We start from the raw sequence: 72,089 nt of genomic DNA, 5'->3' as shown, positions 1-72,089 counted from the left end.
TCGAGCTGAAATTAAATGGATCCATAATTTACAAACGAGAGATCCGTTGAGTTTTAATGAAGAACATAACTTTGGCTGTTTCTTGCCACAGTAATTTTGGTTGTATGTTTGTGTATTCTGATACATTCTTGTGTCTTTTCCTTTTCTTTAATAATTTTTATTTTTTGTTTGTCTCTTATGCCCTTTTTTGGTAATCTTGTATCAATATTTATTATTTTAGATCTTGACTATGGTCTTGTCATTTTTTTCTCCATTATCCAGCACAGGACACCTTAATTTGTGGTGATATAAAATCCAATTGTCCTTGTTATTTCCTCCCTCCATGATTACTAGATGTGTAAGTATGAGGAGAGACTGTATATTTCATTCTACCTAGTTTCAGATCGGTTGTAAATACCGATTATGGTTGTATTGTATCGAATTGTCTTTTGGTCTTTATCTAATTGTCTTTTGGTCTTTACCTATCCTCTATTTAATATCGACCTTCCATCTTAGGTGCGAACACAATTGTTTGTGACTTCTATTATAGAGATTGGGATATCTGATCGATATCTGCTTAAATGATTACCAACTACCTTAAAAGGCCAGCCTTGAGGTCGTCATAACCAAAATTAGACAGTAGTGGGTGCGTTGCTCACTATAACAGAATATTTATAGGTTAACAGGTTTACCTCTGAAAGAAAAACGCAACACTCAGCTGTTGAATTTTTTAAAATTATCTTGTTAAGAAAAATAGATAAAGCATATATACAAAGGAATATACATCTCTCCAGTTGTTGTCAATCATCCAAAAAATACATTTCCATCCAAAAATACATTTTCATCCAAAAATACATTTTCAAAGTTCCTTTAGTTAAAAGAGTCCTTTTCAATATAGCAAATATTCTGCTGTAGCTTTTATCCTTCATCGATAATTATTGTCTCAAGATTGTACAGTGTACGGTACACACAATATAGCTTTATCCTTAAAAAACGATATATGAAGTTCTATTCTTATATAAAGAATTTAAAGTAGATATATCTTAATCAATCAAAGCTTGGTAATTGTCTCTAAGCTTGCATTTGCATTTGAACAGTAATGCTTACTGATGTATATGAAATAAAGCATAGAAAAAAGTTATCTAAAAAACTCAAAAAACTGCTGAAGTGTGAAAATGACAAGTCTTTAACTTTTATATAGCTATTGTCAATAAATTCACCAAGAATAATTGCATATTACCTCTCTTGGGTTTCAGAATCACAATGGAAGGTAGTCTCTTGCTAGGCCTCAATCAATCTCAGTAGAGTTTCAGATTTGATGCTCAAATGTGCTAGCCTGCCAGGCCTTTTTATTGTAATTTTTCCAATATGGCGTTGGGGTAGAGGATTTTACAAGAAGTCATGTTCTTTTTATAACATTTCTAAAGATACATGTACCTGACTTCACTTTTATTTTTAGATAGGGTTATCTAGATGCCCCTAAGTGGTAGTAGCAGGCACAAGGCTTAAGGCCTACTGTTTTAACACAATCTGACACATGTATTTATTGATCAGCTTATTGATCAGCTTATTAGATACCGTATGTGTGAACACTATGTGATTAACATTTTGCGTATAAGGCAGGCTTTTAGTTTTAGCAGAGTATATTTTGACCTTAGATGGTTAAACTTACTAACACAACAATACTACATAACATGTGAACATTTCTTCAATACTATCTCATTCTTAACCTTCACAAACGCTGGTTTGCATGACAGCCGGGGGCCCCAGCCTCTCTCACTTGCTGGGGCCCCCAAACCACCATGCAATACCCAGAGGGAAATGTGGGCGAGCCCTGGCTCTCTCACCTCCAGGGACTTCACCCCCATCACCTCCAAACTGAATGCAAACTGCAACACACACAAATGCTTACTACCAGTTCAGGCATTTTCCTACCTCTATCTGGCCAGCAGGCGCCAGTCAGCCAATCAGGTGCACTGTCATACACCCTTTGCCTGCCATACCGATCTAGCAGGATCTGCACAAATTAGCATTCAGGTGGGAGGCTTGGTTGGACGTAATCATTGATTACATCTTTTACAGGGACCGCCGCGTGTAGGCATCTCCCACACAGTCCCCTCCCTAACCACTCACCTGTCAACCGCATCCTGGTAGCTGCAAAAACAGAAATTTAAAATCACAAACACTGGATCATTCTTAACCTTGTAGGAATAAATAGCTCACCTCCAACAATAACACTGAAAAGTACACAATCTAATTTACTCACGAATCTTGAAATTCACTCAAATTATCTGCAAACCATTTGACATAGCCACAGTCTGGGCTAGGGGGGTGATCATTTCTCTGCATTAATATAAGATTCTGACACCCCCGGATGCAGAGAGATGATAGAATCTTGCTTGTTTAGGCAGTAGTTAACTCTTAGTATAAAGTCTAATTCCACAGCGGTGCAATTTCTTCTCAGGCAAATCTTTGCTCTTTTAATGGCATAGTCAAAAGTCTCAGTCCTTGATTAATATCCTCTCCATTAGGCACATTTTACTGGTCCAGATAGTCTATAGTCTTTTTCATGACATCCTTGAATTTGGAGTTTTCATCACAGTGGTAGCTTGTGTAGATGTGTAAAAAAGTTCACAGTCAGTATGTTCCCATTTAAGATCAGTTGCAAAACTTTCATAGTAGCAAAGGGTGGCAGGAATTACACTTTCCATGTGGCTCCTGGATTGCTTATTTTGGAGCATGATGATTATCTTGATATCACAGAGGTTGCTGTGACTGACTTGGATAGTCTCCTTGTACTGTCGGAGCAAGATCATCGTCAGTGGAAGGGGTTGATGGACCATGATATCCATTTACTAATCCAGATGTATCGGAACCTTCATCATCCGATGATAGAGGATTGATCGGTCCAGCTCTCCAAACCTCTTCTGTACAGACAGGTATCTTTGTAGCATTATATGTGATTGGTGGAACATCAAGTTCATTAGTTATTGAGTGAGTTAGTATTTATTAATACAGTCAGGGCCGGATTTACCATAAGTCACACTAGGCACGTGCCTACAGGCGCCTGACTGGGTAGGGGCGGGTTTTAATAATGTCCCCATCACAATTAAAAACCTTAGACGCGATCGTCCTTGACAGCGCCGTTCGCCCCGCCCACTTGCGTCATAATCTAGCGGCCGCAACTACAGTGAGGGGCGGGCGGCAAGTCACACAGACAGTCAGTCAGTCTGTCCCGCTTTCCCTGCTCACTGGCCGCCTTATTCATACCTGCACGCAGCACTGCAACTTACAAGCGAGCAGCAGCTGCGTGCATAGGCGGCAGGGGGCGGCTCTTGTCAGTTTTGGCTGGGCTCGGGAATCGGGCAAAGCCACGTGGGCGGCCAGGGCGAGATGGGAAGGCATCGCATATTCCAGGTAGTGGAGCCCGGCTTCATTACTTCCTCCCTCCCTCCCTCTCTCTGAATGCCCCCCTGATGTGTCTGTCTGTCCCCCCCTTGTTAGCAGAGTGAGCGCAGCGGAGCAGCCAGCCGAGTCCTCTTACCGCAGATCCACTCGTACTGTCTGGCATCAGACCTCCATGTGCTTCCTGTTTACTATGACGTCACAGGAAGCAGATGGAAGTCCTATGCCAGTACGAGTGGATCTGCGGTAAGAGGACTCGGCTGGCTGCTCCGCTGTGCTCACTCTGCTAACAAGGGAGAACAGACAGACACATCAGGGGGGTATTCAGAGAGAGGAAGTAATGAAGCCGGGCTCCCGCATCCCTCATTACCGCGGCTGGAGCCTCGATCCTTTTTTTCCGCCTCCAGGCAATCCCCCCCCACCTAAAAGTGGCAACCTCCTCCCCACCCACGGGCATTCTCACCCCCCCCCTCCACTGACAACCCCCCTACCCACTAGCACCCTCCTCCCCACCAAGAGTGTACCCTGCCCATGGCCCTAGGCACCCTACCCCAGGCACCCTTACCCTGGCCCCTGCACCCTTTCCCAGGCACCCTGCCCCTGGCCCCTGCACTGTTCCCTAGGCACCCTTCCCCAGGCATCCTGCTCCTGGCCCCTGCACCTGGCCCCTTCACCCTTCCATAGCTCCCAACTGTCCCTTTTTCGGAGGGACAGTCCCTTTTTGGGAGCCCTGTCCCTCTTTCCCTGTATCACCCTCATTTGTCCCTCTTTCAGGACTTTGTCCCTCTTTCTATATAAATATATACATTTCTATACTAAAAATGTGTTTGATTGAATCTAAACTTTATTCCCATCCTTTAAATTGATATATTACTAATTTTAAAATGTTAATATGAAGGAAAATGAACCAGGATAGAAAGGACTAGTGTGGTTTGTATTATAAAAGAACATATTTTCTTATGAAATTTTTATGGTATGCGTGACTAGAGGCATGGCGGGGGTGTGGCAGGGGCGTGGCTTAAGTGTCCCTTTTTCTCATCTCAAAAAGTTGGGAGGTGTGTGTGTGTTTGTGTGTGTGTGTACAGTGAGTGTACAGTGAATGAGTGTGCATGTGCACAGTGTGTACAGTGAGTGTGTGTACAGTGAATGAGTGTGTATGTGCACAGTGTGTGTTTTGAAGGTGCTCTGTGGTTATATTCATTGCTTTTTTTTTTTGTGGGAGGGGGGTGTCCGTGGTTAAAGGAATACTTTAAAAACGATTTGAACTTACCTGGGGTTTCTTCCAGCCTCCTGGGCGCGTCCTGTGCCCAAAATGTCCTCCTGGTCCCCTCCGTCCAGCTGCAGCAAACCCCGCAAAGCTGGCTGGTTGCCAACAGTTGGAGACTACTGCGCATGTGTGGCCCTGAGCTGCACGCACCCTGATTACACTCCCGGGAGCATTCTGCACATGTAACTATTTAAGCGTACTGCACATGCGCAGAACGTTCCCCGTCACAGGAGCGCAGTCAGGGTGTTCACGGCTCGGGCCGCTCTTGTGCAGCCGCTGACTCTTAGCAACCAGCCAGCTTTGCAGGGTTCGCCACAGCTGGCCAGAGGTGACCTGGAGGATGTTGTGGGCACAGGATGAGTCCAGGGGGCTGGAAGAAGCCCCAGGTAAGTTAAAATAATTTTTATTTTTAGCTTAAAGGACAATTGAAGTGAGAGGGATATGGAGGCTGCCATATTTCTTTCCTTTTAAGCAATACCAGTTGCCTGGCTGTCCTGCTGATCCTCTGCCTCTAATACATCCAGCCATTGCCCCTGAACAAGCATGCAGCAGATCAGGTGCTTCTGACATTGTCAGATCTGACTAGATTAGCTGCATGCTTGTTTCTGGTTTGATTCAGACACTGCTGATCAAATTGGATCAGCAGGGCTGTCAGGCAGCTGGTATTGTTTAAAAGGAAACAAATATGGCAGCCTCCATATACCTTTCAACTCATTTGTCCTTTAAGTATTCCTATAAAAATGTTCCTTGAAGGGAAAAAAGTGCCCCTGGGGGGTACTATCACAGGAGGGGGAAGCCTCTAGATCCTAAAGTGACTTCCCATCCTCTTCAGCATAAGGGATCCCTAGATTGCCTAGTGCAGGGAGAGCCATCTCTCTGCATCTCCCCACATCCAACTAATTCTACTGAGAACTCGATAACATGGGGTACAGGCCAGAATTGGGACAGTCCAGCGTTTACCTGTATACTTGCATTCAGGGCAGGGAGCTGGGTCGGTCTTTTGTGCACCACCTTATACTTTACAAAGGCAGGGGTGAGGTTGTTGCCTGCTTAGCATTAAAATCTACTGATCACTGTCTACCTCGATATATAAAATATGGTGTGACTTGGGGGTGTGGCCTGTAGTGAGGGGCGGGGCTTAGGGAGCCAAGACTTCAGTGCCTATAGGCTACTGAGCTGTAAATCCGGCCCTGAATACAGTTTATTACACCTTTCTTATACCACAAGGTTTCTTTCACAAATGGTATGTAGCAGAACAAAGTGTGTGTAGTTCACCAGCAGAATCCCATAAAATAATGTCATCTTTCTATTTGATGTAGATATATTGAGAGCTTAGACATTACAAAGTTCTTGGAAATGCAATTTGCAATGTATCCAGTTGTAGTAAGCCGTTTTCAAATGTGTTCTTCATGAACCACATTTATTAACATCACATTGTTGAAGATGCTTCTCCACTTCATGTTTCATCTTTCCAGCATTATGGAGTAATTCTTTCTCTTCAATTGATCAATATCTTTACCACAGATTTTAAAGTCTTTTGAAAGTTATGATGTAGTCTGTGAGCATCTTTGTATGTGAATTTTGGTATGTTATATGGATGTGTTTTCTTTAATGATGAAAATAATGGGATAGTTTAATATCAATTAGTTTGATAAGAACATAGTCACTTTTCATGAACAATTTCTTCAACTAGCTAACAAGGCTGTCTCTCTTGATAAACTTCAGGGCATCTTGTCTCACTGTCTCTCATGATTTTTTTCTTCTGACTTAAATGGCACTCTTCTCCATTCTTATTCTGGGGTATTAGAGGTAATGGTCAGTGGCGTAGCTAAGGAGCTGTGGGCCCCGATGCAAGTTTTACAATGGGCCCCCCCAAGCACTCTACACATAACAGTTGATACGGCGCACCAAAACCTGCCAATGGTAACTACAGTGTCAGAGGTGCAAGAAGGGGATGGGGAACAGTTTGTTAATGATTATCACTATTCAAAGCATCTATAGAAGTGATTATAATGAGCACAGGACCAATAGAGAGCTAATGCTGTAGTTGAGGGAGGGCCCTTTGGGGCCCCTCTGGCCCAAGGGCCCCGATGTGGTCGCAACCTCTGCAACCCCTATTGCTACGCCCCTGGTAATGGTCATCTTATTGATGCAACAAGAAAACAAACGAATGCCTATATATATGGCCATTCCAATGATGATAATGCAAAGAATTGTATTTAGCATGTTTCCAATCCATCCGGAAAACCAGTTAACTGGGTTGAGAAAGTCCAATGATACTACAGTGGTGTGAAAAACTATTTGCCCCCTTCCTGATTTCTTATTCTTTTGCATGTTTGTCACACTTAAATGTTTCTGCTCATCAAAAACCGTTAACTATTAGTCAAAGATAACATAATTGAACACAAAATGCAGTTTTAAATGATGGTTTTTATTATTTAGTGAGAAAAATAACTCAAAACCTACATGACCCTGCGTGAAAAAGAAATTGCCCCCTGAACCTAATAACTGGTTGGGCCACCCTTAGCAGCAATAACTGCAATCAAGCGTTTGCGATAACTTGCAACGAGTCTTTTACAGCGCTCTGGAGGAATTTTGGCCCACTCATCTTTGCAGAATTGTTGTGAGGGTTTTCTAGCATGAACCGCCTTTTTAAGGTCATGCCACAACATCTCAATAGGATTCAGGTCAGGACTTTGACTAGGCCACTCCAAAGTCTTCATTTTGTTTTTCTTCAGCCATTCAGAGGTGGATTTGCTGGTGTGTTTTGGGTCATTGTCCTGATGCAGCAACCAAGATCGCTTCAGCTTGAGTTGACAAACAGATGGCCGGACATTCTCCTTCAGGATTTTTTGGTAGACAGTAGAATTCATGGTTCCATCTATCACAGCAAGCCTTCCAGGTCCTGAAGCAGCAAAACAACCCCAGACCATCACACTACCACCACCATATTTTACTGTTGGTATGATGTTCTTTTGCTGAAATGCTGTGTTACTTCTACACCAGATGTAACGGGACACGCACCTTCCAAAAAGTTCAACTTTTGTCTCGTTCACAAGGTATTTTCCCAAAAGTCTTGCCAATCATTGAGATGTTTTTTTAGCAAAATTGAAATGAGCCTTAATGTTCTTTTTGCTTAAAAGTGGTTTGTGCCTTGAATATCTGCCATGCAGACCGTTTTTGCCCAGTCTCTTACTTATGGTGGAGTCATGAACAATGACCTTAATTGAGGCAAGTGAGGCCTGCAGTTCTTTAGATGTTGTCCTGGGGTCTTTTGTGGCCTTTCGGATGAGTTTTCTCTGTGCTCTTGGGGTAATTTTGGTCGGCCAGCCACTCCTGGGAAGGTTCATCACTGTTCCATGTTTTTGCCATTTGTGGATAATGGCTCTCACTGTGGTTCGCTGGAGTCCCAAAGCTTTAGAAATGGCTTTATAACCTTTACCAGACTGATAGATCTCAATTACAGTACTTTGTTCTCATTTGTTCCTGAATTTCTTTGGATCTTGGCATGATGTCTAGCTTTTGAGGTGCTTTTGGTCTACTTCTCTGTGTCAGATAGCTCCTATTTAAGTGATTTCTTGATTGAAACAGGTGTGGCAGTAATCAGGCCTGGGGTGACTAAAGAAATTGAACTCAGGTGTGATAAACCACAGTTAAGTTATTTTTTAACAAGGGGGGCAATCACTTTTTCACACAGGGCCATGTAGATTTGGATTTTTTTTTGACTAAATAATAAAAACCATCATTTAAAACTGCATTTTGTGTTCAATTATGTTATCTTTGACTAATAGTTAACGGTTTTTGATGAGCAGAAAGATTTACCGTACTTTTCGCCGTATAAGACGCACTTTTTCTCCCCAAAAAATGGGGAGAAAAAGTCCCTGCGTCTTATACGGCAAAGGCAGGGAATCCCCGACTTACGAACACCCGCCGATACGAACCATGACCCGCCGTCGGGGATTCCCTGCCTGTGCGTCCTGCTGTGGCCTCTCCTCCCCCTCCTTGCTTGCCCCCCTCCTCATGTCCCCAACGTGTGCGCTCAGGCCCCCCTAATTGAGAAGCGGCAGCTGCTTACCTCCTCCATCTTGCCCGCGGCGATTGAAGACATCCGGCTCCTGTGGGCGGCTTCCTCTAGTGCCGGCTTGTAATGACGCGTCATCGATGACGCGTCATTACAAGCCGGCACTAGAGGAAGCCGCCCGACAGAAGCCGGATGTCTTCAATCGCCGCGGGCAAAATGGAGGAGGTAAGCAGCTGCCGCTTCTCAATTAGGGGGGCCCGGCGAGAACACACAGACAGGACACGAGGAGGGGGGCAAGCAGGGGGGACCCGGCGATCACACACGGGGGCAGAAACACGGGGGGCAGACACACATGAGGGCCAGAAACCTGGGGGCAGACACATGGGGGCCAGAAACCTGGGGGCCACAAACCTGGGGGCAGACACATGGGGGCCAGAAACCTGGGGGGCAGACACATGGGGGCCAGAAACCTGGGGGCAGACACATGGGGGACGGAAACCTGGGGGCAGACACATGGGGGCCAGAAACCTGGGGGCAGACACATGGGGGCCAGAAACCTGGGGGCAGACACATGGGGCAGACACATGGGGGCAAACAGCTGGGGACAGAAACCTGGGGGCAGACACATGGGGGCAGACACATGGGGGCAGACACATGGGGGCTGACACATGGGGGCAGACACATGGGGACAGAAACCTGGGGGCAGACACATGGGGACAGAAACCTGGGGGCAGACACATGGGGTCAGACAGCTGGGGGCAGACACATGGGGGACAGAAACCTGGGGACAGACACATGGGGGGCAGACACATGGGGGGCAGACACCTGGGGGCAGACAGCAGGCACATGGGGGCAGACAGCAGGCACATGGAGGCAGGCACATGGGGGCAGGCACATGGGGGCAGACAGCAGGCACATGGGGGCAGACAGCAGGCACATGGGGGCAGACAGCAGGCACATGGGTCAGACAGCAGGACACATGGGGCAGACAGCAGGACACTGGGGGCAGACAGCAGGACACAGGAGGACACCATTTGGGGGAGGTCATATACAAGACGCTCCTGAAATATGGACGCACCAGGTTTAGTTTATATCTTTTTTCCCTGGATTTTGCCCTCTAAACCTGGGTGCGTCTTATATTCCGGAGCGTCTTATACGGCGCGAAATACGGTAAGTGTGACAAACATGCAAAAGAATAAGAAATCAGGAAGGGGGCAAATAGTTTTTCACACCTCTGGTATTTCTGAATTTCTCTTTCTGAATGCGGCTTTCACTTCTTCCATATGTTTCAAGTGCCCTTCTATTATTTCACTATAGTTTTGATGTGTATAGTTACAACAACTAGCTCCTACAATTGCACATGTTCCTCCTTGTGCTGCAGTTAAAAAGTCTAAGGGCCCGTTTCCACTATCGCGAATCCGCATGCGGGCAACGCATGCGGATTCGCACAGTCAGTACAAGTGGATGGGACTGTTTCCACTTGTGCGTTTCCCCGCACGTTTTTCTGTGCAGAAAAAATCTGCAGGGTAGGGGCCTCAGAATTCGCCTGCGTGTGGAATGCAGGCGAATCGCACGCAATGTATTTAATAGGGAAATCGCATGCGTTTTCCCCATGCGTTTTTTGCCGCGATTTCGCATGCGATTTCGCATAGGTACCCATGTTAATTCACACAGGCAGTGACATGGTTAAAATCGCATACAGCCTTACCTATGCGAAATCGCATGCGAAATCGCGGCAAAAAACGCATGCGGAATCGCACCCGCATGCGATTAGCCTGCGGTGATTCGCCGGCGATTTCGTAACGCTATAGTGGAAACGGGCCTAACACTAGAGTATGCTGAGCTAACATTTTAGTATGCCATTTTAACTCTTTATTCACTATTCCAATAGTTTGAAATATTTCATCTGTAACATTATCAAATAGTCCAGCAAGCAATTTTATATTTTGCGAGTTTATTAAAGTTAGTCCACCTGTTCCAATCAGTCCAGTAAACACACCAACTTTTGCATACCATGGAACTTGAAGGAGTCTTCCTTTCTTAGTTCCATAGCACTTCTCTTGTACATTGATGATTGGAAATTTGCTCAATGCTTATCTGGTCTTTCTCGACAAACCAAGTGGCGGGTGCTATTTTAATGATTGTACACCTTCCTTTTCCACCTATAGGTAATAACTTGTACGCTGTATTTCCACAAGCCCAGAACCAGTTATATGGCAGTTTGATTTGTCCCAAAATGCTTCCTTGAAATGCATAGGTGAACAGTGGTTCTCTCCAAGTTTTATTTGCAAAGAGATTTTCATATTATTTTCCTTTTTCAGTCAACTTGTAAGTTAGGCCTTTTTCCCAGTTACAGTGTAGATTTACGATTGTTCCTTTTGGAGTATATCCCAAATGATGTAGGGAATCAGTAGAAATATTTTTGCAATTTCTAGGGTTCAAACATATGTATGACTGTCCTTTGTTTAATTGAACAGGATTTTCTCTTTCAATTGTCCACCAGGGGGCATACATCCATGTTGTCAGTTGTAGTCCATGTATGGAGTAATTTAATTTTTCTGTAGAAAATGTCCCTTAACTTGCATGTGTAGTATTTACCAATTATTCTAGTGGTCCTGGAATTGCTAGGTAAAGAATGATTTTTGCGGATAGTGGAGTATGTGAACAGATCCAACAGTCGCTCTTGTTCAAGCGCTGGGCATATTGTTGATGCATCAGGATCAATTTATTTTGAAGTTTTCCTTGTAGATTATGCCGTTCCGCTTCAGTATGCAGTAGTAGCGGCAGACACAGCCAACACCATAATAGTGGCATATTTATGGATTGTAGAGTAGGTTGTCAGTTTCAGCACCTTAAAAATATAAAAAAGTAAAGAGTGGCAAAACATATATAGTATGCAATATTCTTGGTGACCTTCAGCATAAAATAACTACCTTCTCACATTTGATTCTGAAACAAAAATATTATTTTTGATGTTAGGTGCAGGTTGCATCTTTACTTGTTTGGTCAAGTATTCAAGTTATGGCAGGAGGTTCAATCTTTCCTCGCTGATGTCTCTTTAAGCTTTATCGTAGTTCATCTGAAAAAATCAAAAGTAGTATTTCTTTTCCTTCTGCAGACAAAATTACATGTTTCAAATAGTGCCTCAAAAATAGCATATCACTTATGTCTTCATATGTGTGTTCATATGTCATGGCTTGTCTTAGCTTAACTTCTATCTTGTTCTTTGTAAGGTATATTAACAGAAAAAAATAATGTCCTTTTATCTTCATTACACTCTTTATAAGTAGATTATCTGAACACAATTCTTCCAGTGCTCCAGTGTACTTCACTTTTTCTCCTCTTTAAGAGATTATTGTCCATTTAGGCTTCACTTTTCATACTAGGCCTTTGCTGCTTTTCACACAGAGCATATGTTGTAGTGCATATGTCTGCAGAACTAGCTTGGTTGCTGTATGTCAGTATTCTAAAGGCTCATACACACATCAGACTATGGTCTTTGGAAAATGAAAGATCACAGACCAATCTTACCACCCTTCATGTAGTATGAGAGCCATACTCTACACAGTCTTTTCTATGGAGCTGAACTCCACAGAAAAAAAATCTTTGCAAGATGCTGCACACACAGATGCTGTACTGACACAAAAGATCAGTGTCTGCAAAAGATCTGTTCCTGCCAAAAATCCATTCCTGCAAATTGCAATGATAGTCTATGAGATCTGCAGATCATCATACACACATGATTTAACTGACATTCATCTGCAGATCAGATCCACCAGGATGGATTTTCAGATCTGCAGTTCTGCAGATGAATGTCAGTTAAATCATGTGTGTATGATGATCTGCAGATCTCATAGACTATCATTGCAATTTGCAGGAATGGATTTTTGGCAGGAACAGATCTTTTGCAGATACTGATCTTTTGTGTCTGTACAGCATCTGTGTGTTCAGCATCTTGCAAAGATTTTTTTCTGATGTGGAGTTCAGCTCCATAGAAAAGACTGTGTAGAGTATGGCTCTCATACTACATGAAGGGTGGTAAGATTGGTCTGTGATCTTTCATTTTCCAAAGACTATGGTCTGATGTCTGTATGTGGCCTAACAGTCATCTTCCTGTTTCAACTGTAGAAATCTCTCTTCGGTCTCTTGGTATCTGCTTCTTTTAGCTAGAGCATGTCCTTATATCACCACACAGGTAGATAATTCCCTATCTTCACAGACTTCTTTGTGTATGGGATCAAAAATAAAAACATTCATCTGTTTCAGTCATCTTCTTAAAATATTATGTAGGCTATCTTCTTTCATCACAAGATAATCTTTTTCAAGATCTTAATGTAGTGTCACCATCTCCATATCTTCTAAACTCCATCTCAAATCTTCTCATCATCTTCTAATTTGACTGCTTTTATCTGTAAAGTCAATCACCATCTTCATCTTTCTTTAGTTTGTTCACTCACCTGATTATCTATCTATCTATCTATCTATCTATCTATCTATCTATCTATCTATCTATCTATCTATCTATATATATAATAGACTAAGTGCCTCAACCTTCAAAGAAGAAGAAGAAGTACTTTGCATGAGAAAATTTATGCGTGCTCAAACACCAAGTTTAAGGCCTCTTTTCCACGGACTGTTGAGCTGTGTGCTCAGCAAGCAGTTACCAGGCAGCAGTGAGCAGATACCAGGCAGCAACAAGCAGTTACCAGGCAGCAGCAAGCAGTTATCAGGCAGCAGTGAGCAGATACCAGGCAGCAACAAGCAGTTACCAGGCAGCAGCAAGCAGTTACCAGGCAGCAGTGAGCAGATACCAGGCAGCAACAAGCAGTTACCAGGCAGCAGCAAGCAGTTACCAGGCAGCAGTGAGCAGATACCAGGCAGCAACGAGCAGATACCAGGCAGCAACAAGCAGTTACCAGGCAGCAGTGAGCAGATACCAGGCAGCAGCAAGCAGTTACCAGGCAGCAGCAAGCAGTTACCAGGCAGCAGTGAGCAGTTACCAGGCAGCAGTGAGCAGTTGTGAGAGTTTGAGAGCCATTTCACTGCCTATTCACAGTCCATGGAAAAGAGGCCTTACCCTAGCAAGTCTGACATTGCAAATCTGGCCTAATTGGCTATTCATGAGGCAATGCTCATGGAAATGCATGCACAAACTAATACCACAAAGCAGTCACCCTGCTACATGCTACATTAGCACTATCCGGCTTAGTGCACACCAGAGCGGTTCGGCAGCGTTTTGCGATCCACTTGCGGCTGCGGATACGCTGGGGTAATGTATTTCAATGGGCTGGTGCACACCAGAGCGGGAGGCATTTTGCTGAAACGCATACTCCCGAGGTGAGGCATTATTTGGATTGCGGAGGCGTTTCTGCCTCCAATGTAAAGTATAGGAAAAACGCAAACCGCTCTGAAAAACGGCAGTTCAGAGCGGTTTTGCAGGCGTTTTTGTTACAGAAGCTGTTCAGTAACAGCTTTACTGTAACAATATATGAAATCTACTACACCAAAAACGCTTTACAAAACCGCAAAATGCTAGGTGAAATGCTACAGAAAAATAAGAAAAAGCGTTTCAAAATCTGCTAGCATTTTGCGGATCTGCTAGCAGTTTTTGGTGTGCTCCAGGCCTCCAGGAGCGCCACGGGGAGGATTCCCAATGCCCCCTTTTTATACAACTGGGGGGACCGCAGGGTCCCAGGCTCTCTCACTGCCTGGAAACCACAGCGGCACCCCGGAGGGGGAGGCTGGGTGGCGTGGACGACCCCCCCCCCCCCCCCCCCAAGTGTGGCCAGCGCCGGGGAGAGCCGTCTGCACCCACCTCCTAATATTAAAAACAGGCACTTACCTTAACGTCCATTGCGTTCTGCTACATGCGCATTAATTTGGGGGCACCACATGAGAAAGGAGAGAAGCATGGGTCACCCCGAGCTCAGGGCTGGCTCACATACAGCACTCCAGAGGGGGGGGGGGGGGGGGGGGAGGACAGGCGCACTCACTCCAGGGTTCACACCACCGGAGCAAGCCATCCACCACCTGCCTCCAAAGGACACAAACTGCACAAAATGCTTTCCATGAGAAAATTAATGCGCATGTAGCAGAACCCAATGGACGTTAAAGGGACACTTAAGTCAAACCAAAAAAATGAGTTTTTCTCACCTGGGGCTTCCAATAGCCCCCTGCAGCTGTCCGGTGCCCTCGCCGTCTCCCTCTGATCCTCCTGACCCCGCCGGCAGCCACTTCCTGTTTCGGTGACAGGAGCTGACAGGCTGGGGACGCGAGTGATTCTTCGCGTTCCTGGCCACAATAGTGCAATCTATGCTGCTATAGCATATATCATATGCCATATAGCAGCATAGAGGGTGCTAATGTGTCTAGGAACGCGAAGAATCACTCGCGTCCCCAGCCTGTCAGCTCCTGTCACCGAAACAGGAAGTGGCTGCCGGCGGGGCCAGGAGGATCTTAGGGAGACGGCGAGGGTACCGGACAGCTGCAGGGGCTATTGGAAGCCCTAGGTGAGTAAAACTCTTTTTTTTTTGTTTGACTTAAGTGTCCCTTTAAGGTAAGTGGCTGTTTTTAATATTAGGAGGTGGGTGCGGACGGCTCTCCCCAGCGCTGGCCACGCTTGGGGGGGGGGGGGGGGGGGCGGCTGCGCCACCCAGCCTCCCACTCCGGGGTGCCGCTGTGGTTCCCAGGCAGCGAGAGAGCACTTTGCAGTATTGGTTTTTTGACCCTGCATAGTTTGGCATGCGAAAGCAAATGCATATTTGCATGAGCATTGCCTCATGAATAGCCAATTAGGCCAGATTTGGAAAGCCAGACTTGCTAGGGTTAAACTTGGTGTTTGAGCACGCAAAATTTTTCTCATGGAAAGCATTTTTTGCAGTTGTATGCTTTGGAGGCAGGTGTTGGATGGCTTGCTCTGGTGGTGTGAGCCCTGGAGTGAGTTGTCTGCGCCTGTCCTCCCCCCACCCCAGAGTGTTGTATGTGAGCCAGTCTTGAGCTCTAAAGCTCGGGGTGACCCATGCTTCACTCCTTTCTCATATGGTGCCCCCAAGTTAATGTGCATGTTGCAGAACGCAATGGACGTTAAGGTAAGTGCCTGTTTTTAATATTGGGAGGTGGGTGCGGATGGCTCTCCCCGGCGCTGACCACACTTGGGGGGGGGGGTGCAGCTGCGCCACCCAGCCTCCCCCTCCGGGGTGCCGCTGTGGTTCCCAGGCAGTAAAAGAGCCTGGGACCCCGCAGTCCCCCGGTTGTATGGGGGCATTCGGAATCCTCCCCGTGGCGCTCCTGGATAGTGCTAATGTAGCATGAACTAATACCCGCAGGGCGATCGCTTTGCGGTATTGGTTTTTGGACCCTGCATAGTTTGGCATGCGAAAGCAAATGCATATTTGCATGAGCATTGCCTCATGAATAGCCAATTAGGCCGGATTTGCAAAGCAAGACTTGCTAGAGTTAAACTTGGTGTTTGAGCACGCATACATTTTCTCATGGAAAGCCTACTTCTTCTTGCTTCAAGGTTGAGGCACGTACTCTATTAGATAGATAGATGCGGCGTATGCTACGACGCGGGTTGGCTAGTTTACTTTATCTTAATGCCCTTACTCTTCTTTCTATGTTCGGTTCTTGTCTCCCAAGTGGCCTACTCCTCTTAGTGCTATCTTGATCGGTTGTCAGCCAGTGTTTCAAACCAGTGGTCAGAGTTTGTTAAAAGAAGTAGAAAGTCCTCAGTCCTCAAACTTCTTTTCGACACTCCACCCAATTGTATTGATGTTCAGCTGTTTCAAATCAGATCTTCTATAGCTTAGCCTCATTCAGTGGCTTGTTTCCATGTTGACATCTTGCTCAGTCTTCCTGCATGTAGCGGTCTTCACTTGTCTTAGCAATTTTTTTCAGGCCTACATGGGATTCTTGTTTGAAGTCTTGGTGGGCCAGATAAAATAAATTATCTTGTGAGACTTCTAAATCCTGGTAGCAACCTTTTCCATTCTTCAAAATGACAGTCTTTTTACTGATGTGTAGGATGCCTAAGGGCCCGTTTCCACTATCGCGAATCCGCATGCGGGCAACGCATGCGGATTCGCACAGTCAGTACAAGTGGATGGGACTGTTTCCACTTGTGCGTTTCCCCGCACGTTTTTCTGTGCAGAAAAAATCTGCAGGGTAGGGGCCTCAGAATTCGCCTGCGTGTGGAATGCAGGCGAATCGCACGCAATGTATTTAATAGGGAAATCGCATGCGTTTTCCCCATGCGTTTTTTGCCGCGATTTCGCATAGGTACCCATGTTAATTCACACAGGCAGTGACATGGTTAAAATCGCATACAGCCTTACCTATGCGAAATCGCATGCGAAATCGCGGCAAAAACGCATGCGGAATCGCACCCGCATGCGATTTGCCTGCGGTGATTCGCCGGCGATTTCGTAACGCTATAGTGGAAACGGGCCCTTAATGCTTCTCTGTACAAATCTAGCCTCAAAATATATAGAATTCCCCCCTTTGAGGGTAGAAACTACATAAAAATAAAAATCTTCTTTTTATACTTTAATATATGTGTGATACCCAACTATCTCAGCCCTATATCTGAGTCTTTGTCACTCCTTGCACAAAACTTTGGCTTTTTTAATAAAAATAAATAAATAATGAAAAATAAATAAAATAAAACACCTGAATCTTCATGATTGCACTGTAACAATACAATCTGCCCTTCGTGCCTGCGACGAGCCGGGCTCTTCCGGCTTGCGTTCCACGCCGTCTCAGCCTGTGGCTGCAGGCGGAGGCGTGCGTGCCAGAGGACGCGCAGGACGTACGCGTCCAACCTATGTGAGTAGGCGGCAGGTGTTCCGGAAATGACGCGACGGAACGTACGCGTCTGTCGCGGCGGAAATGACGCTTGCGGAGGCCTTATAAGGATTTCCGGAACGCGGCTGCACGCCTGTTATAGCGTGTATTTTGACGCTTGTAGGTTAGTGTTAGCTTGCTCCAGTGTTTACTGTGTACTTTGCTAGCTTCTGGTTCCTGAGTCTCAGCATGGCTCTTGGCTAGTCCACCCTTGGCCTTGGCCCTGGCTGCTGTGACTCAGTCCCAGTCCTGATCCGCATATCTGATACCAGTGTTTGACCCGGCTTGTATAAAGACCACTCTCTGTCTTGTCCCTTGTACCGCAGCCATCTGATACCAGTGTTTGACCCGGCTTGTATTAGACCATTCTCTGTCTCGCCCTTGTACCTCAACCTACTGAGACCTACACTGACCCGGCTTGTATCAGGCTAACCACCTGCCCTTCCGCAGCTTAGCAGGGCAGGAGTTGGTGCCGTCTGTGACGTACGGTCGGTTGACCGTTACATTATAACAGGCCATTTACCCTTAGGGGATATTATACACACCTCCATGGAGGATTTGCAAAGGCAGATAGACCAGCTGTCTGCAATGGTCAAGGGCCTTGCCGACATGGTGGGCCCGCTAGCACAGGCCGCGGCTGCAGCCATCCCTCTGGAAGATGACCCAGAGGACGTTGCTGCCCCCCCAGTGGCCCCGCCGGCTCCACCACCCGTCCTACCTGTCGTACCCATTGTACCAGTTGCACCTGTTGCAGAACCTAAACTTCCACTCCCGGAGAAGTTCTCAGGGGACCGGGGCACATTTAGCAACTTCATGAATTCTTGCATGATGTACTTCTTTGTAAGGCCGCAAGCCACGGGAACGGAAACACAGAGGGTAGCCCTGGTGATCTCGTTGCTACAGGGGGATCCACAGGCGTGGGCCTATAGCCTTCCTCAAGGGCATCCTGCTCTCGCCTCCGTGGAGGAATTCTTCCAGGCCATGGGTGTGCTGTACTCAGACCCGGATATTACCACCACCGCTTCCCACAAGTTCAGGGCCCTAAAACAAGGGAAAAACACGGCGGAAGTGTACGCGTCTGAGTTCAGGAGGTGGTCAGTTGCCTCTAGATGGAACGATCCCGCACTGGTGGATCAGTTCAACTTCGGGTTGTCCGAGACAGTTAAAGATCACCTGGTCAACTACCCTCCGGCCGGGACGCTGGATGAGGCAATCACCCTCGCCATCAGGGTAGATCGCCGGATACGGCAGAGACGCTCAGAGCGGTCAGGCGCAGGAAGTGTTGCACCCATTGTGACGGGCTTGCTCAGCCCACCTATGCCCACCGAGGAACCCATGCAGATCGGAGCATCTAAGTTGTCAACTGCAGAGAAGACACGCAGGCGATCCCATGGACTATGCCTTTACTGTGAGGGTGCCGGTCACATGGTTCGCACCTGCCCCGAGAAGAAGTTGGGAAACGCCAGCGCCTAGATGAGTTGGAGGAAGTTCATCCGGGCGGGCAGGTAATTCCTCTTAAAGAGCAGCGTTTTCTTGTACCTTTTAGCCTAGACTGGAAGGGAAAAGGGATAACCGGGCAGGCTTTCATTGACAGCGGGGCCGCAGGGAACTTCCTTGATATATCTATAGCCGCACAGCTAAAGATTCCCTCGCTGCCCCTCCAGAGTCCCTTGCGGGTCACCGCAATCGATGACTCACCGTTAGAGTTAGTAACACCCGTGGCGAGGACCCCAGAGTTGTACCTAAAAATCGGGGCTCTGCATGCAGAGAAGATAACTTTCTTCCTGTTGAACATGCCATCCACAGGGGGCGTGGCCGGCAGCCGAGGAAGATGGTCATAGTCTAGCCTTGCTCTGCTCCCTCTGGCTGCATAAACGGCTATCAGTCCCACCTCATACAGCTTTTTGACCCTCCTGGAAGCTAATTGCAGTTGGTAGCACCTCCGACAATAAGCTCAGCCTGATTTATTAAGGGGTGTGCAGGAGAAAGACGATAACATCCTTGCAGGAGACGCTCCCAGCATGACCTCTAAGATGGCGACTGATAAACAACAGCGTGAGGAATCTCCGGCTCGGATGTCAGACGACAGCAGCGTCTCATCACTCCGCTCTTCTACCAGGAGTACTACTAAAGCCAAACCAGCTGTGAAAGGTCAGTCTAAACCAGACTCTAGAGATCAAGCGATGCTTGACCAGTTCGAGCAGATCCTGCAGCGCAAGCTGAATGAAGCCACGACCCGCATAACCTCACAGCTTAAAAAAGAGATTAGAGAGCTGGGTACTCGAACCAGTGATTTAGAGCGACGAGCGGACAAGACAGATGTGGTGTTAGACGCTCACGAAAAAGACATAGGGTTATTACAAACTGATGCCCTACACTCGCAATTAAAAATGGAGGACTTTGAAAACAGGGCCCGGCGGGGCAACCTGAGGATCAGGGGGCTTCCAGAGTCAATTGAGGACTTAACCTCCACAGTCACGGCCCTTTTTCAGGAATTGGACTCGGCGATTCCTATAGAGCGTCTAGAGTTCGATCGAATTCACCGCGCATTAACCCCTCTGAAACCTGGGGGCCCACCGCGAGACATTATAGTCAAATTGACTTACTACAACACTAAAGAAGCCCTCCTGAAAGCAGCTAGAGACAAGGAGGAGCTCCAGTTCCAGCAGCACAAATACCAACTTTTTGCAGACCTTGCTCCAGCTACAGTGCAACGCAGAAGAGCAATGAAGCCCTTTGTTCAAATCCTCCAGAACAAAGAAATTAAGTATAAATGGGGCTTCCCCTTTAAGCTGCAGTTCACCTATAAGAATAAACAAGTAGCCGTTGCTTCTCCGGACGAGGCCCAGCAAAAATTTGAGCAACTACGACTCTGCCTGCGGGTTCGCCCACTCCAAGTCAACATTCCGCAGCTTCTCACCCTCCTTGGGAGACTGTGAAGCCGAAGCGAACCAAAAACAGACGTCGTCGAGCTTCCCTTTCGCCATCTCGCCTGTCCAACCCGGGGTGATATAACACAACTAGAAGGATGGGTGACTATTTTGTTTTTCCTCTAACTTTCTTTATTTTCCCAGGAGTTTCTCTGCCAAACCTCTGTCCCCTGTTACCCGGACTCTGGCCTTTGGCACCCTAAACTCTATTGCTCAATGTTATATGCCCGTGTGCTGGAACTTGCTTTTGAGCTATCTTGGCTTAGTTCCCAGTGGACATTATATTACTACACTAGCTCTGATGGAGCTCTTTGGAACACACGGCCCCTGGCTGTAGGACATGCTTCGAGAATAACCAGAAGCTATTACTTCCAGTTAAAGTTTTCTCTTCAGAGGTTCGAGTAGTTGAAATGCATGCCCGTGTCAGTTATGTGTGGGCTTTAATAAGTAGACTGTTCTTGATTGTTTGCTTAGTTTTTTTATGAGGGTTTGATTAGCTGTATTATGGGGGTGGGTACAAGTGTTTTTGGGGTGATTTTCTGTTATGCATTTTTTCTTAGTAGATAGTTCTGGTAATCTGAAATTGCCCTTTAGTTATTGTAAGCATTGTGCAGTAGGAGGTGGCCGTCTCCCCCTTGAAATCCGTACTGGTGGTTCAGATTCTGTCCCACGCAGACGTGAGTCTTGCCCCTTCTGTGCTCTCAGAGCACAGAACAGGCATGAAGTGTGTTTTACACAGCATCCCTCTGTTTGGCCTCCTTCTGGAGGGATGCGCCTTAGTTCTTCTTCTTTATCTCATTTCTTTTTCCTATTTTCCTTTTCCTGCCCTCCTTGTTCTTTCCCTTTGGTGTTGGGGCCATCAGTCTCCCCGTAACTCGGGAAAATCCCTTGTAACTAGGCTCGGTAAGTTCAGCCTTTTTGACTTCTCAAGATGGCTGAAAATATAGAAGCTGGCTCTCTTACAATTATTTCACATAATGTTCAGGGTTTTAATTCTCCCCAGAAGCGCTCGAAAGCATTTAAATATTATAAATCATGTAAAGCGGACATAATTTGTTTGCAGGAAACCAGGTTTTCGGGCTCCTCCTGCCCATCCTATTTAAGTTATTACTACCCTATGGTCTTCCATTCAAAAGCACGCGAGAAAGTGAGGGGGGTTACCATAGCCTTCAGGCGTAGCCTTCCCTTTAAATGCACTAAGCAGTTGGCGGATCCCACAGGGAGATATCTTTTGCTAACCGGGACGTTGTATGACACCGCCCTTACTGTGGTGTCCTACTACGCCCCTAATAGATTTCAGGATAGGTTCTTATCACACTTGATCCAGGTTGTTAATGATCACAGTGCGGGCGTCCTGATTCTGTGTGGGGACACTAACGCGGTCTTGAGTGACACCCTAGACAGATCCCGTCCCACGAGCACTCTTTCCCCTTCTCAAAGCCCTGGATCCCCCCGCCCCACAGTAATAGCCACTTTGTTTAAATCCCAGGGTCTAATCGACACGTGGAGAGAATTACACCCAACCACAAATGACTTTACGTTTTATTCACACCCGCATGATAGTTTTTGCAGAATTGATCATTTCTTCTTGAAGCAACATTTCCTTCCAAATGTCTGCTCTGCGAAGATTCTTAGTGTAACTTGGTCCGATCACAGCCCTTTAAAAGTCAGTCTTTCTTCATTAAATCCTAAAAAGACATCCTTCAACTGGAGAATGAATGATTCCCTTCTGTCTGATCCTGAGACTCTGGGAAAACTTCGTTCCTACCTTGAAGAATATGTTGATGAAAATGCTGGCTCGGTCCAATCCTCTATAACCTTTTGGGAAGCTCTTAAAGTATCACTGCGTGGTCGCATTATAAGTTTAGCATCGTTCAAGAAGAAGCAACGTGCTAGCCTAATTACTGATCTCACCAATGATCTAGAGCAAGCTGAAATGAACTGGAAAAACACACCTTGTGTGGCGTCCAAAAAAGCCTGTGATACTCTCCGTGTCAAATTAGACTCTCTCCTGACAGAGGCGGCTGAAAAGTCCCTAAGGTGGCAAAAGAATAAATACTACAGGTGGGCAAATAAGTCGCATACTCTTCTAGCAAACAGGCTTAAGAATAGATCTTACAAACCGCCCACACTGTCTGTTCGTTTGTCTAATGGGCAAGTATCCTGCAATCCCCATAAAGTGGTAAATACCTTCCAGGAATTTTTAAGCACTCTTTATAGTCGTCCTGAATCCCAAACAAGTCAATCTATAGAGTCCTTTTTGGAGGCAATTAACTTACCTCCTATTTCAGCAGAACTAGTAGAAAATCTTAATAAGGATATTTCAGGGGAAGAGGTCCTATTGGCAATTAAGTTTCTAAAAAGTTCCAAAACCCCCGGTCCAGATGGGTACTCAAACCTTTTCTACAAAAAGTTCCAAACAGAGCTGTCCCCCTTTCTGGCATCTGCGTTTAACGAGATGAGAAGGGGGGTTTATCCTCATGTAGACTCCTTACATGCAAATATTGCCATGATTCCTAAAATAGAGAAAGAGCCCCTAGATTCTCATCAATTTAGGCCTATTTCTTTAATAAATGTAGACTTTAAACTGTTAGGAAAGATCCTGGCCGCCCGGATCAACCCATTCCTGGCCTCAATAATACACAAGGACCAGGTTGGTTTTGTTCCGGGCCGCCAGGCTTTACATGCCACGCTGCGGGCAATGCAAGTCATCGAATTGATGCGCTCCAGAAGGATTCCTGGGTTGTGTCTGGCCCTGGATATCTACAAGGCCTTTGACACGGTCTCTTGGGCCTACCTGTTTAAGGTTTTGGAAAGGTGGGGATTTGGAGAATCTTTTTCAACCTGGATCAGAGTGTTATACTCTAGGCTTTCGGCAAAAGTACAATACGCAGGATATACCTCTGACTTACTTTATATTAACAGAGGGACGCGGCAAGGGTGTCCTCTTTCATCACTTCTTTTCATTATAGCTATGGAACCTTTAGTGATCGCGATCAGGCAAAATGAAGCAATTTCTGGAGTGGAACTAGCAGGAGTACAACATAAGACGAATATATTTGCTGATGATTTACTTCTATTCATCTCAGAGCCTGCTTCCTCCATCCCTGAGCTGCTGTCACTGCTTATTAGATTTTCCCAGGCCTCTGGTTTAACAATTAACCCTGCCAAGTCTAAAGCCCTAAGTATAACTTTGCCGACAGACACCCTAGCCTTCTTGAAGTCGCAGTACTCCTTTCAGTGGTGCTCACACTACATAGATTACCTGGGAATCAATTTAACCAACTCTTATGAGTCCTTATTTGCTCAAAATTACTATCCGCTAGCAAAAATGGTCTCTCAACAATTGACACAATGGTCTGCTTATAATCTCTCCTGGCTAGGGAGGATTAACGCTATAAAAATGACCCTGCTGCCAAAGATTTTATACTATTTTAGACTACTCCCAATCAAGGTCCCCCCTCACTTTCTCAGAATGCTGCAGAGCAAATTGCTCAAATTCATATGGGGTAACACACGATCTAGAGTTCCCAAGTCCACCCTTTACACTAGTAAAGATAAAGGTGGCCTGAGTGTTCCCAATCTATCACGATATTACCAAGCTGCACAATTAGTACACCTGGTGGACCTCTACAAGGGTGACAGGATGCCCCTTTGGACCTATTTTGACATTTCATACTCTGCACCTCAGTCGGTTCAGACTCCCATCTGGACCTCAAGGCCTTACCGTCCTCAGTACATGAGTAAGGTCCTCAATCATTGCTTAAAGGGATACTGTAGGGGGGTCGGGGGAAAATGAGCTGAACTTACCCGGGGCTTCTAATGGTCCCCCGCAGACATCCTGTGTTGGCGCAACCACTCCCCAATGCTCCGGCCCCGCCTCTGGTTCACTTCTGGAATTTCTGACTTTAAAGTCAGAAAACCACTGCGCCTGCGTTGCCATGTCCTCGCTCCCGCTGATGTCACCAGGAGTGTACTGCTCAGACACAGACCATACTGGGCCTGCGCTGTGCGCTCTTGATGACATCAGCGGGATCGAGGACATGGCAACGCAGGCGCAGTGGTTTTCTGACTTTAAAGTCAGAAATTCCAGAAGTGAACCGGAGGCGGGGCCGGAGCATCGGTGAGTGGCTGCGCGGGCACAGGATGTCTGCGGGGGACCATTAGAAGCCCCGGGTAAGTTCAGCTCATTTTCCCCCGACCCCCCTACAGTATCCCTTTAAGGACATGGGACGACATCAGGTACTCTAAAGGCCTGATGTCTCCCACACTACCCCTGATGTCCTTTATTAATAACCCTATGTTTGTTCCTGGAAGGGACAATCCTTTAAGCTTCAAGTGGTGGAGAGACCATGGCCTGGAATGCATATACAACCTAATTGATGGTTCCGGTATCCTTACCTGGGAAAAATTGCTTGATAAATATCAAATCCCTCCTTCTGAGCATTTGCGTTACATGCAAATAAGACATTGGCTCCAGAGTCTCATTCCACCACATACAAACTTTCCAATTGTCCTCTCTGGCTTTGAACATCTTTGTATAAAAGACCCTTTCGGGAAAGGGGCCATCTCCACTCTCTATAATATCCTCAACAAACCTCATGCATCTTTTTCACATCCGTTTGTATCCAGATGGGAATCTGACCTGGGGAAAACTAAAACTATAGACGATTGGAAGGAGGCCTGGAAGACCTACTCGAGACTGTCTATAAATCTGGCAATAGTAGAGTCTGCATACAAGGTAGCCCTCAGATGGTACTGGGTTCCCGCCAGGTTGAGGCACGTGGCGGGTAACGCTTCCGGTCTCTGCTTCCGTGGATGTGGCGCTTCTGGGGACATGCTACATACCTTCTGGTCCTGCCCTATGTTAGGGAGATTCTGGACCAAAGTTTTTAGGTTGCTGAGCCAGCTTTTCAAGGTCTCAATTTTTAGGGACCCCTGGATAGCCCTGTTACATTTTGAGATTGCCTCCCTGAATAGATCCCAGCAAGTGCTGGCCCACTTTGTTATAGTCGCAGCTAAACAAAGTATAGCCAGGGCCTGGAGAACTCAATTCGCCTCATTTGAGGAAGTCAAGAGCAGGGTGACGTCTTTTATGACTCAGGAAAGGATGGCTGCGATCCTTGAGGACAAGGTAGATAAATTCAACAAAATCTGGGAACCATGGCATGCGCTCATTCTCACCTCCTGAGCTATAAGCTAATGTTAGTCTCCAGGATGGAGTCTGTGGGCCCCCAACACCATTCCCCTTTCCCCCCCTTCCCCTCTCCCCCAGCTTTTCTACCTCCCTTTCTTCCTTCCTCACTTCTATTTTCACTCTTTTCTTCTATTTTCTACCTCTATCTTAATTTTTAGGGCATCTGCCCTCCAAACAGTATAAGAAGACAGAACAAGTTGGTTAAGCTGTGCCTTGCTGTAACATATTACGTTATTGTTGGATGAGTTGCCTAGGGCTAACCTAACGAGGCTTTTATTTTTAATTGAAAGACTCTACTATACTTGAGCAATGTCTTCTTACTATATTGGTCCATGACCATTGTTGTATATATCTATTTTTGAAAACTCAATAAAAATATTGAAACAGAACATGCCATCCACGCCATTAGTACTCAGGTTGCCGTGGCTGAGACAACACAATCCGGGGTTGGATTGGCGTACAGGGCAACTCGTTAATTGGTCGGGGTTCTGTCACCAAAATTGCTTTTCGACACTGCCTATCCTCAGCACCCGGGTGACTTCGTCGCCGGTGCCCGGGCCCTACAGGGAATTTGCCGACATGTTTTCACCGCAGGCAGCGGAGAAGCTCCGCCCCTACGACTGCCCGATCGATCTCTTGCCGGGTACCATGCCTCCTCAGGGTCATTTGTACAGTCTGTCGGGCCCTGAGCGGTCAGCAATGCGGGAGTATATCCAGGAGAACCTCGAGAAGGGGTTCATCTGGCCTTCGAGTTCTCCGGCAGGGGCGGGATTCTTCTTCGTAGAGAAGAAGGATGGCGGGCTCAGACCCTGTATCGATTATAGGGGACTGAACACTATCACCATAAAAAACCGCTATCCACTCCCGCTGATAGAGGATCTTTTTGGACAGGTGGCCGGGGCCAGGGTGTTCACTAAATTAGATCTGAGAGGGGCGTACAACCTCATTCGTATGCGGCAGGGGGACGAATGGAAGACTGCATTTAATACTCACGACGGGCATTATGAGTATTTGGTGATGCCGTTCGGGCTCTGTAACGCCCCCCGCAGTCTTCCAGGAGTTCGTGAACGACATTTTTCGAGACTTCCTAGGGAAGTTCGTCATCATCTATTTAGCTGACATTCTCATCTACTCCCCGATCGTCGCGGAACATCGGCATCATGTCCGCAGGGTGCTGCAGAAACTGAGGGAAAATCGCTTGTACGCCAAGCTTGAGAAATGTATTTTTGAGACCAACCAGGTACCATTTCTGGGGTACGTGGTATCGGACTCTGGGCTGACCATGGATGCAGCAAAGGTCTCCGCAGTCCTCAACTGGCCACAACCCGGCAATCTCAAGGCCCTCCAGAGGTTCTTGGGATTTGCCAACTACTATAGGAGGTTTATCCAGGGATACTCGTTGAAGGTGGCACCTTTGACCGATCTGACTAAGAAGGGAGCCGATCCCAGTCAGTGGTCACCCCAAGCTCAGTTGGCCTTCAAGAACCCCATTCTCACGCATCCAGATGTAACTCGTCCCTTCATTGTGGAGGTGGATGCTTCTGAGATTGGAGTGGGAGCGGTCTTTTCCCTGTACTCGGGGAGCCCTGAAAAATTACATCCCTGTGCCTAATTGTCCAAAAGATTTTCCCCAGCGGAGCGGAACTACGATATCGGGAACAGGGAGCTATTAGGAATTAAGTGGGCATTCGAGGAGTGGAGGCAATGGCTAGAGGGGGCTACTCACCCAGTCACCGTGTACACAGATCATAAGAATCTGGAGTACATCGAGTCCGCCAAGAGGTTGACCCCCAGACAGGCTAGGTGGGCACTGTTTTCCTCCCGGTTTCGTTTCATCATCACATACAAGCCAGGCCCAAAGAATGTGAAGGCAGACGCCTTGTCACGAGCGTTTAGGCCCAGTTCAGCCGAAACCCGGGTTCCCGAACCGATAGTGCCCCCGCAATGTGTTGTTGCTACTTTGTCCACCTCAGTGCCAGACACAGACTTAATGAACATTCTTTCTTCCTGTCAAGGTCAGGCTCCGTTGGGAAAACCTGCCGGGCGGATGTACGTTCCACCCCAGTGGAGGCTCAAGGTCCTACAGCAGTTCCATGAAGATAAAGCAGCAGGTCACCCGGGAGAAAACAAGACCAGGGAGCTGCTGTCACGTTGGGTGTGGTGGCCATCATTGACTCGGGATTGTAAGGCGTATGTGAGGGAGTGTGCCATTTGTGCCTGCAGTAAAGTCTCCCGGACTGCACCCAGTGGGCTGCTACAGCCTCTACCTATTCCATCTCGACCCTGGTCTGAAATATCCATGGACTTTATTGTGGACCTTCCTGCCTCCAATGGGTATACCGTTGTTTGGGTCATTGTAGACAGTTTTAGCAAGATGACCCACCTTGTTCCTTTGATTAAATTACCTTCAGCAAAAGAGTTGGCTGAGCTTTTTATTTCTCATGTGTTCAGGCTTCATGGGGTGCCAGAAAGGATTGTCTCCGACAGGGGAGTTCAATTTGTCTCTCGGTTCTGGCGAGCCTTTTGCTCTCGGCTGGGGGTTACCTTGTCCTTTTCATCAGGATTTCACCCCGAAACCAATGGCCAGACCGAGAGAATAAATCAGTCGGTAGAGCAGTACCTGCGGTGCTATGTAGCCAGCAACCAGGAGGAATGGGCGGCGTACCTCCCATTCGCAGAATTTGCCCTGAACAACTAAGTGGGTTCTTCAACGGGCATGTCTCCATTTCAGGTGGTTACCGGACTGAGCCCAAAGTTTTCTCCACTTTCAGGGATTCCTTCGAATCTTCCCGCCGTTGAGAATTGGGTCACCCATATGGCGGAAATATGGAAACAGGTTCGGGTGAGCTTGGGCAAGGCTGTAGACAAACAGAAACGCGCCTTTGACAAGCGTCGGTCACGAGAACCGGACTTGTCTCCGGGGGATCTAGTTTGGGTCTCCACCAAGAACATTCCGTTGCGGCAACCCACGCCCAAGTTAGGTCCACGATTTATCGGACCGTTCCCTATCATCAGGAAATTGAATGAAGTGGCCTATAAGGTTAAATTACCTGACTCCCTCAGAGTCGGGAATTATTTTCACGTGTCCTTACTGAAACCAGCAAAAGGGTCTCAGACCACCACGTCCCCGCCACCTCCCGTGTCAGTGTTAGGGGAGACAGAGTACGAGGTGGAGAGAATTTTGGACTCAAGAAGGGTTAGAAACTCGTTGCAGTACCTGATCGACTGGAAGGGGTACGGACCGGAAGAGAGGTGCTGGATTCCCGCGAGGCAGGTACATGCCCAAGAATTGGTGCGGGAATTTCATGCCAATTTCCCCAACAAACCAGGGGTAGAGTGCCCGGAGGACACCCCTCAGGGGGGAGGGTAGTGTAACAATACAACCTGCCCTTAGTGCCTGCGACGAGCCGGGCTCTTCCGGCGTGCGTTCCACGCCGTCTCAGCCTGCGGCTGCAGGCGGAGGCGTGCGTGCCAGAGGACGCGCAGGACGTAAGCGTCCAACCTATGGGAGTAGGCGGCAGGTGTTCCAGAAATGACGCGACGGAACGTACGCGTCTGTCGCGGCGGAAATGACGCTTGCGGAGACCTTATAAGGATTTCCGGAACGCGGCTGCACGCCTGTTATAGCGTGTATTTTGACGCTTGTAGGTTAGTGTTAGCTTGCTCCAGTGTTTACTGTGTACTTTGCTAGCTTCTGGTTCCTGAGTCTCAGCGTGGCTCTTGGCTAGTCCACCCTTGGCCTTGGCCCTGGCTGCTGTGACTCAGTCCCAGTCCTGATCCGCATATCTGATACCAGTGTTTGACCCGGCTTGTATAAAGACCACTCTCTGTCTTGTCCCTTGTACCGCAGCCATCTGATACCAGTGTTTGACCCGGCTTGTATTAGACCATTCTCTGTCTCGCCCTTGTACCTCAGCCTACTGAGACCTACACTGACCCGGCTTGTATCAGGCTAACCACCTGCCCTTCCGCAGCTTAGCAGGGCAGGAGTTGGTGCCGTCTGTGACGTACGGTCGGTTGACCGTTACATGCACCTTGTACTATCTTTCTATCTTCCTATGGCATAAACTGTTCATTATATTTATATATAAAACTTGTGAAAAAACAAAGAAAAAAATCGCTAGAATGTTCATTTGCTGTGTTTTACTATAAAGGCGGGGGAGCAAACTGTGTATGAGACTTTGTTTATCAGCTGCTGCAGCCTCTGTGACAAGTGTCTGCTTAATTCTGTGTAGTGTGTTTTTCTTTTTCTCTTTCTCTGGTAGATGCTTAAACACGGAGCATTTTCATCTGGCGTTGAAATTTAACTTCTTATTGTCGCAATGGCATGAACTTTATACAGCATGGTGGCTTGGTAAAATGTCATGTAGATTGCGTATTTTCAAGGATCAGACTCCTTTTTTTTTTTTTCAACTTTCAGCTGAAAAATATCTTGTCTCTCCTTCAAGCTGTGAGTTGCTCAGAGATTTTGTTTTGTCTTCATAAACCTTTCTGATAATACGTGGTCTCTGACACAGTAGAGACAAAGTAAAAAATGAATAACAATCTAGTTATGAAGTCCGCTACATTTAAGCTTGTACTTAGAGTCATTGCATTTATATGTTAGCTTGAAGAAAAACCAGGAATTTGCTTCATCACAATATGTGCTTACTTGTCCGTTATAAAGTACTGTACTTCTCATAAAAATATCTTATAAGAGAAAACTAATAACTGTTTCTCCTCTTATTATTACACACAATCTTCCTTTTAGTGTTGTGTAGTTTGAACTAGAAAATATAAACATTGTTCGTATTTCTGTAATATTTCCTCTGTATTGTGAGATATCAACGGCATGTTGTAAAGAAAAAGAAAGCTGCTAGATTCATCCTGCTTGAATCTCTCGTCAGAGATGCATAGGGATGTTTAGATAGCTCTTTTCTTCTCAGATAAAAATAACTTCATCCGTTATTTATTAAAGTTTTCCATATACCGTAGCATGAGTGTGCTTGTAAAAAAAAAAAATCTCGTCTCTGAGATTAAAAAGCATAAGAATACTTCCTTCTTTGCTTCAGATTATGGTTGCAGTTACATGTCAAACCATATATATATATATATATATATATATATATATATATATATATATATATATATATATATATATATATATATATAAAAGTTTGCTAGCTTATTTTTCCCGGGCTAAATTCACAATGATCTATGTTTCCATCATGTGAATATATGTAATTCCAGGGTACCTGTTAAAACATCTGGGGTGCCATCTGTCAAATATCTGATCGATATCTGCTTAAAATGATTACCAACTACCTTAAAAAGCCAGCCTTGAGGTCGTCATAACCAAAATTAGACAGTAGTGGGTGCGTTGCTCACTATAACAGAATATTTATAGGTTAACAGGTTTACCTCTGAAAGAAAAACGCAACACTCAGCTGTTGAATTTTTTAAAATTATCTTGTTAAGAAAAATAGATAAAGCATATATACACGGGAATATACATGTCTCCAGTTGTTGTCAATCATCCAAAAAATACATTTTCATCCAAAAATACATTTTCAAAGTTCCTTTAGTTAAAAGAGTCCATTTCAATATAGCAAATATTCTGCTGTAGCTTTTATCCTTCATCGATAATTATTGTCTCAAGATTGTACAGTGTATGGTACACACAATATAGCTTTATCCTTAAAAAACGATATATGAAGTTCTATTCTTATATAAAGAACTTAAAGTAGATATATCTTAACCACTTGCCGACCGCCCACTGCACAGAGGCGGCCGGCAAGTGGATCCTGCAAGGACCGCCGCATGCACAGAGGCAGCGGTCCGTGTACGGGCATGGGCGGAGCTATCGCGTCATTCGTGACGCGATCCTCCGCCGGGGACTGGCTCTGCCCCCTTCGCGCTGTAACCCGCCGGCCGTTCAGAAGCGCCGGCGGGTTACTAGTTACTAGCACCCGGATCGCCGCATACAAAGTGTATAATACACTTTGTAATGTATACAAAGTGTATTATACAGGCTGCCTCCTGCCCTGGTGGTCCCAGTGTCCGAGGGACCACCAGGGCAGGCTGCAGCCACCCTAGTCTGCACCCAAGCACACCGATTTCCCCCCCCCCCTGTTCGCCCACAGCACCCCTCAGACCCCCCACCCCCACCCCCCAGACCACTGTTTGCACCCAATCACCCCCCTAATCACCCATCAATCACTCCCTGTCACTTTCTGTCAACGCTATTTTTTTTAGGCCCTAAACTGCCCCCTGCTCCCTCCTGATCACCCCCCACCCCTCAGATTCTCCCCAGACCCCCACCCCCAGACCCCCCTCCTGTGTACTGTATGCATCTATCCCCCTGATCACCTGCCAATCACCCGTCAATCACCCATCAATCACCCCCTGTCACTGCCACCCATCAATCAGCCTCTAACCTGCCCCTTGCGGGCAATCTGATCACCCACCCACACCAATAGATCGCCCGCAGATCCGACGTCAGATCACCTCCCAAGTGCATTGTTTACATCTGTTCTCTACCCTAAACACCCACTAATTACCCATCAATCACCCATCAATCACCCCCTATCACCACCTGTCACTGTTACCCATCAGATCAGACCCTAATCTGCCCCTTGCGGGCACCCAATCACCCGCCTACACGCTCAGATTGCCCTCAGACCCCCCCTTATCAATTCGCCAGTGCATTATTTACATCTTTGCTTCCCTGTAATAACCCACTGATCACCTGTCAATCACCTATCAATCACCCCCTGTCACTGCCACCCATCAATCACCCCCTGTCACTGCCACCCATCAATCAGCCCCTAACCTGCCCCTTGCGGGCAATCTGATCACCCACCCACGCCAATAGATCGCCCGCAGATCCGACATCAGATCACCTCCCAAGTGCAGTGTTTACATCTGTTCTCTACCCTAAACATCCACTAATTACCCATCAATCACCCCCTATCACCACCTGTCACTGTTACCCATCAGATCAGACCCAAATCTGCCCCTTGCGGGCACCCAATCACCCGCCTACACGCTCAGATTGCCCTCAGACCCCCCCTTATCAATTTGCCAGTGCATTATTTACATCTTTTCTTCCCTGTAATAACCCACTGATCACCTGTCAATCACCCATCAATCACCCCCTGTCACTGCCACCCATCAATCACCCCCTGTCACTGCCACCCATCAATCAGCCCCTAACCTGCCCCTTGCGGGCAATCTGATCACCCACCCACACCAATAGATCGCCCGCAGATCCGACATCAGATCACCTCCCAAGTGCAGTGTTTACATCTGTTCTCTACCCTAAACACCCACTTATTACCCATCAATCACCCCCTATCACCACCTGTCACTGTTACCCATCAGATCAGACCCTAATCTGCCCCTTGCGGGCACCCAATCACCCGCCTACACGCTCAGATTGCCCTCAGACCCCCCCCCCCCTTATCAATTCGCCAGTGCAATATTTACACCTGTTCTTCCCTGTAATAACCCATTGATCACCTGTCAATCACCCATCAATCACCCCCTGTCACTGCCACCCATCAATCACCCCCTGTCACTGCCACCCATCAATCAGCCCCTAACCTGCCCCTTGCGGGCAATCTGATCACCCACCCACACCAATAGATCGCCCGCAGATCCGACGTCAGATCACCTCCCAAGTGCATTGTTTACATCTGTTCTCTACCCTAAACACCCACTAATTACCCATCAATCACCCGCTGTCACTGCTACCCATCAGATTAGACCCCTATCTGCCCCTAGGGCACTCAATCACCCGCCCACACCCTCAGAACGCCCTCAGACCCCAGCCCTGATCACCTCGCCAGTGCATTGCTTGCATCTATTCCCCCCTCTAATCACACCTTGAGACACCCATCAATCACCTCCTGTCACCCCCTAGCACACCTACCCATCAGATCAGGCCCTAATTTGCCCCGTGTGGGCTCCTGATCACTCGGCCAAACCCTCAGATCCCCCTCAGACCCCCTTCCGATCACCTCCCTAGTGCATTGATTGCATCTATTTTCCCCTCTAACCACCCCCTGAGACAACCATCAATCACCTCCTGTCACCCCCCTAGCACTCCTATCCATCAGATCAGGCCCAATACAACCTGTCATCTAAAAGGCCATCCTGCTTATGACCGGTTCCACAAAATTCGCCCCCTCATAGACCACCTGTCATCAAAATTTGCAGATGCTTATACCCCTGAACAGTCATTTTGAGACATTTGGTTTCCAGACTACTCACGGTTTTGGGCCCGTAAAATGCCAGGGCGATATAGGAACCCCACAAGTGACCCCATTTTAGAAAAAAGACACCCCAAGGTATTCTGTTAGGTGTATGATGAGTTCATAGAAGATTTTATTTTTTGTCAAAAGTTAGCGGAAATTGATTTTTATTGTTTTTTTTTTCACAAAGTGTCATTTTTCACTAACTTGTGACAAAAAATAAAATCTTCTATGAACTCGCCATACACCTAACGGAATACCTTGGGGTGTCTTCTTTCTAAAATGGGGTCACTTGTGGGGTTCCTATATTGCCCTGGCATTTTAGGGGCCCTAAACCATGAGGAGTAGTCTAGAAAACAAATGCCTCAAAATTACCTGACTGAATTATACTTTAATAAACACCCTTGGAACGAAAATCAATTTCCGCTAACTTGTGACAAAAAAATAAAATCTTCTATGAACTCACCATACTCCTAACGGAATACCTTCTTTCTAAAATGGGGTCATTAGTGGGGTTCCTATACTGCCCTGGCATTTTAGGGGCCCTAAACCGTGAGGAGTAGTCTTGAAACAAAAATGACCTGTGAAACCCTAAAGGTACTCATTGGACTTTGGGCCCCTTAGCGCAGTTAGGGTGCAAAAAAGTGCCACACATTTGGTATTGCCGTACTCAGGAGAAGTAGTATAATGTGTTTTGGGGTGTATTTTTACACATACCCATGCTGAGTGGGAGAAATATCTCTGTAAATGGACAATTGTGTGTAAAAAAAAAATCAAACAATTGTCATTTACATAGATATTTCTCCCACCCAGCATGGGTATGTGTAAAAATACACCCCAAAACACATTATACTACTTCTCCTGAGTACGGCAATACCACATGTGTGGCACTTTTTTGCAGCCTAACTGCGCTAAGGGGCACAAAGTCCAATGAGCACCTTTAGGCTTTACAGGGGTGCTTACAATTAGGCACCCCCCAAAATGCCAGGACAGTAAACACACCCCACAAATTACCCCATTTTGGAAAGTAGACACTTCAAGGTATTCAGAGAGGAGCATAGTGAGTCCGTGGCAGATTTCATTTTTTTTTTTGTCACAAGTTAGCAGAAATGGAAACTTTTTTTTTTCTTTTTTGTCACAAAGTGTCATTTTCCGCTAACTTGTGACAAAAAATTAAATCTTCTATGAACTCACCATGCCTCTCAGTGAATACTTTGGGATGTCTTCTTTCCAAAATGGGGTCATTTGGGGGGTATTTATACTATCCTGGAATTCTAGCCCCTCATGAAACATGACAGGTGGTCAGAAAAGTCATAGATGCTTCAAAATGGGAAAAATCACTTTTTGCACCATAGTTTGTAAACGCTATAACTTTTACCCAAACCAATCAATATAGGCTGAATGGGGTTTTTTTTTTTTATTAAAAACATGTTTGTCCACATTTTTCGTGCTGCATGTATACAGAAATTTTACTTTATTTGAAAAATGTCAGCACAGAAAGTTAAAAAAAATCATTTTTTTGACAAAATTCATGTCTTTTTTGATGAATATAATAAAAAGTAAAAATCGCAGCAGCAATCAAATAGCACCAAAAGAAAGCTTTATTAGTGACAAGAAAAGAAGCCAAAATTCATTTAGGTGGTAGGTTGTATTAGCGAGCAATAAACCGTGAAAGCTGCAGTGGTCTGAATGGAAAAAAAGGGTCTGGTAAAGCCCACGGTCCTCAAGTGGTTAATCAATCAAAGCTTGGTAATTGTCTCCAAGCTTGCATTTGCGTTTGAACAGTAATGCTTACCAGGGCCGGATTTGTACTCTTTACCGCCCAAGGCCACTGACACCAGCCACCCCCTTTCAGTATAGGTAGCGAGATGACCCCTCCCCCCTTCCCTCCAGTATAGCTAGCTAGATGACACCCCCCCCCTTTACCTCCAGTATAGGTAGCCAGTTGACTGCCTTAATCCCTCCTTTTCCTACCCCCCTTTCAGTATAGGTAGCCAGCTATCCTTCACACTGCAGCAGCTATCAGTGTCTCATTTCTCCACTCGTTTCCAGTGCAGAAGATTCCTTTACCCTTCTGTCTCCAATGCTCCCCAAGTCCATAGCCACTGGCTACAATGCAAATGTGCACAGAGTGCAAGGTATACAGTATATTTTGTCCCCAGCTGTGTCCTCCTACTTTTACTGCCTGATGAAGCGGGTGTATGCCTGCGAAACACGTTGTACTTAACCCCTGGAGTGTACCATTAAACTTATCTTTATTGAATTACACAGCTTCCTTGTGTCTGCTTGAGGGAGGTAAGTCCACCACTGCCTCCTAAGCAATTTTAAACATTTTAGATTTTGTTTTTATTCTTTTGGTGCCTCTGTTCATTTTACTATACAGAGTGCAAGGTGGCTGCTGCACAGGCAGCTAGCAGCAGAGTACCGTGGTCAGGCACTTGCCTCATCTCCCTGCATTGCAGCATATGCAAGATTGCAAATGCTGCTTCAGTTTAGCTTGCTGCTTTGGTGCCCTTGCTCCTGTGGAGCCCTAGGCCTAGGTGGCCTTGGCCTAAATCCGGCCCTGATGCTTACTGATGTACAGTATATGAAATAAAGCATAGAAAAAAGTTATCTAAAAAACTAAAAAAAACTGCTGAAGTGTGAAAATGACAAGTCTTTAACTTTTATATAGCTATTGTCATTTGTCAATAAATTCACCAAGAATAATTGCATATTACCTCTCTTGGGTTTCAGAATCACAATAGAAGGTAGTCTCTTGCTAGGCCTCAATCGATCTCAGTAGAGTTTCAGGCTTGATGCTCAAATGTGCTAGCCTGCCAGGCCTTTTTATTGTAGTTTTTCCAATATGGCGTCGGGGTAGGGGAATTTACATGAAGTCATGTTCTTTTTATAACATTTCTAAAGATACACGTACCTGACTTCACTTTTATTTTTAGATAGGGTTATCTAGATGCCCCTTGTGGTTATAAGTGGTAGTAGCAGGCACTGTTTTAACACAATCTGGCATAAATGTATTTATTAATCAGCTTATTAGATATGTGTGAACACTATGTGATTAACATTTTGCGTATAAGGCAGGCTTTTAGTTTTAGCAGAGTATATCTTGACCTTAGATGGTTAAACTTACTAACACAACAATAACATGTGAACATCTCTTCAATACTATCTCATTCTTAACCTTGTAGGAATAAACAGCTCACCTCCAACAATAACACTGAAAAGTACACAATCTAATTTACTCACGAATCTTGAAATTCACTCAAATTATCTGCAAACCATTTAACATAGCCACAGTCTGGGCTAGGGGGAGGATCATTTCTCTGCATTAATATGAGATTCTGACACTATGGTCTTGTCATTTTTTTCTCCATTATCTAGCACAGGACACCTTAATTTGTGGTGATATAGAATCCAATTGTCCTTGTTATTTCCTCCCTCCATGATTACTAGGTGTGTAAGTATGAGGAGAGACTGTATATTTCATCCTACCTAGTTTCAGATCGGTTGTAAGTACCGATTATGGTTGTATTGTATCTAATTGTCTTTTGGTCTTTACCTATCCTCTATTTAATATCGACCTTCCATCTTAGGTGCGAACACAATTGTTTGTGACTTCTATTATAGAGGTTGGGGTACACTAATTTTTTAGTTTCATATTAGGTAGTATATCGTTGAATTGCCAGTAGTGAGTAGTGGCAATCAATGATTTTCACAGTTTTGTTCTTTCATTGCACGCACAGGTTTGTTATTCTGGTTTTGGTGATATATATACACTATCCGTACGGTTTTGCACTTCTTGTCTCGTTTCACGATTTCTATTTTTTGGTTCACAATATGCGGGTTGCCAGAAGTGAGTACTGACAACAGCCGCTTTCACGTTGTTTTTGCACGTTACTCAGGTATTTGGCGATGTATTTTATATTGCACATGACCTTTACACGCTGTATATATTTTATTTATTTTTCTAGGTTTCTCCTGTGTTCATTTTTATGGCCTATCCAGATTGCACGGCTTTACACAGATCAAGATTTTCCTTGGAAGTTTATTTGCCTTTTTTTCATAAATATATAATGTATATGAATTGTTCACCATTCATTAGTTAGACACTATGGGTTTGATTCACAAAGCTGTGCAAACAGTTAGCACGTGAAATGCCGTTCGTGGACTTTTGCGCGCGCGAAGTGCGCGAACGGCACTTCGCGTGCTAACTGTTTAGCACACCCGTGCTAAACATTGTAGAACCAAAGAGTAGAGATTCCGGGCACCGGTTGCTTTGCAAGTCACCTATTTATTTGCTCCCCAACACCTTCAAAAGTTTTGAAGGTGTTGGGGAGCAAATAAATAGGTGACTTGCAAAGCAACTGGTGCCCGGAATCTCTACTCTTTGGTTCTACAATATTTCTGCTGTCTGGAGGCACAGTTGCCTGCATCTGAGACCCCTGACCTGCCAATCTCACATCTAGTGCCGATTTACCTGCTCTTTGTTACAATACCCGTGCTAAACAGTTTGCACAGCTTTGTGAATCAAGCCCCTTGCACTTTTCCTCAGCATCATTTGCACATTGTATTAGTGATAAGCACTTTAATGGATTTTTATGTATGCATCCATTCATATTTATCTTCACATGTATATATGTGTGTATATGTATGTATATACATATATATATAATTTTTTTGTACATATTGTGTCCACAGGATGGCGATGTATTGTTATTTATATGAACTTTTCTTGCCATATGTATATCTCCATGTCGTGAATCATGTTTTAATTGTAATTACATATTAAGATATTTCTTATATTCTTATTTTTCTAGCTATCTTTATTCTTCTTTTTTATTTCTCATACCATCCCTTACTCTTGCCGCAAGCGCCCATGCGTATTTTATAGCAGAATTGGATAGGACGCGATTGGACGAGTGCATCATGTCGTGATGCGCTGCAAGCGTCCATGCATACATCATAGCGTAATTAGACAGGACGCGATTGGACGAGCGTGTCATGTGATGACACGCAGCGTCAGCTCGTCAGCATGACGTGGCCACGTCAAGCGGACAGTTAGGGCGGCAGTGCTTGTATTTAATGGGGGATTTGTTAGTACCCCATTATCCTCTGAAGAAGCAGCAGCTAGCTGCGATACATGTGATGGACAGCGCTGAGGTCGTCCATTCTCAGGGGTGCTCTCTGGTAAGATACCTTCCTGTCTTTATATATCCATTTTTACGGTGGTCCTGGTGTCCATTGTTTGATTCACACTTTCTGACCTATTTCCTCTTTTACCCAGACTGGGTTACTGTGTTTATATAGATACTATTTGTGTGTGTTTGCTCTTTGGCCCAGTTTACTATATTTATGTATATCTTACCAGCAGACCCCCTGTATATTTTGTATATCTCATTGTGAGATTTATTTATTCATAATATTGATTGTAATATATTCATGATGTCCCTATGTGCTGCATCTTGTGGTTTTTAATTGTTTTTATGTGTCAGTTCCTCATTATTAATAAAAAGCATTTACATTTATCCTGAGAAATTTTTGTTTATTTAATAACATTTTTTGCCGTATGGATGGCTTTTCTTTTTGATGTACGCACCGTAAACAGCTGATTGTGTAGTGACGGCTGTGCTGGACTGGTGCGCACCATGACGAGAGGGCAGGTGATGGTGGCTTTACAGCCCATATGGTCACCCAGCTGATGTAGCTGAATGACAGAACAGTGACTGTCCAGCTGATCAAATTTGGTCTGACCACAATGAAGCAACGACCTTATTATCTTTTGGTGTGCCAACCCCCGAAACACTCATATAGCCGGCGGTCATTGCTGCATTTTGATACGCAAGCCCCTTCACCGCGGCAAGGTAATGATCACGAAGGGGGATGGGCACATGTACATGCCTTTTGTTTTGTTGTTGCAGCCGCCCGCAGTGCAGCCAAAAAAATTAGGCAGGCATGTAGATGCCCCAGAAAAATTCAGGAATCCGCCTGGAGTCCTGGAACATGTTGGTGGTGGCGGAGAAGGCAGTCAAGCGGCTGGCGGGCAGAGGTGCTGTGTGGGGAGCGACTTAGTCTTGGGGCAGGCAGCCAGTCACACGGCGTGCAGGCAGAGATGCTGTGTGTGGGGACTGACTTAGTCTTTGGGCGGGCATTCGCCCTCCGGGATCCATGCCTCATTCATTTTGATAAAGGTGAGCTACTGAACAGTTTTGTGACTTAGGCAACTTCTCTTCTCAGTGACAATGCCTCCAGCTGCACTGAAGGTCCTTTCTGACAGGATGCTTGCGACAGGGCAAGACAGAAGTTGGATGGCAAATTGGGACAACTCTGGCAACAGGTCAAGCCTGCGCACCCAGTAGTCCAAGGGTTCATCATCGCTGCTCATAGTGTCTACATCCACACTTAAGGCCAGGTAGTCGGCTACCTGCCGGTCCAGGCGTTGGTGGAGGGTGGATCCCGAAGGGCTATGGCAAGGCGTTGGACTAAAGAATGTCTGCATGTCCGACATCACCATGAGATCGCTGGAGCGTCCGGTCCTTGCCTGCGTGGACATGGGAGGAGGGTTACTGGCAGTGGTACCTTTATTGCGTTGTGCTGTGACATCACCCTTAAACGCATTGTAAAGCATAGTTGACAACTTGTTCTGCACGTGCTGCATCCTTTCCGCCTTCAGGTGAGCTGGTAACAGATCCGCCACTTTGTGCCTGTACCGAGGGTCTAGTAGCGTGGCCACCCAGTACAGCTCATTCCCCTTGAGTTTTTTTATACGGGGGTCCCTCAACAGGCTGGACAGCATGAAAGACGCCATCTGCACAAAGTCAGATCCAGATGTACTATCCATCTCCTCTTGCTCTTCCTGAGTGACGTCCTTTTCCTCCCCCCAGCCACGAACAATACCACGGGAACGTGGAGCAGCACAAGCCCCCTGTGATGGCTGCTGCGGTTGTTCTTCTGCTGCCGCCTCTTCCTCCTCCACAAAAACACCTTCCTCATCATCCGAGTCTGACTCCTCTTCTTCCCCACACGACGACTCTTCTTCCTCCTCCACCCCCCCTCTGTGCTGCCGCAGGTGTTGAGGAAACATCTTGTTCAGATGTAAATTGCTCCCACGACTCTTCCTGCGGTAACTGTTTCTGTTCACGCTCCTCCACAGCTATGATCCACCACTCTACGCACGGCACGCTCAAGGAAGTAAGCGTAGGGGATCAAGTCACTGATGGTGCCTTCAGTGCGACTCACCAGGTTGGTCACCTCCTCAAACAGCCGCATGAGCCTGCATGCATCAGTGTCCAGTTGTTGGGCCACAACATCCCCATCTCCCCAGATTGTGTTCTTCTACTGTAATTGTACAAGTACTGGGTGACGGCTTTCTCCTGTTCTAGCAGGCGAGAGAACATGAGCTGGACTCGAATTCCAGCAAGTCAGGCTATCGCATATCAAGCGTCTCACCTGCAAGTTGTTTTTCCTCTGAATGTCCGTGAAAGCATGCCATGGCCGTGTAAGACCGCCTGAAATGCCCACACAACTTCCTGGGCTGCTTCAGGACGCCCTCTAAGCCTGGGTACTTTGACACAAATCTTTAAATGACCAGATTCAACACATGTGCCATGCAGGGTACATGTGTCAGCTTTCCCAAATTCAAAGCGGAAAGGAGATTGCTGCCGTTGTCACACACCACGTTGCCGATCTCCAGCTGGTGTGGGGTCAGCCAGTGCTCCACCTGTTTGTTTAGAGCAGCCAGGAGAGCTGGTCCAGTGTGACTCTCCGCTTTAACGCTAATGGGAACCGGTTTAAAAGAAAAAAAAAGTCAGATACTCACCTAAGGAGAGGTAGGCTCTGGGTCCTATAGAGCACTTCCTCTCCTCTCCCGGTGCCCGCTGCTGTCCTGGCTGCCCTGTAGCGGTATTCGACCATTTCGGTCAAGTACCGCTGTCTCCCGGCCGAAATGAAGCTGCGGAAATGCTTCGGGAGCCAGAGTGCTCCCGAAGACAGGCCGCGATAACAATGCGCACGCGCGCGCACCCTCTATGACGCACTCGCATGTGCGGCGCCTGTCTTCGGGAGGACTCGGCTCCCGAAGACTTCTGAAGCCCCCTCGGCATGGGATGAGAACGGAGGAGTCAGCGCAGCACCGGGGCCACCGGGAGAGGGATGGCTCATTAGGACCAAGCCTTCCCTCTCCTTAGGTGAGTATCTGATTTTTTTTTTTAAACAGCTTTAAGGCAAGACATGTCTAAGATGGCGTGACACCGTCGTACCTGGCATGGCATAGGCTTTGGGGAGATGGGGCTGTGTAGCGGGAGAGGAGATGGCAGCAGCACCAGCCCCGTTTCTAGGGGCGTGCCAGGCATGCGACAGCCCTGAGCGCTGTGAGGGACATGAGCGCAGTCAGGGACAGATATCAAGCAAGAGTTCTGAGGTTGTGGGCGTGGCCTAGGGCAACAGACATAATATGCACAATACGGGCGGCTGGCTAGCACTTACCAAGGACGGTGCTATTCCTGATGCCAGCCACCCAGCAGTGGCGCCCCCCCCCCCCCCCCAGGTCATTCTAGCCTCTCTCCCCAAGGCAGACTTCTCCGACATGACAGGACTGCACAGTGTAACTCCTGTCACTAGAGAGCAATCTGCCTAGTCTGCTATTGTCAGCGGCAGCCATGTTTTTGTAGCCCGGCTTTGTATGCATTGTCTATGGTAAGGAGACCACAGCCTCCTTGCACTGAGGACACTTTTTGGGAGGCTGTCTTGCTCTGACAGCCTCCATCACACAGTCATGTTACTCGCCTCCCCCCTCCCGCGGGCTTTCTGAATCTGCAGCAGCCAGTATGTGTCCCCTTCAGCTGGAAGAGAGACCTGTGTGCAGCCAGGTAACAGTAAAAAAGGGCGCAGGAGGCTAGTGGACAAATCGGGCGCCGCCATTCACTCCCATAATAAATATCGTTTAATGGGCGCCCGATAGGAAAAAAGGGCGCCGGAGAAAAATAATGTTTTAAAAGCGGCGCCCGGAGACTTAATGTTTTATTACTGCTTCTCATGATTACACATTATTTAATGATTTATACATTTTTTAATATTATTTTTAAACGAAAAACAGTACAATATTTTTTCAAACATTATTTTTAAACGAAAAACAGTACAATTTTTTTTTTTTACATTATTTTTAAACGAAAAAACCGCACAATATGTTTTTAAAAAACGTTATTAATGCTTATCACAGGGGGGTATTAGGTTTAGGCACCAACAGGGGGGTCTTAGGTTTAGGCACCAACAGGTGGGTCTTAGGTTTAGGCACCACCAGGGGGGTCTTAGGTTTAGGCACCAACAGGGGGTCTTAGGTTTAGGCACCAACAGGGGGGTCTTAGGTTTAGGCACCAACAGGGGGTCTTAGGTTTAGGCACCAACAGGGGGGTCTTAGGTTTAGGCACTAACAGGGGGGTCTAGGGGTTAGGGGTAGGTACAGGGAGGGTTACTTAGGCACCAACAGGGGGGGTCTTAGGTTTAGGCATAAACAGGGGGGTCTAGGGGTTAGGGGTAGGTACAGGGAGGGTTACTTAGTAAAAAAAATTTTAAACGTTATTATACGTTTCACTATTTAAACGAAAGATTAAAGTTTTTACAATTGCCGATTTAATGCACATTATTTAATGATTTATAACTTTATAAAACATTAATTTTAAACGAAATACAGTACAATACATTTTTAAACGTTATCCATGCTTATCGTTTAAAACCCCGCGCCCTTTTTTCCCAGCGCCCCTTTTTAACGTACGCGTGCAGCCAGCCTTCCAGCATACACACACGACAGCAGCCAAAAAGCCTCCAAAAAGCCTCCATTATCCTGTCAGAGTAAGTGGGCTGAGGGGGGGGGGTGAGGGGGGGGGGAGAAGTCTGGAGGAATGTGTGTCTTCTGTATTGTTTACATATATTGCTGAGTGTAGTGCTGTATTGTGTGTTCGTAGAGGTTTATGCAATAGTGTGTGTGTCTCTCTCTGTATCTCTGTGTGTGTCTGTCTGTGTGTGTCTGTGTCTGTGTGTGTGTGTCTCTGTCTGTGTGTGTGTGTCTGTTTGTCTGTCTGTCTCTGTGTGTGTGTCTGTGTGTGTGTGTCATATTAATTTAAAATGTTATAGTGTCCCCGTTACCTTTCCTATGTTTAGCAGTCTAAGGGTGAACATTGAGGCAGGGGTCACACTTATCGGCTTTCGTACGCTTTTTCTGCACAGAAAAACTGACTTCAACTGAGAACTCATGTTAATCAATAAGCAAGGTCACACTCTAATGCAGATTTCGCACGCAGAAAAAAAATGACATCTTGCGCAGTTTGTCAGTTTTCTCTATAAATTACATTAGCTGCTGTAAGGCAGGGGTCACACTTGTCTTTCAGTTTTCTGCAAAGTGTAAAAAACTGAAAGACAAGTGTGACCCCTGCCTTACAGTACTATCCTGCAGCCGATTAATTGTTTTTATTGCTGCGGTAATGGATTGTTTGTGTCAGTTAACTGCTGAATTCTCGCTAACCAAATCCATCACATCAGTGGAATTGATCTGTTTTTCGAATCAATCCCATTTATCTGATCTAATTAGTTAGCAGGAATTCGAGAGTTAATAGGCACGACCGATTGCTTCCAATCTATTACCAAGGTGATCAGGAACGATAGATTGGCTCTGAAATTGTACCGGTAATGGACACCTTGAGGCTCCCTGCACACTGCATGCGATTCCGATTTTTAATCGTTTTTTTACATCCAATTCCGATTTTTAATCGTTACTGCATGCTGCGTTTTTTGATCCGTTTTTCAGTTTATTTGCATTCAGGGAAAATCTGGATTGCAAATCGGAATCACAAAATGGATTTGCAGTGTGCAGGGAGCCTTAGACTTTGCACTCTCTGTGCCCTGACTCCCCCCCTATCGACTTATACCTAGCTAACCTATATTGGCGGCACCTATACCTAGCTAACCTATACTAGATGCACCTAAACCAGGCATGGGCAAACTTGGCCCTCCAGCTGTTTAACCTCCTTGCCGGTTATCCCGAGCTCAGCTCGGGGTAACCTGCGCAGGAGGATATCTCAGGCCCCGCTGGGCCGATTTGCATAATTTTTTTTTTGTTACAAGCAGCTAGCACTTTGCTAGCTGCTTGTAACTTTCGATCGCCGCCGCTCGCCGCCGATCCGCCGCAATCCGCCGCGCCGAGTCGCTCCCCCCTGCCCCAGAGCCCTGCGCTGCCTGGCCAATCAGTGCCAGGCAGCGTTGAGGGGCGGATCGGGATTCCCTATGACGTCCCGACGTCCACGACGTCGGTGACGTCATCCCGCCCCGTCGCCATGGCGACCGGGGAAGCCCTGCAGGAAATCCCGTTCTCAACGGGATTCCCTGCACACTCTGATCGCCGAAGGCGAGTGGGTGGGGGGAATTTAAAAAATGTGCGGTGCTGCCTCCTTGTCGGATTTTTTAGACCGGCAAGGAGGTTAAGAACTACAAGTCCCACAATGCATTGCAGGAGTTTTACAGCCACAGTCATGACTCATAAAGGCAAATGCATTGTGGGACTTGTAGTTCCTTGACAGCTGGAGGGCCAAGTTTGCCCATGCCTGACCTATACCTAGCTTACCTATACTTGCGGTACTTATAATGGCTGTACCTATACTTAGCTATCCTACACTAGGAGCGCCTATAGCTAGCTATCTATACTGGGGTTACCTGCAGCTGGCTAACTATACTGGCGACACCTGGGGGGGGGGGGGTCGCAATTTTTACACCCTCGCCCTGGGTGAACTTTAGCCTAGGAACTGCCCTGGGCAGCACCACTAGAGTTGAACTGCCACTCAGCCAAGGAGGAGGAGGACAGCGAAGAGGATGTAGCAGGAGTAGGAGGAGGAGAGGAGGTGGCAAGAGGCCTGCCTGCAAGCCGTGGAGGTGTCACTAGTCTGTGCTGCCACGTACTCCCTGCTTGCCATCGTTCACCAGGTTGACCCAATGGGCTGTGTAAGTAATGTAGCGGCCCTGACCGTGCTTGGCAGGCCAGACATCCGTGGTCAGGTGGACCCTTGACCCAACGCTGTTCGCCAGAGATGACACCACTTGCCTCTCAACTTCACGGTACAGTTTGGGTATCGCCTTTCTAGAAAAATAAGTGTGGCCTGGTATCTTCCACTGCGGTGTCCCAATGGCCACAAATTTACGGAAAGCCTCAGAGTCCACCAGCTTGTATGGTAATAGCTGGCGAGCTAATAGTTCCACCACGCCAGCTGTCAGACAGCGGGCAAGGGAGTGAATGGCAGAAATTGGCTTCTTCCGCTCAAACATTTCCTTCACGGACACCTGGCTGCTGTGGGCAGAGGAGCAGGAACCGCTCAAGGGCAGAGGAGGAGTGGAGGAGGGTGGCTGTGAAGGTGCAAGGGAGAAAGCAGCTGAAGATGCTGCACCTGAAGGAGGAAGAGGAGAAGGAGGGTGGCTTTTCTTTTGTGTGGTTTTGCTCAGGTGTTCTTCCCATTGCTGTTTGTGCCTTTTCTCCATGTGCCTTCGTAAGGCACTTGTCCCTACGTGAGTGTTGGCCTTTCCACGGCTCAATTTTTGGAGACAGAGAGAACAGATGGCTTTACTCCGATCTGAGGCAGACACACTAAAAAATTTCCACACCACTGAGCCCCCCTGGGGTGATGGCACTATGGTGGCCTCAGAGTCAGCAGCTGACGTTGAAGGGCATGTTGACTGGCTGTCCAAGGAAGAGGAGGAGGGTGGCTTTTCTTTTGTGTGCTGCTTTTTCTCTGGTGCTCTTCCCATTGCAGTTTGTGCGTTTTCTCCATTTGCCTTCTTAAGGCAGTTGTCCCTATGCGGCTGTTTGCCTTTCCACAGCTCAATTTTTGGAGGCAGAGAGTACAGATGGCATTGCTCTGATCTAAGGCAGACACACTAAAAAATGTCCGAACCGCTGAGCCCCCCTGGGGTGATGGCACTATGGTGGCATCAGCAGCTGATGTTGAAGGGCATGTTGGCTGGCTGTACATAGGTGGCGATACATGGCGCCGGACACTGCCACCAGCTGTTTCTGAGGACGAGCTCCCCCTGCTTCTTTCAGGAACTCGTCTCCTCCTACTCCTCTCTGACTCCCCCTTCGAACTGTCCCCCTGTTCATCTCTTCTATTGGGAACATAATCGTCATCATAATCATCCTGCCCAGCTTCGCTTTCCTCAGACACCTCCAAAACTGCACCAACAGCAGGTACTTCATCATCATCCTCCTCCATTACGTCCATATTGTCGCCTAACTCACACATATGAGGTAGTGTAACTTGCTTAGCGCCTTCATATTGTTGTAGCAGTAGTGGCTGTGAATCAGTGATTTCACCACCAAATAACTCCTGCGAAGTGTCAAATGCAGCAGATGTGGTGCTTGTAGTAGTGCTGGTGGCTGCGGAAGATGAGGTGTTCTGTGTTAAATAGAGTAACCAAGCAGCTCAGGGTGACCCAAACTACTAGGAATGTATAGGGGGATAAAAGGAACCAAAAAGCCCTCCTACTAAAAAAGCAAAGCTTGGTGTAATTGCCTTCTCCGAAACAGGCTGTCTACATGTGGGTTTGATATGGCTGTGTAAAACTTAAAGCTATAGGCTTGCTATAAACCAGCGGTTCTGGATGCTTGCTTGGCTTCACAAGGGCAAAAAGGGATAATTTGCATATTCAGTAGGGCATTGTGGGTAACCACAAATGTTCACTTATAACTGAATTGTTTTAAGAAGGCAATTACACCAAGCTGTGTTAAATAGTCAACCACATCCTGACAATTTTGGGAGGTGATGGGACGTGCCTTCTTCTGAGCACTGTACTTTGGGCCAGGGCCGCACGAAATCACATCAACACGACCACGCACACCCCTGCCAGGTGGCCTACTGGGTCTGCCGCTACCTCTTCCGTAACCTGGTTTGTCCGTTTTGTCCATATCGGGGGGAGGGGGGGGGTGAAGTGAAAGTTATGCACTGATTTGACTAATACAATGTGCAGTCACACTGGTGCAGCAGTTAACAGGTATGCACAGAGTGGTATATCACACTGCGTGCACTAACATAGGTAGGTGGGTTCACTGAACCCAACAGCTAGGTAGGTATATGCAGTAATGGGTATTACAGTGTGCAGCTGCCTATCACACACACAGGTACAGAAGTCACTGAATGTGCTGGACCTGGGCTGGCAGTGGCACTGCACACAGTATGAATTACAACAGCTGTCACCGCAACACAAGTGCAGTAATAATGGATATTACACAATGTTCAGCTGACACAGTTAGTCACTGAATGTGCTGGGCCTGGCTGGCAGTGGCACTGCACACAGAATGAATTACAAAAGCTGTCACCGCAACACAACTGCAGTAATAATGGGTATTACACAACGTGCAGCTGATACAGTTAAACTTAACCCATATAACGAGCACTATTATCATTCATGGTTCTCCATTCTAGGGATAAACTATTATATTTAACCATGAGAGAAGAAGAAAAAAATTTCCTTGTAAATGGAGTCCTATCTATATATACATATACTCTCCAAAGTCATATGTCAAAATTGAAAAAATCTTTATTAAATATTCTAACACATTCACATACAATTAAAATCGATAAAATGCCCCCATATGTCCCACAATAAGAGGACCGCCAGGGGAAAATCAAATGATCAAATAATCACACATATCAATACATAGGTCACCATGCAATCATGGCCAGCCAGCAACAATTATAAAGTGCTCAGTGCAAGGGAAGACTACTACTAACAATAGATCATGACAGCTGTGTGAAAACAAAACTGAGGATTGTGGACTGCGACACACACCCAGAAATCCGGATATGTGTCCCAGACCACAATCTGTACAATACCAGATAACAATCAAGTGATACAATGTATTCAATATGTGCAAAACATACATATAATAAAGTGCATTAAAGTCAATGGCTGGAGCATGCTTACATGTGGATAGAATGATCCTGGCGTGGGGGTAGAATATGCCTTACGCGCTCGCAGGACTAACTCTCCGCTTCCATCGAGGCTAATTCACAAACTGAATGTGTGCAGCTTAAATGTCCGCAGGGCGTGGGGCGGATCCCTAATTAACGTACGTGGCCACGTACTATGACCATGCCGCCCAGCGTGTAAGTAACACGCCGTTCAGCAAGGTCCTATCACTTCCTGGGAAAAATGCGCATGCGCAATGCGGCCCAATGTCCGCGTTCAGCCCCGCCATGCGTATGACGTCACTATGCGTCCTCTGGATACGCACGTCGCACATAAGTACGACAGTGCGTTCCAGGCTGTACTAAACATGCGTTCCAATGTCCTCCCGCTAACCACCAAGCTGCATATACTATATAAATAAATAAGCATATCAATATGCACATGAATCAATTAATCACAATAACATAATATAAACAATATATGTCAAACGGATCCCACGGTTGGAGTCACTTGTCTCAAAGAGGTCATATTTGATGCTCTGCTGCCACCAAGTGTTTAAGATGTTAAATGATATTAGAGATCTGAAAAAAACTTGAAACAACAGTTTGTAATTAGTGGCACTTCATTTATTCATTCATAATTTTATCGTCATACATCCCCAGGTGCATGCTGTGTTAGACAAATCTGCTACTCACAAACAGACCTGTCCCACTAAATCAGTGTCTCAAGGTGTGCTATCCTCAAAGGAAACCGTGAATCACAATCTTTTCAAAGTGCCCATACTATCCATACTGCATCTTACAGGTCTGCTACTCACAAACAGACCAATTATAATCGGCCAGTGCCTACTAGTGCAATTCCTTATAAAAGAAAAGACCGTAACTGATAGGATAAAGGCACCAATTGTTTTCATACGGTAAGACAGATAAGTGAATGTATACACACAAAAGACCAAGGGTGTCCTCTGTTACTTACTCCCAGAGGTGGTGATCATTGTACTCACCACAATGACCCCATAAGACAATTGTCATTAATCAAGAACTTTGCTACTTAGTAACATAATATGATACTCACCTCCTACACATGCCACCTAACTGGAAAATAGTATATTCTACAAGATACAAAGCATATGGGAAAAGAAGGGGTTAATTCACTGATCAGCACTCCCATCCTTTTTTATTTTAGAAAGCAACCATAATTATAATCCTCATTAAGGCCCCATGGTCTTTGGGTCTTGAGATCGTGTATCCATCTAAGCTCTTTTTTCAGTAAGATCACGGATATGTTTCCACCTCTCTCACTGTGTCTCACATGTTCTATACCCTTAAAGGTCCACCCTCTCAGGTCACTGTTGTGATAGTCCAGGGCATGTTCTGCCACTGTGGTCAATGTTTTCCCCTCTCTCCTATCACGTTCTGCTAATTTAATCGTAGAGATATGTTTTTGAAGGCGTAATTTTAACTGATTTTTAGTTTGTCCTATATATTGTTTATTGCAAGGACATTCTAGTAAATATATAACTCCTTTTGTCTGGCAATTTATAAAATCTCTGATTTCGTACAACTTACCAGTTTTTGCACTTGTAAACGTTTTACTCGTAGTCATCCATGGACACACCGAGCATGTTCCACATCTGTGGCTCCCCTTCAAATGGGAGACATGGTTTTCTTTTGAGAAGTGGCTCCGACTCAGAATGCTTTTAAGAGTGGGTGCTCGCTTAGCTGTAATGCTGGGATGATCTGTGATGCATTGTTTCAACAACTTATCATTCTGTAAGATGCTCCAATGTTTTTCAAGGACCTTGTATATCTCTTTCCAGGCATTATTATATGGGGTAACAAATCGTGTCAGGTTCTTCTGATCTTTGTTTTTTGGTTTGGGTACTGAGGTACTTAAAATCATTAATTTGTCTGAGAGGGTTTTAACACGAGAGGAGGAGGGGGTCCTTAAAAGGGGATTGTCCTTTGCTCCAACCAATCAATTTGATAAATTTGAAGTAATCAAGGATTTGTATCTTTTTTGTAGACGCCTAACACTCAGAAAATTGTACGACAAACCCACAAAGGAAATGGTCGAACTTGAGAGCCTCTTTCCCAATTATCAGGACCAACAGGCAATGCAGGATCTTTTGAGCCTCCTTGATGAAAATGAAACTTCAATGAAGGTGGGTACAACTCCATTCAAACCTACCTCCAAATTTTTACCTGCTTTATCGATATGTCCTGAAATAAGGGTCTTCTTTGAACTTGTAAGCCATGATCTAGAATCAGTGCAAGCAAATCATATAAAAGGCTATCAGAACCTATCATCCAAGGAAAGAAGAGCTTTAGTGGATCTTAAAAAAGACCAGAAAATACAAATCAAAGAAGCGGACAAGGGGGGTAACGTCGTGGTGTGGCCCACCGCTATGTATATTAAAGAAGCAAAAAGACAGCTAGGAAATACCAATTTTTATAAAAAATTGAGAAATAATCCAACGAAATTGTATCAGGGGGAGCTGAAAAGGATCCTGCAAAAAGCTAGAGACTCTAACATTATAAATTCCAATGAATATAAATTCATGTGGAACGAATGGCCGATAACACCAACTTTTTATATGTTGCCTAAGGTCCATAAGAGTAGGGAGCACCCGCCCGGGAGACCGATAATTTCTGGTATAGGAGGATTAAGTGAAAAGTGCAGTCAGTATGTGGACTTTTTTCTCCAGACATATGTTACAAGCCTGGAGTCTTATTTGAAAGACACCGGTCACCTCCTGTCCAGAGTTAGCAATTTATGTTTACCAGATAACGTTTTATTGGTCACATGTGACGTGGAATCGTTGTATTCCAACATTGGCCATAAGGAAGGCATTGGGGCTGTGGAGTATTTCCTACAAATGGATAGTACAACGAACCGGGAGAGGAACCGGTTTCTTTTGGAACTTTTGGAATTTATTTTGACCAAGAACTTTTTTCTCTTTGACCACCAATACTATTTGCAGATAAGGGGTGTGGCCATGGGCATCAAATGCGCGCCAGCCGTGGCAAACCTGTTTTTGGGGTGGTGGAGAGGGAGACGGTGTGGGGGGAGTCGATGGAGCGGTACCACCCTCATATTTTGGGGTGGTATCGCTTCATCGACGACCTGTTAATTTTTTGGCAGGGGCCCGCATCGATCTGTCGAGAATTCTTGGATGCCCTCAATAAGAATAGTCTGAACATCAAATTGACGTATCAGATTTCTGATGAGGAGGTGGAATTTTTGGATATAAAGTTGAAAAAGAGTTCCACTGGAATTTTACAAACAACAAATTTTAGAAAACCCACGGCAGCCAACAGTCTTCTAAGTTTTGATTCACATCACACATGAAACCTGAAATTAAACATCCCTACGGGCCAGTTTATACGCCTCAGGAGAAACTGTTCTACGGAAGAGGCCTTTGAATTAGAAGGTAACAAGATGCGGGCAAGATTCCAAAGGAGGGGGTACCCTCGCAAATGCCTTGAGACCGCAATAAGAAGGGCAAGAGCTACACCTAGGGAAAGATTGTTAGTACCCAAACCAAAAAACAAAGATCAGAAGAACCTGACACGATTTGTTACCCCATATAATAATGCCTGGAAAGAGATATACAAGGTCCTTGAAAAACATTGGAGCATCTTACAGAATGATAAGTTGTTGAAACAATGCATCACAGATCATCCCAGCATTACAGCTAAGCGAGCACCCACTCTTAAAAGCATTCTGAGTCGGAGCCACTTCTCAAAAGAAAACCATGTCTCCCATTTGAAGGGGAGCCACAGATGTGGAACATGCTCGGTGTGTCCATGGATGACTACGAGTAAAACGTTTACAAGTGCAAAAACTGGTAAGTTGTACGAAATCAGAGATTTTATAAATTGCCAGACAAAAGGAGTTATATATTTACTAGAATGTCCTTGCAATAAACAATATATAGGACAAACTAAAAATCAGTTAAAATTACGCCTTCAAAAACATATCTCTACGATTAAATTAGCAGAACGTGATAGGAGAGAGGGGAAAACATTGACCACAGTGGCAGAACATGCCCTGGACTATCACAACAGTGACCTGAGAGGGTGGACCTTTAAGGGTATAGAACATGTGAGACACAGTGAGAGAGGTGGAAACATATCCGTGATCTTACTGAAAAAAGAGCTTAGATGGATACACGATCTCAAGACCCAAAGACCATGGGGCCTTAATGAGGATTATAATTATGGTTGCTTTCTAAAATAAAAAAGGATGGGAGTGCTGATCAGTGAATTAACCCCTTCTTTTCCCATATGCTTTGTATCTTGTAGAATATACTATTTTCCAGTTAGGTGGCATGTGTAGGAGGTGAGTATCATATTATGTTACTAAGTAGCAAAGTTCTTGATTAATGACAATTGTCTTATGGGGTCATTGTGGTGAGTACAATGATCACCACCTCTGGGAGTAAGTAACAGAGGACACCCTTGGTCTTTTGTGTGTATACATTCACTTATCTGTCTTACCGTATGAAAACAATTGGTGCCTTTATCCTATCAGTTACGGTCTTTTCTTTTATAAGGAATTGCACTAGTAGGCACTGGCCGATTATAATTGGTCTGTTTGTGAGTAGCAGACCTGTAAGATGCAGTATGGATAGTATGGGCACTTTGAAAAGATAAGATTGTGATTCACGGTTTCCTTTGAGGATAGCACACCTTGAGACACTGATTTAGTGGGACAGGTCTGTTTGTGAGTAGCAGATTTGTCTAACACAGCATGCACCTGGGGATGTATGACGATAAAATTATGAATGAATAAATGAAGTGCCACTAATTACAAACTGTTGTTTCAAGTTTTTTTCAGATCTCTAATATCATTTAACATCTTAAACACTTGGTGGCAGCAGAGCATCAAATATGACCTCTTTGAGACAAGTGACTCCAACCGTGGGATCCGTTTGACATATATTGTTTATATTATGTTATTGTGATTAATTGATTCATGTGCATATTGATATGCTTATTTATTTATATAGTATATGCAGCTTGGTGGTTAGCGGGAGGACATTGGAACGCATGTTTAGTACAGCCTGGAACGCACTGTCGTACTTATGTGCGACGTGCGTATCCAGAGGACGCATAGTGACGTCATACGCATGGCGGGGCTGAACGCGGACATTGGGCCGCATTGCGCATGCGCATTTTTCCCAGGAAGTGATAGGACCTTGCTGAACGGCGTGTTACTTACACGCTGGGCGGCATGGTCATAGTACGTGGCCACGTACGTTAATTAGGGATCCGCCCCACGCCCTGCGGACATTTAAGCTGCACACATTCAGTTTGTGAATTAGCCTCGATGGAAGCGGAGAGTTAGTCCTGCGAGCGCGTAAGGCATATTCTACCCCCACGCCAGGATCATTCTATCCACATGTAAGCATGCTCCAGCCATTGACTTTAATGCACTTTATTATATGTATGTTTTGCACATATTGAATACATTGTATCACTTGATTGTTATCTGGTATTGTACAGATTGTGGTCTGGGACACATATCCGGATTTCTGGGTGTGTGTCGCAGTCCACAATCCTCAGTTTTGTTTTCACACAGGTGTCATGATCTATTGTTAGTAGTAGTCTTCCCTTGCACTGAGCACTTTATAATTGTTGCTGGCTGGCCATGATTGCATGGTGACCTATGTATTGATATATGTGATTATTTGATCATTTGATTTTCCCCTGGCGGTCCTCTTATTGTGGGACATATGGGGGCATTTTATCGATTTTAATTGTATGTGAATGTGTTAGAATATTTAATAAAGATTTTTTCAATTTTGACATATGACTTTGGAGAGTATATGTATATATAGATAGGACTCCATTTACAAGGAAATTTTTTTCTTCTTCTCTCATGGTTAAATACAGCTGATACAGTTAGTCACTGAATGAGGTGGGAGTGGCTGGCAGTGGCACTTCACACAGTATGAATTACAAAAGCTGTCGCTGCATGGCACATGTGCTGAATCTAATAATCCAAGGATTTGTGTGTAAGTACCCAGGCTTACAGGAAGTTCTGTAGCAGTCCAGGAAGATGTGTGGGCATTTCAGGTGTTCCTACATGGCCATGGCGTGCTTGGCCGATATTCAGCGGAGCAACAACTTGCCGGTGAGGCCTTTGATTTGTGATAGCCCGACTCGCTGGAATTCAACACTCCTCATGTTTGACCACCTGCTGCAACAGGAGAAAGCCATCAACGACTATCTGTACACCTACGGTAAAAGGTCAAGCTCTGGGGATTTTCTTGCTGAGATACTGGACACTCATGCGTAATGCCTGCAGGCTCATGCGTCCATTTGAGGAGGTAACAAACCTGGTGAGTCGCAGTGAAGGCGCCATCAGCGACCTAATCCCATATGCTTCCTTCCTGGAGCGTGCCATGCGTAGAGTGGTGGATCAAGCTGTAGATGAGCATGAACAGGAGCGTATACAGGGAGAGGAGGAAGAGTTTTGGGAGCCATTACGAGCTGAACCAGATGTTTCGTCAACACCTGCGGAGGAGGCAGAAGAACAACCGCAGCAGGCGTCGCAGGGGGCTTGTGCTGCTCACTTTTCACGCAGTAATGTTCGTGGCTGGGGGGAGGAGGAGAACTTACCTGACATCACTGAGGAAGAGCAAGACGAGATGGCTAGTGCATCAGCATCCAACTTTGTGCAGATGGCGTCTTGCATACTGTCCAGCCTGTTGAGGGACCCCAAGTCCCCCAACTCAAGGGGAATGACCTGTACTGGGTGGCAATGCTACTAGACCCTCGGTATAAGCACAAAGTGGCAGAAATGTTACCAAATACCCACAAGGAAGGATGTAGCATTTGCAACACAATTTGGGAAGTATGCTTTACAGTACGTTTAAGGGTTATATCACAGCACAACTGAACAAAGGTGCCACTGCCAGTAATCTTCCTCCTCCTCCCATGTCCACGCAGGCAAGGACAGGATGCTCTAGCAATCTCATGGTGATGTCGGACATGTGGACATTCTTTAGTCCAACGCCTCGCCTTAGCCCTTCCGGATTCTCCCTCCACCAATGCCTCGACCGGCAGGTAGCTGACTACCTGGTCTTAAGTGCGGATGTAGACACTCTGAGCAGCGATGAACCCCTGGACTACTGGGTGCACAGGCTTGACCTGTGGCCAGAGCTGTCACAATTTGCCATCCAACTTCTGGCTTGCCCTGCCTCAAGAGTCCTGTCAGAAAGGACCTTCAGCACAGCTGGAGGCATTGTCACTGAGAAGAGAAGTCGCCTAGATAACAAAAGTGTTCATTACCTCACCTTTATCAAAATGAATGAGGCATGGATCCCGGAGGGCTATTGCCCGCCCGAAGACTAAAGTCAGTCCCCACACACAGCATCTCTACCTGCACGCCATGTGACTGCCTGCCCCAAGACTAAGTCAGTCCACACAGCATCTCTGCCTGCAGGCCGCTTGACTTCCTTCTCCGCCACCACCAACAAAGTCCAGGACTCCAGGTGGACAGCAGAATTTTTAAGGCTGCTGCTAGCAGCGGCCACTATAGATAAGGGACCGGAACTGGAGCGTAGCGCAGTGTGTAGGGCCCCCACATGATAGGGTAGCCTACCCGGGGAAGCAAGGGTTAAGGTTAGTGGGTGGGGAAAGGGGAGTAGGGCTAGGCAGGAAAGGGCTGGTCTGGGTTAGGCGGGGTATAAGAAGGGTGGGCGGACCTTCCTGGCTCAGCAAGCTCGAGGCGAAAGAAGCTGGTGGCTGTGTCTCGCTTGCTGGCCGTTATGGAAGGCGTAGAGGACCTCGCGGCCCGGATCCGGGCTGAAGCTGTGGCCAGGGGAACTGACTGGGTGCAGGCCCAGCTTGCCGCTCTGGCCCCAGGTACATCTGGGCAACAGGAGGGAGCCAAGCGGAAGTCGCGTCCGCCGGAGCGGCTCAGCCCGGACCAATCCCCGCGAACTCAGCGCCGCAATGGGAGCCCTGCCAAGGACCCTCCGCCCCCCCCCCCCCCCCCCCCCGCGCCAAGCGACACACTGCTTCGGCTAGCGGGTCTGCCGGGAGGAATCCTCAGCAAAGGCGGAGTTCGTCCGGTGAAGCGCAGCCCGCACCTCCCCCCGCTGCCTCGCCGGCTTCTAATTCCGGACCTGAGGCGGCTCTTGACCCCCGCTCCGCGCGGCAGGTCAAGCGAGCCCAGCAGAAGAGGAAGGACACCGGGCATACGGGCGCCGCCTCTTCCCGGCCTGCGGCGGCGGCCCAGCCAACACGCGGAGGGAGCAGGAGCTCGAACAGGAGGGGCAAGAAGGGCGGGGCCCCAGCACAGGCCAAGGGATCCAGCCAGAGGAGTGCGGATGATCAGCGTTCCCAGCAGAGCGCTGCCCACCTCAGTGATGTCCAGGCTGCAGGGAGCAGCCCAGCATCTGATGCAGAATCTATCGAAGAGGAGAGTGCAGGCCCGTCAGCTGGATCTGGAGGAACGGCTGTCCGGGATGACCGTCCGGAGCAGCCAGGTGAGGTCAATTTGAGTGCCTTGAATACATTAGCTACATTGTTGTTGGGGGCTTTAGGGGGTGGGGCGCAGAGAGGGGGTTTAGGATTGCCAGTAGCTTCACAAGGAGGTCAACCTCTTTTGGCAGGGCCTGGGGGGGGGGGTCGCATTGCATCTCCCTGTCGTTCCGGGGCCTATGTCTCCAGTGGGGGTATGGTCTGCCCCTCCGGTGGGCGGGGGGTCCGGGGCATCAGGTGCTGTGGGTACGGGTGGCATGCCAAATTCAGCAGGGGCCCCCTCCCCTTCCCCAGTCTCTTTAGGCGTTACAGTGGTAGACAATCCGGAAGGGCTGGCACCCTCAGTCAGCGCACAGCCTGAAGTGGCGATGCAGACCGAAGTGGCAGGTGAGTCTAGTAGGACAGCTGAAATAGGGCAAGTGAGGATGGCCGACGCATCGCATGCTGAGCTTTATGTATGCTTCAATGGTCTGTTAGGTAGACACTTGAAGCAGGAGGTAAAGGAGCGGATCTGGAAAGGGGAGTACGTCGAGATATTTTCCCTGTTACCCTTGGGTAAATTTAACCTTGACAAGGGTAAGCCGGACGAGAAGAAACGGGAGGAGGAACGGCGGTATCGCTTGATACCTCGCACTTTTCAAAATTGGTTTCAGGCTTTTTCGATCCTAGCCAGTGTGATTGGAGAGAAACAGCCTGAACACTGTTCGGCGCTTTTTGGATATATGAACTCAATTGGGGAAGCGCACCGGTCGTACGGGGGCAATGCATGGCTGCAATATGATGAGCAGTTTAGGCAAACGAAGGCGGCGCGGCCAGCGGTTCGATGGGACCAGGGCCGGCCCGCCCATGAGGCGGGGAGAAACCTTTGCCTCAGGCGGCACTTCTGGGGGGGCGGCACCCGCCCTGTGGGTGTGGGGGGGCCGCCCGAGCTGGAGGGGATAGCGGGCAGGAAGGGGGTATTGGGCCTAGCGGCGGGGAGGGGGGGTCGGACCCCCCCCTTCCTCGCCTGGGTCCCCCGACCTCCACTCCCCTCCTGCTTTAAAGAGTTATGTTGCTGGCTGCATTGTAAAAGGCAACGGGCGGGGATCACTCACCTCTTCCTCGTTCCAGCGTGCGCTCCACTGACGTCACTTCCTGCTACGCCGCAGGAAGTGTCGTCAGTGGAGCGCACGCTTAACGAGGAAGAGGTGAGTGATCCCCGCCCGTTGCCTCTTACAATGCAGCCAGCGACGTAACTCTTTAAAGCAGGAGGGGAGCGGAGGACGGGGGACCCAGGCGAGGGAGGGGGGGGGTCCGACTCCCCTCCCCGCCGCTAGGCCCAATACCCCCTTCCTGCCCGCTATCCCCTCCAGCTCGGGCGCCCCCCCTCCCCCACAGCTTGGGGGGGGGGCGGCGATTTGTTTCAAGATTGCCTCAGGCGGCATAAAGTCTAGGGCCGGGCCTGGATGGGACCACAAGGACATCAGCTTGTGGATGCAGCTCATGATACCATCGAGGGGCCCGCAGTCCTTTCTTGGCCAGGCCAGCGGGGCGGCTCCTGCCGGACAGCTGGCCAGTAAAGGGAAGGGATTGTGTTGGCAGTTCAATGAGGGGTCATGCCGGTTCGGTCAGTCCTGTCGTTTTAAGCACGAGTGCTCCGGTTGCGGAGGCTCGCACGCAGTTTCAAGGTGTTACAAGACAAGGAAAGGTAGGTCCACAGATGCTGCAGGAAAGAGGGACGACCCCAGTGAGGGTAGCAGGGATGGAGCCGTTTCTAAATAGGTATCCAAAGGCAGATGAAGCCGAGTTCTTGCGGAGCGGTTTTGAGGAGGGTTTTGTTATACCCAGTAGTTGTTCGTTAATGTCACTTCCCCCTTTTAAGAACTTGAAATCGGCTAACGATCTTCCTGAGGTGATTGATATCAAATTGGCCAAAGAAGTAGCAGCGGGTCGCCTGGCGGGACCCTTTGCAGCTTGCCCATTGGAGGGCCTGGTTATTTCTCCATTGGGTGTGGTGCCAAAGAAGGAACCTGGTTCCTTCCGCCTCATCCACCATCTATCATTTCCGCGAGGATCGTCGGTTAATGACGGCCTGTCGGTCGAAGATACCACGGTAGTCTACACCTCTTTTGATACGGCTCTGTCCTGGGTAAGGAAGCTGGGATGGGGAACGTTGTTAGCCAAAACGGACATTGAGGCGGCGTTTAGGTTGTTACCTGTCCACCCTTCTAGTTTCAGGTTGTTAGGTTGCTTTTGGAAGGGTGAGTATTTCGTGGACAGGTGCCTTCCTATGGGTTGTTCCATTTCTTGTTCCTTTTTTGAGAAATTCAGTAGTTTCCTAGAATGGGTGGTTAGAGACGTGTCGGATGTCCAGTCAGTAATACACTATCTGGACGATTTTTTGTGCATGGGGGCAGCGGATTCACCTGGTTGCGCATACGCTTTAGCTACTATGCGGCATGTTTGCGAACGCTTTGGGGTGCCGTTAGCGGAGGACAAAACTGAGGGCCCCACAACTTCTTTGAAATTTTTGGGAATAATCATAGACACGTTGGCTATGGAATGCAGGCTGCCGCAGGACAAGGTGCATGACCTGAGACAGACGATTCAGGCAGCGATCGCTAGCAGGAAGCTCACGCTGAGGGAGCTTCAGTCAGTATTGGGAAAATTGAACTTCGCTTGCAGGATTATGCCCATGGGGCGTATATTCTGCAGGAGACTGTCTCTGGCTACGGCGGGAAAGACGGCCGCGCATCACCGCATTCGGCTGAATGCAGATATGCGGGCGGATCTCGAGGTTTGGGCGCTTTTTCTTACAAATTTTAATTGCAGGTCATTATGGATGCAGGATACAGTGAACGATTTCGAATTGGAATTGTTCACTGATGCGTCGGGGGCGCACGGTTTCGGCGCATTTTTGGCCGGAAAATGGTGCGCTGCATCTTGGGACGAGACGTGGGTCGAGGCGGGTTTCATGTCCAATTTGGTACTACTGGAACTGTTTCCCATCGTAGTGGCGGTACAGTTGTGGGGCCCCCAGCTGGCAAACAAAAGGGTTAGGTTAAATTGCGACAACATGGGAGTGGTGTCTGCTATCAACAATTGTTCAGCTTCACCCCCCCCGGTTATTTGTTTAATACGGCAGTTGGTACTTGACTGCCTGCGATTGAACATGTTTTTGTTTGCGGTGCACATACCTGGAGTCAGGGCAGTTTCTAGGCTAAATTTCACCCAGGGCGAGGGTGTAAAAATCGCCCCCCCCCCCCCCCCCCCACCGTGGAGACAGGTATAGGTGCCAACAGTATAGGCTAGCTACGTAGGTGCCACCAGTATGTGTTAATTAGCTAGGTGCCTGCAGTATAGGTTAGATAGGTAGGTGACTGCAGTATAAGTTATATAGGTAGGTGACTGCAGTATAGTTTAGGTAGGTAAGTGACTGCAGTATAGGTTAGATCGGTAGGTGACTGCAGTATAGGTTAGGTAGGTAAGTGACTGCTGTATATGTTAGATAGGTAGGTGCCAGTATAGGTTAGATAGGTAGGTGACTGCAGTATAGGTTAGGTAGGTAAGTGACTGCTGTACAGGTTAGATAGGTAGGTGAATGCAGTACAGCTTAGATAGGTAGGTGCCAGTATAGGTTAGGTAAATGACTGCAGTATAGGTTAGGTAGGTAAGTGACTGCGGTATAGGTAAGGTAGGTAAGTAATTGCAGTATAGCTTAGATAGGTAGGTGACTGCAGTATAGGTTAGGTAGGTAAGTGATTGCAGTATAGCTTAGATAAGTAGGTGCCTGCTGTATAGGTTAGGTAGGTAAGTGACTGCAGTATAGCTTATTAGGAAGGTGACTGCAGTATAGCTTAGATAGGTAGGTGTCAGTATAGGTTAGAAAGGTAGGTGCCTGCAGTATAGTTTAGATAGGTAGGTGACTGCAGTATAGGTTAGGTAGGTAAGTGACTGCTGTATAGGTTAGGTAGGTAAGTGACTGCAGTATAGGTTAGGTAGGTAAGTAACTGCTGTATAGGTTAGGTAGGTAAGTGACTGCAGTATAGGTTAGGTAAGTAGGTGCTGCAGTATAGGTTAGGTAGGTAAGTGACTGCAGTGTAGGTTAGGTAGGTGCTGCAGTATAGATTAGGTAGGTAGGTGTTGCAGTATAGATTAGGTAGGTAGGTACTGCAGTATAGATTAGGTAGGTAGGTGCTGCAGTATAGATTAGGTAGGTTAGGTAGGTGCTGCAGTATAGATTAGGTAGGTAGGTAGGTGCTGCAGTATAGATTAGGTAGGTAGGTGCTGCAGTATAGATTAGGTAGCTAGGTGCTGCAGTATAGATTAGGTAGGTAGGTAGGTGCTGCAGTATAGATTAGGTAGGTAGGTGCTGCAGTGTAGATTAGGTAGGTGCTGCAGTATAGATAAGGTAGGTAGGTGCTGCAGTATAGGTAGGTAGGTAAGTAGGTGCTGCAGTATAGGTTAGGTAGGTAGATGCTGCAGTATAGGTTAGGTAGGTAGGAAGGTGCTACAGTATAGGTTAGGTAGGTAGGTAGGTGCTGCAGTATAGGTTAGGTAGGTAGGTAGGTGCTGCAGTATAGATTAGGTAGGTAGGTGCTGCAGTTTAGATTAGGTAGGTTCTGCAGTATAGATGAGGTAGGTAGGTAGGTTCTGCAGTATAGGTTAGGTAGGTAGGTGCTGCAGTATAGATTAGGTAGGTAGGTAAGTGCTGCAGTATAGATTAGGTAGGTAGGTAAGTGCTGCAGTATAGCTTAGATAGGTGGGCAGGCAGCGTGGTGGGAGCGGGCATAATAGTAATAACTCACCTTTTTCTTCAGCAGAATAGCCGATCTCATCCCACGCTGCTTCAATGTACTTCCTTTCCCGGCATCTGTCTCAGTAACAGCTCCCCCTGTGTTGACATGCGGAACATCAACACAGGGGGCGCTGTTACTGAGACAGATGCCGAGAAAGGAAGTACATTGAAGCAGCGTGGGACGAGATCGGCTATTCTGCTGAACGAAGGGTGAGTTATTACTATTATACCGGCTCCCACCGCCACAGCACCCCCCTCAGGCCGCAACAATACAGCGCCCCGGGCGATTGCACGCATCGCACGCCCATAGAAACGGGGCTGCCTGGAGTCGATAATGTGATTGCTGATGCACTTTCTCGATTCCAGTGGGAACGGTTCAGGGCGGCGGCCCCTTCGGCGGAGGAGAATGGGGTTCCCTGCCCTTCAGCGACGTGGAAGATTCCTTTCGGGCGGTTTCATGTTTGATCGAGAGGTCCCTATCAAGCTCATCAAGGGCGGCATACACGGCAGTATGGAACACGTGGGATGCCTTGATGTTGCAGGTTGGGGGTTGTAATTCGGATGAGGACAGGTTGTGTTTATTGTTGTATCTTGTAGGTACGAGTTTTGCGGAAGGGGTGTCGGTCTCTGCCATGTCAAAAAGGATGTCGGCTATGGCCTTCTGGTTCAAAATCAGAGGGTTTTCAGACGTTACGAAGGACTTCAGGGTGCGGCCAACTTTGAAAGGGTTTAGGTCGGGGGTAGTGTGCAGAGATGTCAGGCGTCCTGTGACCTTTGAGTTATTGGGGGCATTGGTTCAGGCGCTTTCAGCCACGTGCTCCTCTGACTATGAGGTTCTTTTGTTCAGAACAGGTTTCATATTGGCCTTTTTTGGGGCATTTCGGGTAGGGGAACTAGTGAGTCGTAACAAATCCGGAGTGGGGGGCATGCTTGCGTGTAACGTCACCCTGCTCACCGACTCGGTAGTTCTTTATTTGCCGCAATCTAAGACGGATCGATCGGGAAAGGGTAGATCGATTACCCTTTTTCGGATCGGGGGGCCATTATGCCCGCACGCAGCAGTGGATGCGTTTTTCAAGGCCCGGCCCAAGGGAATCGCGGTCTTTCTGTCTCATCGCGACGGTACGGTTCTATCGCGTTTTCAATTTGTGGCAATATTCAGGAAGTGTTTGAGTTCTATGGGTTTGCGTCCTACCGAGTTTGCCTCCCACTCCTTCAGAATTGGGGCAGCAACAGAGGCGTCGCGTTGGGGTCTAGGAGAGAATATAATAAAACAGATTGGGAGATGGGAATCCATGAGGTACAAATCCTACGTGAGGCCGCAGTTGATTTGTTAGTCTTGTTAAGGGGCCATGTGCAGTGCACAGGGGCTGTTAGTTTTCTTTTTGTTTTGTTTTGCAGATAATCAGGTGCTGGTCTAGATCATCGGGCACTCCTATGTGTACTGGGGTGCTAAGAGAGCAGATGTCAGGCCTGAGGGCCGGCAGCTTGGCTTCCCGCAAGACCAGGTGCGTATTAGGTGGTTGGGCTTCCCGGGCATGGTGTGGTCCAGGGTGTTGCCCGAATTGCATAGATTTGCGAGATTGGATAGGGCACCTGATATTCTTGTTCTGCATGTAGGGGGAAATGATATGGCCTCACGTTCTACCAGGGTCATTATCAAAGAGATAAAGTTCGACTTTCTCCGGATCAGGTCACTTTTTCCCGAAGCGGTGGTGGTCTGGTCGGACATTGTGGCACGAGTGTCATGGAGATTGGCTAGATCAGTGCAGAAGATTAATAAAGCTAGGGTGAAGCTCAACAAAGAGGTGGCAAAGTTCTTCATTAGAAATGGTGGTCTGGCAATCAGACATCTAGAGCTGGAAGAGGATGTGGGTCTGTTTCTACGCCGAGATGGAGTGCATCTCAATGCGATAGGAACTGACTTGTGGGCTTTGGGAATAGAGGATGGAATCCAGAGAGCTTTGAGGTTGGGGGCTTCAAGGGCATAAGGAGTCATGCCCTTTCATGTTGGAGGGGTATGGGGGGTCCGGAGTTTGGTGGATATTTGGTAGGGGGATTTGCCACGGGGCAAATCCTGTGCTTTTACGGTACAACGACAAGTTACAATGGTGTGGGCATGCAGTTGTCCCTGAGCCGGTGAATGCGGCTGGGGGGCGGTTACAAGGCTGCACGCCAGTTTGACGGTGATCAGAATTGAACTCTGGGCCTCCGGATCCCTCTACCCCAGCTCTCTTGGTTTAATTTTGGGATGGTTATGGGTAATGCGGTATTATCAATATCTATGTGTTTGGATTATTGTTAAACTTTGGTTAAAATAAAGAGGGGCTGCTCTGGCCTTAAATTCATCCAACGCCAAGTAGTCCGTGTTTCATTTTAGAATTTAAGAAGTGGGTGTAAATGATGGGACGGGGATTAGGCTCTACCATTATCAAGTAATTTTTCTGGTGCGAGTACATGTCTGCCTAATTTTTCTGGCTGCACTGCGGCTGCAACAACAAAACAAAAGCAGTGTTCTCCCCAGGATCAAACAAGTGGGCGGGCCACCCAGGTAAACTCAATTACCGCCCGGCTGCTTTTCCTGGCTGTCATCACCCCGAGCGCGGCTGTCAGGACTCTCTTTTGAAAAAAAAAAAGCTAGCAGCGCTGTTCTGAATAGTGTTGTCCGGATCATGAACGATCCGAATCTCTTTTGTGAGTCGAATCATCCGAATCATCAAAATGAGTGATTCGGATCGCAAAGGGGGCGGTGCCAGAAGCAGCACGCCCCCCTCTCAGCGGGCAGCGGGGTCCTGGAAGCAGAGCAGAGATGGATCGCTCTGTTGGAGAGGAGCCAGGCTTGCAGGGACAGGTAGATGAGAGAGAGGGGACATGGGTGCCACTGCCAGATATGTGTAGAGCACACATACTGGCTATAATGTGCTGCTCATTATAGGCTGTCTGTTCCGTAGTTGTGCAGTGAACAAATTGGAAACTTTTGGCACAGCTCAGTAACTTTGTAGACAGCGTGTTGGGCTAGGACAGGGCAGGCACTGTGATTGCTGTGCAATATGATCCTCCTGCACTGCTCTAAACAGCTGCACTTCACTTCTGGGAATGCTCTCTTTCACTGTGCAACGTTTGCATTCAAAGTATACAGATGAACATATAGGTGACATATATGTAAATTGTAAAGCATATGATTGCAGCATGTGGGTATTGTGTGCAAACATTTCTGCTCTCTACTCGTCCCTCCTCCCTTCTCTGTCCACTCCCTGCCCGTCTCTGTCCACCATCCCCCCTTCTCTGTGTGTCCACCCCCCTCCCCTTCTCTGTCCACCGCACGGAAAGTCCTGTGCTGCTAGTCATTTCACCCCCGAATGCTTCCGTAGTAAAATGATCCGAGATTCGGATAAAAGATCCGGATCTTTTCAATGATCCGATTCGAATCATCCGGATCATTGAAAAGATCCGAACTTCGCATCTCTAGTTCAGAAGCCAATGCCCTGCTCAGCTCTGTGCACAAGATCTCGCTCTTCCCGGCAAGCTCGTGCCTTCATTGGCTCAGCGGCAGAAAGAGGCAGGGCATTAGCGAGAGGCTCAGCCATCAGACTGGCAGACTGCAGAGGCGCGCGATACACAGGCTGTCTCTGCATACACGGACACTGACTGACTGTGTTCCCTGCCTCAAGCTTGTAAGCATGTGCTCACAGTTTTGCAGGGCGGCTGTCGGCTGAACGTTATTTCATCTCTGCGTGATAGTACCGGCGGGCGGGGTGTAGGGGGTTAGTTGGGGGTCGTGTGGTATTGCAGACAGTGTGCAGGGGCCCACACTCTAATCCCCACCATAATAATAGTCACATTTCCCTATTAATCTAAGGTCAATTTTGTGTGGGGGAATAACATTGAATTTACTGTGTTTTTGGTATGTGGTAGGATATTATTTTTATTTATTATTATTATTATTATTTAGTATTTATATAGCGCCGACATATTACGCAGCACTGTACAGTGTATATATATATATATATATATATATATATATATCTTGTCATTTTGAATATTCAGAGGAAGCGTGGACATATTATACATATTCCATGCAGTGATGTGGCCAAAGTTTACACCTAGAGTGCTGCGATGTGAGAAAGCTACACATAGTACTGCCCTATACTGGAGCGAAATACTTTTAATGCTGAAACAGAAGAGCTGCTAATCAGCCTCTTAAATGTGATTATCATGTAAAGTGTTCTTTGGCAATGGACTGAATAGCTATTGTAAATGAGCCCACAAACCCCCTCCCCCAAGGAAATATGCATATAAAATAACATTCAGGCAACGGAAATAAAATAAAAAAAATTACACACAATGATTTTAAAGAGAAAAAAAAAGCTGCTAAAAAATACAACTGAAAATGTAGAATGCATAAAACATAATGGACAAGGGGGTCGATTCATTAAATGAGTGGCTGGAAAGTGTAATGGTTAAGGGCTCTGCCTCTGACACAAGAGACCTGGGTCGAAACTCGGCTGTACCTGTTCGGTAAGCCAGCACCTATTCAGTAGGAGACCTTGGGCAAGACTCCCTAACACTGCTACTGCCTATAGAGCGCGTCCTAGTGGCTGTAGCTCTGGCGCTTTGAATCCGCCAGGAGAAAAGCGCAATATAAATGTTCTGTGTTTGTTTGTTTGATATAGCGCAAGCAACCTCCTGTTGCTCGCAAATAAATCAATGCAACTTAATTTTATTTCCCTGCACGCTACGCGTGATAATTCTCAACATAGCTTGCGTAACTAAGCAACAGCCGCAGCTTACAAAAGCCATGTGGTAGTGACGTATCCGACCATTTTAATTAACATCACTACCGTGCAGCTTTTGTGAGCAGCGGCTGTTGCTTAGTTATGCATGCTACGCTAACACTAGAGTGCGTAGCGTGCAGGAAAACAAATTTAAGTTGCGCTGATTTATTAGCGCGAACAACAGGAGGTTGCTTGTACTATTTCCTTTGATGAATCAAAGCCAAGGAGTCATATTCAGCATCCTCCCCAGGCTCTTTTAGCTGGGTGCTCCACCCGACGATCATCGGCTCGCCTCCTTATCCGCCTCTTATGTTGTAAGCAGAGTTACGCAGAGAAGCACCGAACCTGCATTCTCCACCACCCAACTACTTTTTCATGCCACCCGGCTGGAAAAAAAATTCTGGGGAGAACACTGAAAAGGCATGTACATGTGTCAATTCCCCTTCGTGATCGTTACCTTGCCACAGTGCAAGGCTTGCGTATCACAATGAAGCAATGACCTATATGAGTGTGTTGGAGGGGCACACCCAAGAAGATAATAAGGTAATTGCTTTATTGTGGACAGACCAAATTCGATCAGCTGGACAGTCACTGTTGTTCTGTCATTGAGCTACCTCAGCCCGACCATATGGGCTGGAAAGCCGCCATCACCTGCACTCTCGCCATCGTGCGCACCAGTCCAGCACAGCCATCACTACACAAACAGCGGTTTGCAGTCACTGTATACCTTTCACTGCATCTGTGTGACTGCACATTGTATTATTATAGCAGTCTTTACATACCTTTCACTGCATCTGTGACTGCACATTGTATTTTACCTGGCAGTCAGTGCATACATTTCACTTGAATGGATGGCAGACTTGCCCTCCATAACAGATTGTCGTTAAAGGATTTAAAGTTTATGTGTCTCATATACAGCAGGGCCTTGAAAGAGTCCTCCTGTATTGTTATTTTTCGTCACTACCTTTCTGAGTCGGGACTTGCGTGCCGTGCCTGCTGCCTTCCTTGGATGTGTGGTGGTAGCAGTTCCTGCTCCTTTGCCCACAGCAGCAGCCAGATGTCCGTTAAGGAAATCTTTGAGTAGAAGAAGCCAATGTCTGCCAGTCACCCCCTTGCCCAGCGTCTGACAACTGGCTTGGCGGAACTGTTAGCTCGCCAGCTGTTACCATGCCGGCTGGTGGACTCTGAGGCCTTCCGAAATTTGTGGCGATTGGGACACTGCAGTGGAAGATACCAGGCAGCAATTATTTTTCTACAAAGGTGATACCCAAACTGTACCGTGATGTTGAAAGGCAAGTGGTGTCATCTCTGGCACACAGCGTTGGGTCAAGGGTCCATCTGACCACAGATGCCTGGTCTGGAAGGCACGGTCAGGGCAGATACATTACTTATATTGCATTTATATAATATATATATATATATATATATATATAATTATATTATATTACATTTGGGTCCTTTCTTGGATGTGTGGTGGTAGCCGTTCCTCAGGCTCCTACTCCGGACAGGAATCGAACCCTGATTCCCCAGCCATTACCCGTGGTCACCATGGTACTGAGCAAGTAATATGGAAAGTTTATCACACAGTTGAATGAATAGCAGACTTGCTCTCCATAACAGATTCTCGTTGAAGGTACTGAACAGACAGCAAAAAAAAGTAATTTAAAAAAATAGATGTAAGCTTTAACAATGGTAGAGAACCATTGAAAGTTGATAAGGCAGTCAGACATTACCTGACATCACACTGAGGAAGATCAATCTCGCCATGGTGCGCAGCAGTCCAGCACGGCCATCACTACACAAACAGCTGTTTGCGGTGCATTACACATTGAGTTTGGTCTGTCAGTGTGAAGCAGTACACTACTTACACTACCTGCTTCATGTCTACACGCGCAAGATGTTTTCAAGCACTTAAGGACTTCAAGTTAGGAATGCAATGTGATTTCTGCCTTTTAGGGAATATAACCCTGCTGTGTGTCAAATCCGTATTTTTCCGTGGGACCAGTGCTGCTTATCAGGATTCCGGATATGCGGGTAGCCCAGATAATCCGAACTTTTTCAGCTATCCGACTGGATACCTGGGCCCAAATCCGGATAGCAAACTGCGGATATTTGGTTGCATACCCGGATATCATGCGGATATCCGGATCCGGGTACTGTTACCATGGAGATGACGTCCATGACGTCATTCAGCCAATCAGAGGGCTGCCAGCCTAAGCCCAAGCAACCAATCACAGAGGGGAATCTTGGCCAGTCCTTCCTGTATATAAGGAGGGGGCCATGATGAGAATCTCGTCCTTGCTTTGTGACTGCCACTGAGATACAACTCCAGTGTGTTTGGCTAAAGCAAGTGCACTAACTGATTGATAAACCCAGCGTTTTTACACTTAAACACCTTCACTACACTATTGTTATACCGTGTTGTAGTTAGCTAGTCTGTGTATAGTTTGTTAGTGTCACGCAGTCTTTCAGCTGCAGCAGCTGCCTGCTTAGATCCTGTGTCTTTGTCTGTGTGTGCTGCTGTGTGTGCACACAGTCCAGGCCTCTTGCTGCTGGCTGGCCTGCTATTAGCCTTAGTAGTTACACAGTATAGGTAGGTAGGAGGATTACTGTGTTATATTGTGTAGTTAGTGCAGTGCTATTAGTTGTTAGAGAGTGAGAGTAGTACTGTGTTAGCTGCCTGCTACTACATATTATTGCAGTGCTGCTGACTGAGCAGTGTCAGTGTGTCTTGTACTCTGCTGTCTGTCACTCCGTGCAAGTACCCCATACATCATCTGTGACATCAACACATTGTACTATGTCTGGCACTGGCAGCCAGGGGAGGGGCAGCAAGGCCAAGAGCCTCCGTCAGCAGTTTTGCCGCATCAGTCTCCATTCTGCCGCTACCCACTGGCCGTCCAGCTGTTAGGGGGAGTCACGCTGCAGAGACGCAGAAGCGTGTTGTGGCCATTTTCAAGCAGGGTCAGCGGCGCAAATTGGAGGAGAAAGATGCCGCGCCTGTGATGCAGCCAATGGTGGATGACGACAAGCAGGCCAGTGAAACCACCACCAGCCCTAGAAAAAACATTCTGTGCAAAATGGGCTTTGCGGAAGAGTCTGAGATGGTGACGGTGGTTATTGGGAGGGGGGAGTCTGTCCATGATGTGTCAGCAGAAGAAAAGTTTGAGGCGGGCTCATCATCCCAGCAGTTGTTCGAGGAGGGGGAGTTTGATCTTGATGATGAGGTGAAGGACCCGGACTACCAACCACCGGAGGGGGATGTCAGCTCTGACTCTGAGGAGGATGATTCAGTGTTTCTGGCACGTAGGATCAGCATTGCAGGGATTGGCAGGAGCAGCAGTGGGCATGGAATGCATGACCCACAACCTGCTGCACCATCTGCCAGTGGCACTACTACCACCAGCCGCACCACTCAACCTCAGGCCCCAACCACCACTGGGAGAAAAGCAGCAGCAGCATCCCATTTTGAGTGACGTAAGGGCAAAGTGCAATCCCCAATATGGCAGTTTTTTCATCTGCCCTCACTTGATAGCAAGTTTGTAACGTGCAATGTGTGCCATGTGAAGATGAGCAGAGGGTCTAACCCCTCCAATTATGGCACCTCCAGCTTCATCAACCATCTGGCCAATAAGCACAAACCTGAGCACGAGGAATTCAAGAGGCTGAAGGAAGCTGGCGATGGCCCTTGCAGTGGTCAGAGCACCATAACCCCGTTTGCCACTCCTGCCGACACTGAGGCCTGTTCAGGCAGCCAGTCCTTCTCAGTGGTCCCCTCTGCTTCCCTTGCAAGCCCAAAACGTCACCACCACCAGACCCTGCTGAGTGAGTCGTTCGTGGTCAGGGCTCAGCCTCCCGGCAGCCGTTGCATACGCCAGCTGAACGGCTTGCTTACACAGGCCATGACATCTCAGCTCCTCCTGTACTCGTTTGTGCAGGAGGGGAGCCAGATGTGTGCGCTCCTGCAGTGCGCAGCGCCAGATTGGCCAATCCCCAGCTGGCACTACTTCACATGCACGGCCATCCCAGCACTGCACCGCTTTGTGAAGGCCAACGTGGAGCGTGGGCTGGATCATGCGGTGGGTGCGCGTGTTCATGTGACCATGGACTCATGGTGAAGCCGGTTTGGGACAGGTCGGTACCTCTCATTCACGGCGCACTGGGTCAGTTTGGTGGAAGGGGGTGAGGAGGGGACAGCAGCATCATCACCCCAGTGGGTAGTGCCACCCCGCAGCATGGTCAGGGGAAGTACAGCAGGTTCCAGCTCTGATCCGGGTCCCTCCTCCGGCAAACCCGCCGCCAAACACCCCCGCCTCAGCAGCAGTGTGAAGGCCCGCTGCTGCAGATGGTCACCCTGGGAAGAATAGACTGTCGGCAGACCACGTCCTGGCCAAGCTCCGAGAGAAGGAGAGGAGTTGGCTGACCCCCAGAGGCCTGAAAGTCAGAGAGGTGGTGGCCGACAATGGGGCAAACCTGGTTGCCGCCATCCACCGTGGAAACCTCACCCACATCCCCTGTCTGGCCCACATCCTGAACCTGGTGGTGCAGAAATTCCTGCGCACTTACTAGGGGATGGACACTCTTTTAGGAACAGCAAGGAAAACCGTGGGTCATTTTCGCCGCTCGGGTGGTGCCACAGCATCCCTGGAAGCCGTGCAGCTGGAGCTGAACCTCCCACGGCACCGGCTCATTATAGACGTTCCAACACGCTGGAATTCCACCCTGGCAATGTTGGAACGTCTGGTTGAACAGAGGCGGGCTGTCAACCTCTACCTGGCTAAAGCCACCATGGAGGCCACCTTGTCCGGGACCGGCACCACCCACCTCTCGGACATCATCCGCCCTGCTGAGTGGGGAACAATGCACCTGGTGTGCTTGGTGCTGGCATCGTTCCTGGAGGCCACCAACATGGTCATCCGGGAACATGCGTCGCTGTGTGAGTGGGTGACCATGGTGTGCATGATGGAAAAGGCCCTCGATCTTCTGCTGGAAGTGGGAGAGGAAGCCTTGATCCAGCAGGGGCAGCAGCAGCAGCAGAAACCTTCGCAGTCCACCTCTGTGCGGAAGGAGGAGGAGTTTGAGGACTTGGAGGAGTTGGAGGTCCCTGACCTTGAAGAGGAGGGGGCACAGTGGAGTGCAGCTGCAGTGGTGCTGGGGTGGAGAGAGCAGGATGAGGCTCAGGAATCAGAGGAGGAGGACAGCACTGTCAGCAGTGCAGAAAATGA

At 47.3% G+C, this 72,089-nt stretch overlaps 1 long non-coding RNA gene across 1 annotated transcript; it reads left to right on the top strand.

The window, feature by feature from the left end:
* The first annotated feature begins 20,761 nt into the window (after positions 1–20,761).
* On the top strand, positions 20,762–28,056 carry LOC137542469 (uncharacterized). Its single transcript, XR_011025440.1, has 2 exons — positions 20,762–20,838; positions 27,656–28,056. It is a non-coding gene; the product is annotated as an uncharacterized lncRNA (long non-coding RNA).
* Positions 28,057–72,089: the final 44,033 nt, after the last annotated feature.

The sequence above is a fragment of the Hyperolius riggenbachi genome, chromosome 12, assembly GCF_040937935.1.
Source record: "Hyperolius riggenbachi isolate aHypRig1 chromosome 12, aHypRig1.pri, whole genome shotgun sequence".
Lineage (NCBI taxonomy): Eukaryota > Metazoa > Chordata > Amphibia > Anura > Hyperoliidae > Hyperolius > Hyperolius riggenbachi.
Note: the sequence above shows the minus strand (reverse complement) of the source record. Positions and strands in the feature narration are given on the sequence as shown.